The sequence below is a fragment of the Euleptes europaea genome, chromosome 8 (assembly GCF_029931775.1).
Source record: "Euleptes europaea isolate rEulEur1 chromosome 8, rEulEur1.hap1, whole genome shotgun sequence".
Lineage (NCBI taxonomy): Eukaryota > Metazoa > Chordata > Lepidosauria > Squamata > Sphaerodactylidae > Euleptes > Euleptes europaea.
This window is the reverse complement of record NC_079319.1, coordinates 64,777,458-64,849,546: the sequence shown is the minus strand read 5'-3', so window position 1 is coordinate 64,849,546 and position 72,089 is coordinate 64,777,458.

Sequence of the window (72,089 nt, the reverse complement as noted above, 5' to 3'; positions counted from 1 at the left end):
TGGCGGCTGTAACTATGCCAAAGGATGTGCCTCTAACCACTCAATAAAGCCTAGAATTCCCATTCCTTTTTGTTTGCTTGGAATCTGGGGAGTAGGGTTGCCAACCTCCAGGTACTAAGGAAACAAGAAACCTATGCTGATATAGTATAGACTAATGAAAAAAGCAGCACGAGGCTCATACATACAAATGAAAAAGCAAGATTAACCATTGGAGTAATGATTCTATTTTTTCAAGCAATTTGCAAATGTAACTCCACAGGGAAACAAAAATATATATGTTGGCGTGTTGCAGAACACACCTGCCAGAAAACAAGGCTGCCACGCAGGGCTTAAGGCAATAAATACTAACCATGCCATGCCGCCTTCCCTCCTGAATCTATTTGCGCCTTGGCAAGAAACAAGCAAGATAAAACGCACATTCTTGAGCAACATTAAAATCTGACAGAAGTGGCACCTTGTGTTTATCCCTGAATCAGACAGAGATTTACTATTTAGCCTTACGTAAAACTTCATTTTGAGATATTGAAGCAAAAATGAAGTTGTTTGTTGACAGTGAACATATTGCCTAGAAGATGTTAAGACTTTGAAGGGTTTAATGCTGCTTTGTGTGTCATGCACAAAATTGGTTTCATTCTTTTTTCCAGCAAGATTGATGTACCCACTTCATAAAATTGCATTTGCAATGGAATTGTGCGTTTGTCTGTTGGTCTCTTTCACTCATGGATAGGCTAACTTTCCAATTAGGGCTCAACCAGGGCAATCCTAAACAATAGACTTAGAAGGGTATAAATCTGAAGTCAATAAGCTTTGCAGGGTGTAATTTTGCTTAGGGTTGAACTGTAGGACTCTGTGTATTCTGTTCTGTGTGTGTGTTAAGTGCCTTCAAGTCACTTCCGACTCATGGCGACCCTATGAATGAAAGTCCTCCAAAATGTCTGGTCTTTGACAGCCTTGCTCAGATCTTACAAATTGAAGGCTGTGGCTTCCTTTATTGAGTCAATCCATCTCTTGATGGGTCTTCCTCTTTTCCTGCTGCCCTCAACTTTTCCTAGCATGACTGTCTTTTCCAGTGACTCTTGTCGTCTCATGACCTGACCAAAATACGATAGCCTCAGTTTAGTCTGTTCTAGCTCTGCGATATTTAGACTGAGGCTATGTGTATCCTTGCGGTCAATTTTGATGCTCCAATCTTATAACGTATAGCTATACCCAAGTATTTATGATGAAAGATGCTGATTAGGCTGTCAGCATAAAACCGCTGTTTATGAAGTTACACCATTATTGTAGGGCAACAAGATGCAAATGAAGATAAAAATTCGGTACCTTTAAGGAGGTATGTGGGAGAAGAAATGTTAGTACTGCACATAGGGTTGCCAGCTCCAGAATGGGAAATACCTGAAGATTTTGGGGATGGAGCCTGAGGAGAGTGGAGTTTGGGGAGGGGAGGGACTTCAGTGGGGTATAATGCCATAGAACCCATCTTCCAAAGTGACCATTTTCTCAAGGTGCCACCTGGAGATCAGCTGTAATAGTAGGAGATCACCACCCACCCACCTGGAGGTTGTAAAAAAAAAAAAAATCAGCACTAGGCTCATATCTAAATACATGTAAGGAGAGACCCAAATAACAACATAGACAGTACAAATATCTACAAGTGAACCGTCATCTGAACGGGAAACAATCACCGACAACAGTACACGAAATGTACAAAAAATCTATGTCCAGGTTTCCCTCAGAGTCCAAAAAGACATTTCATACGACTAAAAGTCCTTGTAAGGGCAGGTCCTCGAAGACAAGGAAAGAATCTCCTCAAGAATCTCCTCAAACCGGCTTACAATTTCCTTCCCTTCCCCTCCCCACAATAGATACCCTGTGAGGTAGATGGTGCTGAAAGAACTGTGACTAGCCCAAGGTCATCCAGCGTGCTTCATGTGCAGGAGTGGGGAAACCAACCCGGTTCACCAGGTTAGCATCCGCCGCTCATGTGGAGGAGTGGGGAATCAAACCCTGTTCTCCAGATTAGAGTCCACCACTCCAAACCGCCGCTCTTAACCACCACACCATGCCGGCTCTCATCTACAGTTTGAAGGGAGAGTGAGGCAACGGTTGTTAGTGGAGGAGAGGATTTATCATGCAGGAAGAGGGAGGGCTTGTGATTCTGGGCTTAGGAAGATTCATCTCTCCAGCAGAATGGGCTTGGAGATGAGTTGGCGGAGGCTCTCTAATGCCTTAATGAACACCGTGTGTCCTTTCTATAGTTAGAAGAGCAACACCAGTTACTGTGCTCCTGGCAGAGCAAAAGGGAAGGTTTATTTCATACACCTACGTTTTCATATGGCTCAGCAGCTGATGACTAATGTGAGCTATTTAAAAAGAAGCATGGGCATCCTCCTGTTCTTGCTACTTGTTCAGTGGAGTACATTAAACGAAAAGGGTTACTACAGAGACTACTGTCAGATCGCACTTTCTACATTTTAGTTCATTTCATCCCTACGGAGGGATAGTGGCAGATGTCCTAGGAAAAATACTTGCCTTATGGTTATAATTGATTGCTCAGTGGGGAATGGCAAGTGTCTGCTAAAGTGGACATTTTAGTGAGATCTGGCTTCTAGGTAAATGCAGTCATTTTTATCTCTTCACTGCCTTTTATGTATTTTAATCTAGCTAGTCGAGCAGAAGAAAGACTGAGCACCTGTTTCCCTGGACCATTGGAGATTACAAATGAGATCATGCAAGCATTCATGCCGCTTGAAGATTAACATTTCAGAGTGGCGTTCACTTCTAAATGGGACTAGGAAGACTCTATCTCTCCAATTTCTGTGTTGCACTTTGTATTTTAAAAAATTGAGTTAATTAAAAAAGGTTAGAGGGGATTGTCTCATTTAGTGGAACAGCACTTTCATGTCAGGGATCATTACAGTTAAAAGTTATTTCTGTCTTCATAAGCTTTGCAAACTTAGGCCAGCCACCTAAAACCAATTACTAGCGAGAAAGTCCCACTGAATAGAGAAGGAAGTTGCTCATGAGGAAATCAGTTTAGGAGTATAGTGTTAGTAGGTAATTCACTGATCTCTTTTGAAAAAATATATAGAGATGTACATTTGTTCATTAACAGAAGAGGAAGAAACCATTGAATAGTGCTGTACTAGTTGATATTCTCTTAAAGGTAAAGGTAAAGGTCCCCTGTGCAAGCACCGGGTCATTCCTGACCCATGGGGTGATGTCACATCCTGACATTTCTCTTATCTGATTAAAATTTGTCAGGGAAAATCCCTTGGGTGATGGATATAGTCCCTGAACATTTCATCCCAATTGGAAGAGGAAGATTTACTGCCAGAAATGTTTTTTACCTGTAAAACTGGAATCTGTTTGAACTTTTGGCTGGTAGGATTTCATCAATAATCAGTGCATTCCTAAAGAGAGTTACTCCAGTCTAAGCCCCATTCATTTCAATGGGATTAGACTGGAGTAACTCTCCTTAGGAATGCACTGCATGTGTACCATCTTGGGTAATTTAATCCAAATTGGATGGAAAACAAAATACATATGGTGTATGTCCCACTGAAACAAGTGGAAATAAAAATAAAGGGGAATTATGAACAATGAAGACCAATAATGGAAGACAAAGAAGAAGAGTGGGGTTTTATACCCCGCTTTTCTCTACCTTTAAGGAGTCCCAAAGTGGTTTACAATCGCCTTCCCTTCCCCACTCCACAACAGACACCTTGTGAGGCAGGTGGAGCTGAGAGAGTTCGGAGAGAACTGTGACTGGCCCAAGGTCATTTAGCAGGCTTCGTGTGGAGGAGTGGGGAATCCAACCTGGTTTTCCAGATTAGAGTCCGTTGCGCTTAACCACTACGCCACGCTGGAAACAACCCACTATTTTTTTGAAACAAAATGAATTTTGTATTACCTCAAAATAAGGAGGAAACACATACTTGCAGCATGCAAACAATTGCAAAGTAACAGCTGCACTTGTGTTGGAATGAATTGTCTTCATGAGATGAAAAGAATATATATGTATGTGCTGAATTATGGCCATGGGTTTCTTCTCTGCACAAATGCTTCTCTTCCAACTTGGAAGACAGGCCAAGGAGACTAAGGTGGCCACTTGTCAGCAATAGCTGAGTTGCCTCATTGCTGTTGATGAATGAGAGGTTTTTTTGAAATGCTGAGTTGAAAATGTTGACTTGTCAGTCATAAAACTAGCAGATGCATTCAGATACAATCTACATTTCTACACAAATTAACCATTGTTCTTACACTGTCCAGTTCAGATGTCCATGGGCACATGATTGCAATTTGAGCAAGTTGGATGTTTCAGTGTTTCGTTGTTAATCAAGTTAGACATGGAGGCACATTTCATGGATGGTTTGCTGCTGGACAACTCTTTTTCATTTTGGTGGGACTCCAGCGATGAAAGTTAGGGTAGCCAGCATGTAGTTGCCTCTATGATGCATTGCATCATACACCTCTTAATTAGTGTCTAATGGAGGGGCCGTGGTTCAGTGGTAGGGCATCTGCTTGGCATGCAGAAGGTCCCAGGTTCAATCCCCAGCATCTTCGATTAAAGGGACTAGGCAAGTAGGTGATGTGAAAGACCTCTGTCTGAGACCCTGGAGAGCCGCTGCCAGTCTGAGTAGACAATACTGACTTTGATGGACCGAGGGTCTGATTCAGTAAAAGGCAGCTTCACGTGTTCATATGTTCATGTGGAGTTGGCTCAGGAGTGAGAAGATGAATTTCATACTGAATAAGCAGTTATCTCAGGTAGGCTTCTCAGCTGCAAATTCAGTCAGAGTTCTACATTTGTAATTGTTTTTCTTCACAGTCTACCTGTCTAATAGGATAAACTTATACTGGATGTCTAGACAACATGTTGATTTTGTCTAATATAAACTTGAGTCTTAATAAACAGATCTCTATTGCTATAACTTACTAGTTTTTACCTTGTATAAAAGCAAGTAGACTGAGAGGAGATGTGCATGCCGCACAACGACTCATGCCAGTTACACATTTTTACCACACAGCAAGCAGTTCTCCATAAAAAATTATTGCAGTATTCATGAGAGTCACTAAATGATATCTAATTAACATTTCCTGTCTTATAAATAGATTGTAAAGTCCATGCTGGAGGCAGAGAAAAGGCCACACGAAGTGTTGTTTTTGCTGTCTGCAGAGATCTATTTTTAATGAATCTTTGCAGAATGTAAGCTGATCTCTTTACATAAGTATAACAAATGTACGCAGCAGCAGCTGAATACGAATGAGGTTGTGCTCCCTCCAGTGTGCTTGAATAGCTCAGTTGTCCCTCTCTTTTACCCTGAAATGAAATTTCCCCGTGCAATCTGGATCACATTGTTGTGCAATCTAGCATGGGCTGGCATCAGGGGTTGGCCTCCACAGGTGGCTGCCAAAGTCCCCAGGAGGGCCCATCACCAGCCTCTGGCTTGCCACTAGCGAGGGGAAGCGGCAAGGCTTGGTCTCCTGCAGTGGAACTCTCTTCCCTTCTCTGCCTTCCGGATTTAGAAGACTTACAGTGGTAGTAGCCGCTTCTTTTTGCCACCAATGATAGCCAGCTGGTTTGCTCATCCAACTTGTTAAGCAAGAGGTGGCTGCTTCCACTCACCATCAGTACTCACCTGATCAGGTGAATGTCCAACAGACATCACAGGCATCTCCACTTCTATGAAGGTGGAGGGGCGGGGAGGAAGAAAACAAATGCTCAGCAGAAGGGGAGGGGCTGTGGATCAGTGGTAGAGCATCTGCTTGGCATACAGAAGGTCCCAGGTTCAATCCCCAGCAACTCCAGTTAAAGGGACTAGCCAAGTAGGTGTTGTGAAAGACCTCTGCCTGAGACCCTGGAGAGCTTCTGCTGGTCTGAGTAGACAATACTGACATTGCTGGACCAAGGGTCTGATTCAATATAAGGCAGCTTCATGTGTTCATGTGTGTTCAAGGAATCTTGCCACCAGCTGTCCCAAAACTTAAACTGAGGGCCAATCTAGAAGTTACAGCAAGTGTGTCAAACATAAGGCCTGAGGGCCAGATCTGGCCCCTTGAGAGCTCTTATCTGGCCCACAAGCCAGCCAAGGCATCCACCCCCCACTCTCGATCTGGGTTGGCGAGGTATGGCCCTGCCTGATCAAGTGACATTTATATCAAATCCAGCCCTTGTAACAATTGAGTTTGACACCCCTGTGTTACAGCATCCCTGAGTCCACCATGTGGACTTGTCACCATTTTGGGGGCCAAATTCAGCTTGGGACCACTGTGGCACTGTGGGAAGGAAAATGGCTCAGGAAAGCGGCATGGGGGAGAGGCAGGGACCCCTTCTTCCCCTGCACCATGGAAGTCCCAAGCTGAATCAGTCCCCTGCTGTGCTGTTAACAGGAGTTCTGACTGGGAACTTCCTGTTTCAAAATGGTGTTGCGTCCCCGTGATAGACTCAGAGACCCTGTAATGTATAGTTTGGGAGGTGTGCAGACTGGTTAGCATACCTCATGATTAGGGTTGCCAACCTCCAGGTACTAGCTGCGGATCTCCTGCTATTCCAATTGATCCCCAGCCGACAGAGATCAGTTCACCTGGAGAAAATGGCCACTTTTGCAATTGGACTCTATGGCATTGAAGTCCCTTCCCCCCCAAACCCCACCCACCTTGGGCTCCACCCCGAAAACCTCCTGCTGGTGGCAAAGAGGGACCTTTGGTTTCATACATTTTCCTAGGCTCCAAATAATTTATATTTTATTGATAACTGTACTGGTCTCTAATGTGCTGCTGTGCTAGTGAAATGTTTCTTCCTTTGTTACTCATAGTGATAAAAAAGGTAAAGGTCCTCTGTGCAAGCACCGGGTCATTCCTGACCCATGGGGTGACGTCACATCCCGACGTTTCCAAGGCAGACTTTGTTCGTGGGGTGGTTTGCCCGTGCCTTCCCTAGTCATCTACACTTTACCCCCAGCAAGCTGGGTACTCATTTTACCAACCTCGGAAGAATGGAAGGCTGAATCACCCTTGAGCCAGCTACCTGAAACCAACTTCTGTCGGGATCAAACTCAGGTCGTGAGCAGAGCTTTTGACTGCAGTACTGCAGCTTACCACGCTGCGCCACGGGGCTCCTCATAGTGATAAGCATGTGCCAAAATAATTTGCTGCCACCTGCCCTTATTGCTGTGCTACTTTCTTGCTTTGATTGCCCCCAGTTCTTCCCAGCTGTTTTACCGCCTGCTGTGCACTAACCGTCCACTATAAGAATTTCGGATTCAGACCTTTCAAGCTGTAATACTTGGTCCTGACTGTGTTGTGCTTGCTTGTCCCAGGACTGTCAGGAATGCTGGAAGTCAGTCTATTTATGTGTATATTATTTATGCATTTAAATATTTATACCCCACCTTTCCTCTTGGCTCAAGGGGGCTTACAGTAATACTTAAAACATTACAAGCTTAAACCAAAATAAAATAAATACCCTCATCCTGCTTGATGTTCATAGTTCATCAGAAGCCCTGGAAAGCAAACATGCCTTGCAATGCCTCCTGAAGTCCTCCCGTGAGGGGGTTCCCCTCACCTGTTCAGGGAACCCATTCCACAGAGCGGGGACCACAATTTATCTCATTTTACAGAATTTACACCCTGTCTTTTTGGCCCCATAAGGGTAAGATTGCCAGGTCCCTGTTTGCCACCGGTGGGAGGTTTTTGGGGCAGAACCTGAGGAGGGTGGGGTTTGGGGAGGGGAGGGACTTCAATGCCATATAGTGCAATTGTCAAAGCGGCCATTTTCTCCAGGTAAACTGGTCTCCATCGGCTGGAGATCAGTTGCAATAGCAGGAGATCTCCAGCTAGTACCTGGAGGTTGGCAAGCCTACGTAAGGGCTACCGAGGCAACTAACAAATGAAAAACATGCATAATAAAACCACATCTTAAAAGCCATTTAAACCAACACAAAAACCTCATTATAACAAGGAAAACCAGAGCTAAAATGCACATACCAGAACATAAAACATCAATGAAAGCATTGGGCACGATAGAGGGATCACTGAGGGAATGCCAAATGAAACAAAAAAGTTTTCACCCACTGGTGGAAGAGCGCAACTGAAGGAGACAGACGAGTCTTTGTGGTAAGATAGTATCAGAGTTTTGGTGCCCCAACTGAGTAGGCCCTCTTCCTGGTTGCCACCCGAATAATCTCAGAAGGTGGATGCACCTGAAGCAAGGCTTCAGAAGATGATTGCATTGGTTGAGCAGGTTGTTCTGAGAAACAGACTGGGGGCTAGTGTAAATAGACCAAGACTGGAATGACCCACTCAGTTGAAGTTTCCAAGCACTTCTCAAGGGCAGTCCTATATAGCGCACATTGCAGTAATTTAGTCTAGTTGTAACCAGGGCATACACCACAGTGACTAGACCTTTTCTGCCCTGGAAAGGCTGCAGTTGGCTAATCAGTCAAAGCTGGTAAAAGGCACTCATGACCACAGCTACCACCTGCTTATCCCATAGTAGGCCTGGTTCCAAGAGCACCCCCAGACTATGGACCTGTTCCTTCAAGGGGAGTGCACCTCCATCCAGAACAGGTGACACCTTAAATCCTGGGTCAGACCTTCCGGTCACCAGCAGCACTTCCATCTTGTCAGGATTAAGCTTCAGTTTATTAGCCCACATGAACTCCAAAATTGTTTCCAGGCACCAGTTCTGGGTTTCAACAGCCTCCCTGGGATTAGCTGGGAGTGCAAGACAGAGCTGAATGTTGTCACCGCATATTGGTGACAACCCAATCCAAATCTCTAGATGGCCTCACCCAGTGGTTTCATGTAGATATGAAAGGACATAGAGGACAAGATGGAGCCTTGTGGAACCCTTGAAGCAGTCCCCCAGCACCACTTTCTGAAATCTACCCTCCAGGTAGGACAGCAAAATGGTGCCTCTCAATCTCAGCCTAGAAAGGCTGCCCAGAAGGATACTGTAATGTATGTAGTTGGTGCAAGGACTATGCTGAACTACTGAACTGCTGAACTGTTGAACTCAGCTGTGCTGAACTGTGTTGAGCTTGAGGCTCTGCTCCAGGCTCCGTCGTCTGTTTCTCCTATTGGACAGTGGACTTTGGCTGTCCAACCACAGACTGGGGGTGGGGGTGGCTCCGGGTGGTTGGGAACTGTATATAAGTTGGGGTGTTTTGCAGTTAAGTTAGTTCTCTATTCCCTGTTAACTGAATAAAACAGTTGCTGTTGGAACTTTTTCTTCAGCCTCGTGTGTAACCTATGCATACATAATAGATACCATGATCGATGGTAGTGAAAGTTTCTGAGAGGTCCAGGAGAATCAACAGAATCACATTCCCTTTGTCCATCTCCTGGCACAGGTCATCCACCAGGGAAACCAAGGCTGTTTCAATCCCATAACCAGGTCTAAAACCAGACTGGAAAGGATCTAAGCAATTTGCTTCCTCTAGGAAAGTTTGAAGTTGTCCAACCACAACCCGTTCAATCACTTTTTTCAAGAATAGAACATTTGATACTGGTCAATAGTTATTGACATCTCCTGGTTGCAGGGTAGGCTTCTTTAGAAGTACACACACCACAGATGTTTCAAGGCTAGGATAACCACACCCTCTCTCAAGGAGGCATTAACTGTCTCTGACCCGGCCAGCCAGCCTACCCCTGGCAGCTTTAAGTAGCCAGGAAGGGCAAGTAGTTGGCCTCAAACTTCCAAGGAACCTGTCCACATCCTCTGGCAGAATAAACTCAAAAGTATTCTGAACAACTGTTCTGGCTGGCACTGTGGCACCTCCTAACTGTCACTGATAATATAGGGTTGCCAACCTCCAGGTGGTGGTTGGAGATCTCCTGCTATTACAACTGATCTCCAGCCGATAGAGATCAGTTCACCTGGAGGAAATGGCTGCTTGGCCATTGGACTCTATGGAACTGAAGTCCTTCCCCTCCCCAAACCCCGCATTCCACAGATTCCACCCCAAAAACCTCCTGCTGGTGGCAAAGAGGGACCTGGCAACCCTAGTGTTCAGTTCATTTTTTTAAAGGTATGCTAATGTTACTAGACTGATAGTCTGGAACATTTCTGGTGAGGTGTTGAATGCAAATACATGAATATTCATACCCACACAACAAAACTACATTTGCAGTATAAGGTTCCATTTATCTAGATATGCTGGAGAATCTCTGATTAAGCCAGAGCTCAGAGAAATCACACAGGCTGTATTGGAGTGGGATAGAACATTTTGGAGCAGCTTTACAAATCTTTAGCAAAAATAACGATTTGATTTTTCTTATATTGTCCATGCAGCTTGAGAACCTTTGAAAATAGTCTGTGACTTTGCTGGTGACTGCAGATTTCCTGTACCTCCTTCTCTTCTCCCACAAAGCCCCACGGTGTTAATTATGGCCTGCATCTTAAAACAGCTCCTCCTCTGCCATGAATCTGAGGGGTCCAAGGGGGACTTTCTCAAACCTCTATGCCACGCAGCAAACCATTTTTGAAACTAGTTTGTGCTATGGCCAGTGCGGAAGAACTTAAAAGGAGAAAAAAATTCAAAAGCTCTATTGGGCACAATTGAGCCTAATGCCCAAAGTTTGGATCCCAGCTGATTTCTCCAACTGTTTCCACTACAAATCGTGATTCTCATCTCATTAATCCTTGCAAGCATGATGTGATGCAAGCATGCATCATCAATATCCCCATTTTACTGATACTTGCCTAGGATAATCGAAGAAGGTGAGGCCCTAGCAGTGATTTGAACCAAAGGCTCACATGGCTACGCTGTCTGCCTCTTCAGAAAGCTTGTAAAAACTGCAAGCATGAAGACAACTAATGGGGCATCGACGATGTCACCAGGGCACTACAGTGATGTTCCCTTTAGCCCAACCAGAATAATGGATCTGGGATATTGGCTAAACAATACTTCAGGCGGGGTTAGCTAATGATCGGCTTTGTGTTTATTATTACTAGTGTTTGCTAGAGATGGTGAATCATATTCTAAATGAAAAGAAATAATGACGATCTGCTTGTGTGGTCCTGTTGCCATGCCAACAGGCATTGATGTGCATTTCCATTTGGATGGATTTGCTGCTTTCCTTACCATCATTGCTCAAAGCAGCTTCTGTGCCTCTTTGTGTTTGCATGATGCATGGGAAGGGCATGAGTTTCACAGGTTTGCTTAAGCGTATAGCTCCTTTCTATAATTACAAGGGTGGTAGTGGGCCATCGGGAGTTCTTGTGCTGAAGCAATTGCGATCGATTGCCAGCAGATGGTACAATTTGTAAAATTATTCAGATAGTTGGTGGGGCTCTTGAAATGAAGGATCAAATCAATTTCAGGCTGGGTGTTTGTGGCTAAGGAAATTACTTTTCACTGTTGAAGCAAACGTCCTGATCAGACAGAAGATTTAAGTGAAATTTCTCTGTAGCTCAATGTCTGCCTGGGTCAGAATGGAGCAAAGCATTACCATAAACTAGACAACTGTCCACCTCCACCGTTGTGTGGGCTCATGGAAAATTCTAGAACCGTTCTCTTTCTAATGGACAGGTAGCAAATGGAAGCCAATTGTTATGATTCTAGTTTAAAAGAGAAGTGATCTGTGTTCAATTTTCTATTTCTTGTGGACTTTTAACTTGAGTAAATGGTCTTCCAAAGATGAAAGTGTTTGATAGCCATGATGACCCACAATCAAATCCCTGTTCAGCCACGAAGCCCTCTAGGTCACCTTAAACCACTCACCATTTTTTCCCAGCGTAATTTACCTCAGGTTCTTGTAAGGATTAAACGGAGGGAGGAGAACCATGTCAGTGATTCGGACTTCCTTGGAGTAAGGATGAGATGCAGAAGAGAGTGCTAATGTTTGCAGATGTGAGAGCACTTGAGTTCTTGTATACTGTGTGATATTGCATTGGCTAATTTGAGGCTTGGAAAAAACTCAAAAGGAGAAGAAGATAGCAATCTGTGCTGCCACCGGGCCCAAGCTGTATGAAGCCCTATTGTGAGGGGAATCCAGAAACTTCCCTCTTTCAAGTTCTCTGTTGTAAGAGTATGTCCAAAACAGAGAATTCAATTACGCTGTAACAATCTGTAAGTAACAACTGGCAACTGTGTAAAGGTTAGTAGCTTATCAGTCAACTAATCAATTAAACAAATCTGCATACTATTGAACATCTGATACAGTGGCCTTTTTTTGGGGGCAGAGGAAAATATTTCTCATAGGCATCCAGGAGTCACAAATTCAATAAACAAATGCCACTTCTGAGGTCTGGAAGGAAAAACTGCAGTTTTTCTTCTGTATTTGACGTAGAATATAAAAGATGAGTTCCTTTATATGACAATAAGAACTGTAATTCGTGTATCCTGCAAGAACATATGCTAATATCTTTAGATTCTCCCCTCTATCTCTTTTAAAGCGTGTTTATATTTTAGACAAATAATTTTATAGAATAGTTGAATGTATAGATTGTTAGAGAATCGCTCCGAAGTATAGCTGATAAATGTCTTGTCATAGCTATGCAAAATGTATGTATGTTGTGTGTTTTGTTTTATGTTGTGTTGAAAATAAAAATCTTTATTAAAAATTAAAAGATGAGTTCCTTTTGCTAATGGAAGTCCCCCTGAGCCTCATTCCGGTTTGGCAGCAATTTCCCACTGCCCCAAATTCCATCCCATAGGTGGGTTGCGTCCTACCCTTCTATTCAGCTAAGGTGGTATTTTCTCTTCCACCAGTGGAAGAGGAACTTCCATTGGTGGAAGGCTTCTTGCACCAGAGGAACTTGGTCTCCTTAGATGAGCAGAGTTGTAAGATATGATCCTCCTGTGGTAGAGTCCCTGCCTCTGTTAGGAGTTAATCTTTGTGCTGTCCATTTGGCTGTCCATTTTTTCCCCATCAGTCAATTTTTATGGTACTCTTTGTGTACTAAATTGCAGATCTATATCATGTGGCAACACCAACACATTTTGAAATCCCAGTGGGTACACAAGTGAGTCAGCAGCATGAGAAGCTTCCCTGTTACTAGGGTTGTCAGACTCTTTGCCATTGGTGGGAGATTTTTTGGGCGGAGCCTGAGGAAGGCAGGGTTTGGGGAGGGGAAGGACTTCAATGCCATAGAGTCCAATTGCCGCCAAAGCGGCCATTTCCTCCAGGTGAACTGATCTCTATCGGCTGGAGATCAGTTGTAATAGCAGGAGATCTCCCACTAGTACCTGGAGTTTGGCAACCCTACCTGTTACACAGTTGCATCATGTGGCCAAAACAGTTTTAAAAATAAACAAGTTTAAATTTTATTGCTGTTGTGAAAGATTTTGGATTCCCCCCCCAAAAAATGGTTTCCGCATTGATTCCCACCAAGAACTATCAGCTTCATTGTCTTTACATAGTGGTAGAAAGACAGCCATAGTGATTTCAGACTTTTTGCCAGCTTTACATACACAAAGGAAGGGAAAACCCATCCTCAGTTTATTTTTCATCAAATTTGACACCAACAAAAAGGACTAAGAATCTGAACAGCATTGTGCTTGCTGTTCAATCGCAGCTCACTCATTAAGTAAGGAACATATTTTTAACTTGCAGCTAAAACTTTGGTGGTGTACAGAGCAATCTTATACAGACTTAAAGACTGAAGTAACTTAATGGGTTTAGACTGATGTAACTCAGGCTTGCCCTGATAATATACCAATTAGAAATGGTACTCTAGCTGATTAAGTATTGGACTCTGTTTCTAGTTTTTCAGGAGTCAACCAGAACCAAAGTAGTTTGGAAAGTAACGATCTTGTCATCGTGGCCCATGCTTTAGAATACCAGGCATGACAAGTACAACATGTTCTGTGACTATGTGTGGGGTAATGTGCTCTCTGTGGGGTTGCCTTTGAAGAATCTCTGAGCAATTTTAGCTTGTTCCGATTTAGAATACAATGGGTACCTTATTAGTTGGGCTCCTCTGTACTATGCACAATACACCAATACCTAAAGATATCCATTGGTTTCCATTATGTTTCTGGGCATAATTCAGAGAGCCTTTAAAGCTCTAACCAGTGCAGGATTAAGGTGCTTGAAAGACTGCCTTGCAGCCATATGCCTTGCCGGTCAAGTTCAGTGGGTGTTGACTGGAGAGCGAGAGTTACATTGCTAATGAGTGAAAGGATCTTCTCTATAATATTTATATCTTTATTCAGATATTTATACTTCATTTTCTTTCTATTGGGGACCAAAGAGGCTTACAACATCCTGAACTTTGTCTTTATAGCAATAACCCCACGAGGTAGATTAGGCTGAGAGTATGTGACTGGCCCAAGGTCACCCAGTGAGCTTCCATAGCAGCGCAGAGATTTGAACCTGAATCGCCCAGATCCTAGTTTAACACAACCACTAAACTATAATAGTACCCAATGTCACCCAGTTATGGTGTACCTACTCCAAGAATAGCCACCTGTATGTTTGTAGTGTTTGTTGTTTTACACCAGGCAAAGCCAGCTCTATTCTCCTGTGCTGTTGATGGTTTTCTGTGGTCCTAAACCATTTAAATATGTTCATATTGAATTAATTTTTCCCACTGCTACATTCATGGTATCTTTGTATTGTTGTCCAGCGCCGGGTTTTTTACTATCTATTTTTGGACATGTTGTATTGCGTTTCTGTTTTTGCTTTGTTTACTGCCTTGAATATATTTTTGGAGAAAGACAGTACATAAGTAAATTAATAAGTAACTTAAAAAAAAATTAACAGTTAACCATCAGCTTCACCAATTAAAACTTGCCTGTCCAGTTAAAATCACCCCACACTAATTAATCAACTAAAAGCGTTGCTGATTAATTTACATAGCCAACTCATTAAAGCTTATAGCCTTGGCTTTTATGTAGTTGTTGAATACTGTAGAACCCTATGCAGTCAATGAATGCTACCAGCTAGTATCTAATGGCCATCAGCTTGACATTTCTGCTATTGCAGAAGGAGGTAATTTCGACCAGTTTCCCTCCTCTGCTACAGACCCTCACATTGTCTCCAGTACTATTCAGGAGAGGGGGAGTATTCTAAAGCCAAGGGAAGTGTTTTCAGTGGTGTGATGGGCTACAGCTGAATGTGAGAGGGCTTTCCCTCAAGCTCCACTCTGCTTGAGGGTCTCTTTGGATAGAAGCCAATGTTTACACTTTCCTAGTAACATGATTGCCAGATGCTCCCAAAGACAGCATACGTTTCCGCTGAACAAAAATATATCTTTGTAGAGGCAGTGACCAGCATTGCCTTCCTCAGCAGAATTACGTTCATGCACGCCTACTGATTTCCATGCTTAGGATAGCACTGTAAGAATTTTAGCTGGGCTGGTTGGATGCTCTAACGATGCACAGAGGAAACTCTTGTTTCCTTCTGTTGGCTTAGGTACCCGAAAAGCCAGTTGCCTGAACAAAGCTATATTAACAAGGTAGTTGAAAGGGTGGGTTTCCCTTTAGAAGCTGAAATTAACCCAGGAAATGCTCTTCCATTGAGTATGCTGGATGTGCCGTTCTGTAAGCTGAATCCTTCATACAGAAACTTTAGCCTTTACTGAGTCTGGGTCACTTCATTGTTTATTTGTTTAAAACATTTTTGTGCCACCTTTCGACTCACTCAGGGTCCACAAGGCAATGGACATAAAACATTTCAACAATTTAAAATACAGTTAAAATTATACAGTTCAATTAAAAACACATCAACAAACGACATTTGTTTGTAGGCTAAAAATTAGTTTCTTGCCAATCCATGTTCAGATATTTTTGATGTCAGCTTTTTCTTTGGACAGAGAACCTGGAAACATATAAGAATAATTTTGTTCAGTTTTATGCAGGGCTTTCACCAGTTTTGCCCTGGCTCTTTTGATGGCAGGCATTCATCCAGCCAGAAGAGCTGCTACTGTGATTCCAAAGAATGGACCATTCTGCTCATTATCCTGTTTTGGACAGTCATTGATACTAGACGGAGCAGGTAACACTAAAATGATGCATCACTTCCTGATTTTTGCAGGTCCTTTTTACACTCATACACATATATTTTGGGTTCACAGCTACATTGGTAGAAGAGCTAATCCCTTAGAAGGCACTAAATGCTGCTTCATGGTAGCATGTTCATGTAAAAATGTAACTTGTTGAAATGGCAAAAAAAATGTGTTTTCTACTACAAATATTGTGTGGGTAGATGTGCCAGAAAACCATACTGGCTGTACTTAGTGTACACTATATTCGTTTCCTGCTGTGTAACTAGTAATGTGAAGTGGCTCATATTATCTGATATATAACTTATTTATGTTGCTTTAAAAGAGGCTGAAACTATATTGTGGCCAACCAGAGCCAGTTCCCTTAGTCCCAATACTTAGCCAATCCAATATGGGAGACAAGGACTCCTTCCTGACTACAGTGTGTATGCCACAGAGAGCGCATAGAAACCTCATTATTAAGTCAATACAGGAATGGCCTGACTCTCTCTGAATGGACTACAGTGATTCCCTTGCTGGCCTAATGTCAAATTGGGAGTGTCTTGGAGCCGGCTACAAACTGCAGCCCCCAACCATGGCCACCGTTGGCAAGCAATTACCAACCCTGGCCCCTTTTACCTTGAAGACCTTAAGGTAAAGGTAAAGGTCCCCTGTGCAAGCACCGTCCCATCCCGACGTTTACTAGGCAGACTTTGTTTACGGGGTGGTTTGCCAGTGCCTTCCCCAGTCATCTTCCCTTTACCCCCAGCAAGCTGGGTACTCATTTTTCCGACCTCAGAAGGATGGAAGGCTGAGTCAACCTTGAGCCGGCTACCTGAAACCAACTTCCGTTGGTATCGAACTCAGGTCGTGAGCAGAGCTTTGGACTGCAATACTGCAGCTTACCACTCTGTGTTAAACATGCAGAGACAATTGCTGGAATGGAAATGGCCACAACATTTATTGGTTACAGCATCAGGCATTGGCATTGAGTAGGGGCTGGATCCAAGGCCTTGCCCAACCTGCCTGTGGACCGATGCATCCTACTCCCAGTCCACCTTCTGGGAGTAGTCTGGGATGGCAGTAGGTTGGGCCCACTTGGACGGAAGCCTGCTGTGCGGTCCCTGACGCCAACCTGACAGCCCTGACTGGGCATGTCCCTATTCCAGGCCTCCCCCTAAACACCTTATTGGGGTCCCCAGAATGGGGAAAAGGGGGCACACAGGCCAGCTTTTCCCCCAAACTGGATCCTGCCTAATGCCCAAACTGCGAAAACCTGTGACAAATTAACAGGAAAATAAACATAACAACTAAACAGCCCAGACTGAGCTGGGTGCAATGTGAAGGCTTCTTATGTACCCAGCCAGCGGAAGTCTGTAGACTGCCGGCCGGGTCAGCCCCTATTGAACCAGGGCCTGATTGGCTCATTTGAAATCTGGGGCGGGCCAGGAGGTATGTGGTGGGCAGGAAAGTTCCCACCAGAGTTAGAAATGCCCCGGCTCCTTTCCCAGCTTCCCCGCCAGCTGCCATTTTGTGGCAGCAGGCACTGGACACCCAGCAAAGCCCTGCAGCACCCACCATAACCCTCGCCTCACTGAACCAGCCCCCTTGAGCCCTGCGTCAGCTCCCGACCCCTCCAGCGCTGGCCCACAAACTGGGGCTCATGGGTAAGTCTGAGCCCAAGCTTCTGTTAAGTAAGGTATCTTCCACTCTCCTATTGGAAAGATTGGAGAGATTCCTCTGAGCAGAAGAGAGTCCTTGGATCTAGGCTTCTGTTCCTCAAACTGCAAACCAATGATTCCAATTTGAAGTATTACGATTTGTATAGTATTAGAACTGTTTTGTGAGCTGCTTTGAGCTACCAAAGAGAGTGCAAAAAGTGGGGTATAAATATTTTAAATAAATAATACAAATAGTATTGGAGATTACTGCACCTGCTTTGAGATGCGCTACAATTGCATCCTCCTGCATGATCCAGAACCTCTCATCAGAGAAGAAGAATGATCAAGGTCTGCCGTTCGCAAGGGGCTCACAGTTATTTGGTTGTCAAACTTTCATTTCACTGCCTTCACAGGGTAACTAACAGTAGGGGTCATTTTCAAACGTTATTAGCGCTGTGTCGTTCTTTAGCACTTGTGATAATGAAAGTACTTCATAAATTATATTTGAACTCCCCTCACCGGTCCTGCTAAGTACTTCAAAGGGAGACAGTGACAGAGAGCACATCTTCCAACTCAGAAATCTCCACAAGAAGTCTATGCACTGTTAAGTTTGCCCAGCTCTTCTAATTAGGTAATTAGCAGTGGAATGATAGCTGGTGCTAAGTAAGTAATCAGGGGGGAATAACAGCTTGCTTTGCTGCCTTTAGCACACCATCCGTTACTACCACAACCCTTTTAAATGGTTCTTCGTGTACTGTCTTGTATCTTTGGGCCTATTTGTAACACTAGAAATTGAGTTTTTTGTTCAGTCTCAGTAGCGGCTTCTCTGTGAGGACAAAGGGCATGTAAATGGCAACAAAGCGACATCCTTTTTTTGTGTGGCAAAAGGTCCACTGATATAATTATAAGAGGATCTCAGTTAGGATCTGATCCCATTTTGGTTCCATAAGATTCATGCCTTTGGTTCCATAAGATTTATGCCTTCATGCCTTTCTCAAGATCTTTCCAGATATGGCCTGTTTTCCAGCCCTTGCCTTTGTCCTCTGCCACCCGGAGATTTGTTGTATAACTAGGGTTGCCAGGTCCCTCTTCGTCACCGGTGGGAGGTTTTTGGAGCAGAGCCTGAGGAGGCAGGTTTTGGGGAGGGGAGGGACTTCAATGCCATAGAGCCCAATTGCCAATGCAGCCATGTTCTCCAGACAAAGTAATCTCTATTGGCTGGTGATCAGTTGTAATAGCAGGAGATCTTTAGCTAGTACCCGGAGGTTGGCAACCCTATGTATAACCTCAGCTGAGGATTAATACACATGAAGGATGGTGAAGGCCTCAGTATCAGAACTGGGTTTTGTGATAAAAGTTCATATCAGTTACTGAATACTTTTACAATGTGTTGTCTGTTAACAAACACCTCTTATTTTAGCCTGCTAGATATATTATTTTTAGTGTATTTCTGTGTTTATAACGTGATTTGTTTATTAGCTGTTTGACCAAAACTAGTGTGTGTGGGGGAAGAGAATGTGATTATAACAATGCTTCGCGTAGTGAAAAAGGATTACTTGATAGATTATGCTACCCTCCCTCCAGTGGACTACCATTTGCCTAGCACTACCTGCTCTTCTTCTTTCTTAAGGAGCAGATTTTCAATCTTCCATTAAAGTGTTTTGCCATGAATTTGTAGAAACTTTGAATAATGATTTGCTTCAAAACTTGCTCCTAATGAAGAAGAAGAAAGAACTGAGGAAATCCTATTACTTCCTTTTGTGTGGTTCATTCTTTCACAATTCCACAGCATTCTCTTTTATTCAAATGATTAATTGCTCATGTTTTGAAAGCGTATTCCCTTTTCAGAGCTAACGTTGTGTCAGATGAATGCCAAATCCATTGGGGGGGAAATCTGTCTCGCACATGACTTGGATTTCATTTTTTTTAGGGTACATTTTAGGATGCTGAACAGTTGACAATGCTATAAAGCAGTGTACCCCAACCTGTGGGTCCTCATCCAACAGTCAGTTGCGAAGCCTGTGAAAGTGACTCCCATGTTTTTGTTGTTTTATTGATTCGTGAATGCTCTGTTTTTTTCCAAGTAAATTTGAACTTGTGGGTCACCAAACCTAAAAGGTTGGGGACCACTGCAATAAAACAACAGATTTAGGTGGGCAATAAAACAACAGATTTAGGCGGGCTATAGGAGATGTTGCCCTCACTTTGAAAGCCCCAGGCTAGCCTGATCTCATGAAATCTCAGAAGCTAAGCAGGGTCGGCCCTGGTTAGTATTTGGATGGGTGTCCTCCAAGGAACACCAGGGTTGTTGCACGGAGACAGGCAATGGCAAACGACCTCTGAACGTCTCTTGCCTTGAAAACCCTACAGGATCACCATAAGTCAGCTGTGATATGACGGCACAAAAAATAGGAGATATTACATTCCAGCTCTCATTAATACAGACTCTAAAACATCCTGGACTGTTTTCTTTAAAAACTTCTTTTTGTTTCAGATTTTTTTAAAAATCTACCAGCCATAGATTTGCTCAATACACTTGGTCACCATGTTAAGAACATTAGAAGAGCCTGCTGGTTCGGACCAATGGTCCATCTGGTACAGCATACTGTTTCACACAATGGGTAATTAATTGAACCCACTATCCACTTTTACAACCCCATGCATAATACTAAAAATCTCCACCATGTCTCCCCTTAGCCATCTTTTTTCTAGACCAAAAAGTCATAAAAACACAAGAAAAGCCATGCTGGATCAGATCAAGTCCAGCAGTCTGTTGACACAGTGGCCAACCAGGTGCCTCTAGGAAGCCCACAAACAAGATGACTGCAGCAGTATCCTGCCTGTGTTCCACAGCATCTAATATAATAGGCATACTCCTCTGATACTAGAGAGAATAGGTATGCATCATGACTAGTATTCATTTTGACTAGTAGCCAGCCCTATCCTCCATGAACATGTCCACTCCCCTCTTAAAGCCTTCCAAGTTGGCAGTCATCACCACATCCTGGGGCAGGGAGTTCCACAATTTAGCTATATGTTTTGTGAAGAAATATTTCCCAGACTCTTCGGCCTTTCTTCATAGGATAGGTGCTCCAACTAATCATCTTGCTTGCACTCTGTAATGTCTCCAGCTGTCAAATGTCCTTTTTGAAATACAGTGACCAGAAATTCACACAGTATTCCAAATGAGGCTATACCATAGCTTTTTTACAAAGGCATTACAATACTGGCTGTTTATTTTTTCAATCCTTTTTCTAATAATTCCTGGCATGGAATTTGCCCTTTTCACTGCTACCACATACTGGTTTGACATTTTTCATTGAGCTTTCCACTACAACCCCAAGATCTCTTTCAATCTCAGCCTCAGGCAATTCAGACCCCATCAACACATTTTTAATATTAGGTTTTCTTTTTGTTCCAGTATACATCACCTTACATTTACCCATGTTGAACGTCATTTGACACATGGTTACCCACTCACAGCATGGTGTAGTGGTTAAGAGTGGTGGTTTGGAGCGGTAGACTCTAATCTGGAGAACCGGGTTTGATTTCCCACTCCTCCACATGAGCGGTGGACACTGAACTGGTGAACCGGGTTGGTTTCCCCACTCCTATACATGAAACCAGCTGGGTGACCTTGGGCTAGTTACACTCTCTCAGCTCCACCTACCTCACAGGGTGTCTGTTGTAGGGAAGGGAAGGTGATTGTAAGCCAGTTTGATTCTTCCTTAAGAAGCTGGTGAGCCAGCTGGGTGACCTTGGACTAGTCACCGCTCTCTTAGAGGTCTCTAAGCCCCACCTACCTCACAGGGTGTCTGTTGTGGGGAGGGGAAGGGGAGGTGATTGTAAGCCGGTTTGATTCTTCCTTAAGTGATAAAGAAAGTCAGCATATAAAAACCAACTCTTCTTCTTCCTGGTACTGTGATATCACTTAGAGAGAATATTTTGTCTATCTTTCTTGCATTTTTATCCTCCCCTTCCCCCAAGGAACTGAGGTTGGCATATGTGGTTCTCTCCTCTGTCTTCACAACAACTCTGTGAGGTATGTTAGACAGAAAGTAACTGGTCCAAGATCACCAAGATCACTGAGCTTTTAGGCTGAATGGCTGGCTCAGCTGTGAAAAGAAAAGATGCCTTTAAAGGGCTAAAAGATCCCAGAAAATGCAGAGCTTAGCTCCACCCTCTTCCCTATAGCAGCTGTGGATGGAGCAGTCATTTGCCTGCTTCATTCATAGCTACCTCACAGTTCCTCCTTTGAACCAGATCAAAGGATATTTTATTTTGATCTGATTTAAAGAGGAAAGCCCTGGGAGGCTCAAATTGTGCTCAGAATGAGTATGGTGTGATGTGGATGCTTCTAAATTGAGGGCTTCCACGCATCAAAAAATCTTTGCATAGAAGGAGCCTGAGCCTTTCTGAGGTGTAGGGTCTGATTGGAGTTGCTACATGTTCTACCACCCCCGATGGAGATACTTCAAGAGCCTCTGGCGTTCAGATACCAGAAGCATGGGAAGAATGCATTCCCCACATTTTTTTTGCCTTAAAATGCCTTAAGTGAGTATGATATTAAACCTTGATCAAAGAATGAACTGCTTAAGGCAGTCCCTGCAGATAGCAGTCTCATTTCCTGAATACTCTGCAAAAATATCAATAAAATTCCTTTGAACCTCCAGATCTCCTCACACCCTTCTGCTATAAAGGAGGACTCCAATTTGCAGGGTAATAAGCAAAGCTCTTGCATTTCACCCTATAAACACAATTCCTGGATGATACAGCTGTAAATCCACCACCTGGCTGTTATTGGCAGATCTGTGTCAAGAATGCCACTTTTGAGTAAATCAATTGCCCTCCAGCAAATCCATTGTGGGTATTCAGGTTCCCCTTCTATCATAGGTTGGCTGATCCATCCTATCACAGCTCCAATCCTGGGCTAGCACCAATGGGTTCTGGGTTCTAAAAAGGCACCGAGAAGAACACATTAAAAGGCCTGACAATAGGCAGCCAGGATATGGGGCTTTAGTCCAATGTTGTCATGGATCCTGGTCATGCACCATAAAAAGCCAATGGCAGACTTCTTCCGTTGGCACATAGGTAAATCTAGATACATAAAAAGGGTGTCCCTGACTCTCTGTCTTTGTAGCTGGTTCCCTTCTAAAGCCATCCTCCATCACCAAGAACATGAAGTCAACAGACCCTTCCTCATCAAGACTGCTATATCAATACTTCTGTTCTGTCTTCTTTCCCAAAACTTGCCCCTTTAGTCTTAGCCACCCTTGTCTTAGCCACCCTTCTCCCCATGAACGACTGACTTGCTTTAGTGCCTGCCAGCCATTCCCCATTGTATCCTGGTCTGGGATTGCATCCTTTACAAGGTAAGTTCTGTTCCTGTCTGTCCTGCTTTACCATGTGGTCCCAATTTGGGAAAGCACTTGCTTGTCTCTTGGGTTGGAAGGAACACAGTTCATAGTAACAATTAACTTTAGTTGGGTATTTGCTAAAGGAATACAAATGCACATTGGAACTGTGCAAAGTGAATGTTTTTATTGGTTTCTGACTTCCTTTCTTATACTGACCTCATATTCTGGTTTGTATCTTGGTTAGAGTAATGTTACTTGATGGTTAAGTGCTTCTCTCCCTTCTAGGGTTGCCAGCTCCGGGTTGGGAAATACTTGGAGATCTGTGGTGGGATCGTGGAGCCTGAGAGGGGTGGGTTTTGGTGAGGTAAGGGACTTCAATGAGATATAATACCATAGCGTCCACCTTCCAAAGCGGCCATTTTCTCTAGGGGAACTGATCTCTGTTGCCTGGAGATCAGTTGTAATAGCGAGAGATCTCCAGCCACCACCTTTCATTTTTTTAAAATCTGGGATTTATTGTGCCAAGCAGAGAGCCCATGTCCGCTTGACACAGGAGGACGGGGTTTGGGAGGGGAGGGACTTCAATGCCATAGAGTCCAGTGGCCAAAGTGGCCATTTTCTCCAGGTGAACTGATCTCTATCATCTGGAGATCAGTTGTAATAGCAGGAGATCTCCAGCTATGACCTGGAGGTTGGCAACCCTCTGTGTAACTGAGGCTTACACCAGCGTATCTCAGAGATACACTGGTGTAAAGCTTAGTGCTTAGTGCCTTTGTGCTTTTGCCCCTCCCCTTAGGATTGCACTGTAAAAGGCCTGGGGTTATAAGGGTTCTTAGGAGGAAGTGTTTATGCAGAGTTATTATTTCAGAATGTCATGCATGCTCGAGTGGGTGGGATTTGCTGCCTCTGGGTCTTTATTAAATCACTTAGAAGTAATGAATCATCATTCAAGGATAATGGGTCCCTGGATGCAATTTTATTTTGTCACAGCATTGGAATCAATGTACAACTATCCCCCATGTGATTACATGGCTACAGCTGTTTCAGAAGGCTGTATGCTACCCAGTATCCATCCCAGGGTGAACTAGTAAGATATAGTTATACTAGAAAAAGAGAAACCTGGGTTCAAATTCTTACTGGGGCCTGGAGCTAGCTGGATGACCTTGGGATGGTCAGTTTCGCTCAGCCTAACCTACTCCACAGATTTGCTATGACGATAAATGGACGAAGGTTAACCATCTTGGAGAAAGGAATAGGTAAAAATGTAATTAGTATATATGGTACAAGTGTTTTAAATCACACACTGTTCCCCAACCTATAAGGTTGCCAATCTCCAGGTACTAGCTGGAGATCTCCTGCTATCTCCAGCCGATAGAGATTGGTTCCCCTGGAGAAAATGGCCACTTTGGCCATTGGACTTTATGGTATTAAATCCCTCCCCAAACTCTGCTCTCCTCAGGCTCCACCCCAAAAACCTCCCGCTGGTGGCAAAGAGGGACCTGGCAACCCTACTAACCTAGCTAACACAGATCCCTTACACTCAGATGACCCAATGGTTACAGTCAAGAAGCTTTACCCAAAGAAGACAAGCTGATGTTGCGTATAACAATTTTTGATTTGTGCAACTCAGTCATACCCTAGACTCGACATAGAAAAAAAAAAGGAAATCACTTTCCCAAATGGCATTCGGTTCTTTGTGCAGCATAAAAAGCACCACGCGTCCTTGTGAGGTTTTCCATAGCTTTTTGGATGTCCCACAGAATTTTCATTTAAAAGCAGCAAGTAATTCGTTCACTTTTTTCGACTTCAGCCATGCATACCGGAAAGGTCAAGGGAATGTAGTGTATATGATTAAAGTGGTAGACTGCGGAAAAAATGGGGTGGGGGAAAATGCTGATAATAAGCTGCCATTATGACGGATAGTGCTGGTCTCACAATGAGCAGACATTTCAGCATCTTTCTGTTGCTTTATTCCTCCAGCGAGGAGGTTCAGAGCCTAACAGATTGGCACTCGTTTCAGTGCACACATAGCTATTACTTTCTCAGACTCCCTTAATGCCAGAGATGCGGTATGTTTCAATAGCTTTGAAGAGAATGTAGCATAACTGCCTCTTGTGCCACATGAAGAACCCTGTCATGCTTGCATTCGTTTTCTTTGTAAGGCCTTTGGAAGAGTCCTGACTGCTGCTCACAGTGGTTTTGAAGAGGAAGCAATGAACCCCTTACATTCAATTAAAACCGCTAAGAGTTGGGATGCTTATCTCCACAACCCACAGCTTTGCATTTATACAGCACTGCTGGCAGGGGGCCGGGAGGGACTTTAGACTAAAGAGATGCAGAAGTGTACTTTCGATGTCCACGGGTGTTATGCACAAATGTCAGAAAGGGAATATTTGTCATGTACAAAGCCTAGTCAAAAAGCAAAATTAATCCCCTCGATGGGTCAAAGCAGTCCTTGCTTTGAGAGTAGCCAGGGTGGTTTTATTATGGTATTTACAGATGGTTTTATTATTTTGCCCATATTTTCGTCCTGTTTACTGTCACAAACCACACATCATATGGGCATGGGAAATTAATCTCTTCTTGCTAAAGTGTGGTTGAAAAACAATATCACTGCACTAGCTTACCCGCTACCTGTCAGCTCTTGCTAGGAAGCTGTGGATTTTGGCTTAGCACTGGCTAAAGAATCTTTTAACCCACAAAAGAGTACTCAGTGTCTGACTAAGCAAGGAAGCTTCATTACAAATATGAAAGGAGTATTGAGACCCATATGGGATGAAACCAAAAACGAGTGACTCTGTTTTAGGCACACACAATCACTTAATGTGTAGTTGTCTACCTGAAGTCTGTTGATATCTTTGGACCTCTCTATACAAAATACTTTGTGGAGTGGAGTGTTAGTGACTGAATTCAGTCCCCAAACACTTTTAGAATGGGAAGATCATCGAAACATTTAGAAGAGAAACTCTATCTATCTGTCTGTCTATACACACACACACACACACACACAGAGATCATCAGAAAGGCGTGTGTGTGTATATACATGACAAATACACATGACAAAATATATACATGACAAAATGTATATTTGTACATGACAAATACACACACACACACACACACACACACATGCCTTTCTGATGAGCTCAAGGTTGTTGTCAGTTATTAAAATATTATTCTGGTGTTTATGTGTTTTGATTGCATTATTTTATAATTTTAAATGTTCTTTTTAATTGTTCAAGTGTAATAATGTTTTTATGTTTGCCACCTTGGGGACTGATCGGGTGGAAAGATGGCATAACAATGTTTTAAATAAATAAATAATAAATAAAAATCAAATGCCAGAAAATATTGAAAACCCCACCTTATATAAAAATAAAATAAAAATAAAATAGAAAGATACTAGTTTACAGCCCCAAAAATATTAATGGAAAAGTCCATTATAATGACTAATTAATGAGAACCAGTGTGGTGTAGTGGTTTAGAGTGGTGGACTCTAATCTGGAGAACCGGTTTTGATTCCCTACTCTTCCACATGAGCTAATCTCCTCCACATGAGCTAATCTTCACATGACTAATCTGATGAACCAGGTTTGTTTCCCAACTCCTCCACATGAAGCCTACTGGGTGACCTTGGGCTAGTCACAGTCCTCTCCGCACTCTTTCAGCCCCACCTACCTCACAAGGTGTCTGCTGTGGGGAGGAGAAGGGAAAGGGATTGTAAACCACTTTGAGACTCCTTACAGGTAGAGAAAAGCGGGATATAAAAACCAACTCTTATTTGTCTTCTAACGGCCCAAATAGCACTCAAGAAAAGGCCTTTTAGAATTGTGCTGCCTCTCAAGCCTTTGAAAAACCCAGCATAGATGGTGTCTTGCACACCACTTCTGGGAGCCCCATTTGATAAGGTAGGTGCGAATTATTTATGTGGTGCGACAGTGCAAGAACCAACAATGAATGGGCGCATGGGTTTATACAGAGATTATATACAGTACACATACACTGCTTTTCTCCCTTAAAGTTTTTCAAAAATTAGCATTTAATCCCCCCCCACTTCACCATTTTAAAGTCTAGATGCCAGTTGGTGTTTGAACCCTAATGTGGGGGCTTGCTTTAGAGATAAATTTACCAACTGCCTGGAGAAAAAACGTTTTGTTCCTTTAATAGAAACTGGATACTCCCCTTACAGTGTGTACTTTGGCTGGTATTCTGAATGACTTGTTTTAAAAGACTGATTTCACCTTTTACATCCTTGATTTCTTCAGTGCTAGCTTTTAGTCCCCTTATGTCCTTCAACAAGAAATTGCCATTTCCCTTAGATGAAGAGGTGGCTTTTGTCTCATGCTAAGGTTCTACATACAGATGCTGGCTTTCCCCTGTCTTTGCCCAGGTACAATGTCCCCATTTCTGTTGTTTCGCTCTTTCTTCACAAACAACCAGCTTGTCAGATAATATACCGTCTGTCACCTGGCTGTCATTTAAATAAGGCTGCATCATGATCCTAACATTATCACTCAGTAATCCTGTAAGAGCCCTGACCTGGATGGCCCAGGCTAGCCTGATCTCGTCAGATCGCAGAAGCTAAGCATGGTCAGCCCTGGTTAGTATTTGGATGGGAGACCACCAAGGAATACTAGGGTTCCTGTGCAGAGGAAGGCACTGGCAAAAACCACCTCTGTTAGTCTCTTGCCGTGAAAACCCCAAAACGGGTCGTCATAAGTCGGCTGCGACTTGACTGCACTTTACACACACACAATCCTGTAAGAAAGTAGCAGAAGGTTTTGACCAAGGTAATGTCATACTTAAGGCCAGAAGTTGCCTTTTGGGAAGCAAATTGTTCGTTTTTTTGTCTCAGATCCAACACTCTGACAAGGAAATCTTGAGGTGACTCTTGGGATTTCTGTACTGCTTCTGAAAGCTCAAAGTACAGTTCAGTTGCATCTTTTGGATCTCAAGGTGTGCTCCAGAGTTGGATTGGAGAACTGCTGCCCAAGAAGGTCATAAAGTGAGTCCTTAGCATCTATGTGTAGTGGGGTTCCCACAGTTACCCAAACTTCCAACTAGAAATATACGCCAAGATAGTAAAACATCAAAGTAAAATATGCCGAAGAGAGGAGGATAAAAAAGACTACGATGTAATTACCTCCTGTAGGAATTGCCTCGTAGGAGTTGTCTCCAAATTATTTATTGAATTTGTTTCCTGTTTGTTTTGTGTCAATGAGAGAGGTTGTTTCTTCCTGCTCAAAAAATGTTCTCAGGATGATAGGTGAAATGTCAGGGATAATTGGACAAAATTGTGGTGTAAATTCCAGCCAAAATAAATATATCTTTTCTTAATTACCGTGGCTGGTTTCCAGCTAGGCTTAGCTTCCTCTCTGTGTGTAAATAATTTGATAAAGCCAAATTAATTTAGCCAACTGTTTATCTGCTGCTTCTCCGGAGGGAAACGGAAGCAAGATGAAATAAACGAAGGAACTGAAATAACTGGTTCATTCTGCTTGTTAACTTCTGGTTAGGCAGATGACACTACTAAACTTGCCAAGTATGGTGGTTGACACTGGGAACACAGTATGACCTTTGCACTGTCTTGCTGAGAGAATTTGCTCATCAATTAGCCTACTGTATTTTTATCCCACTGTTCCTCAGGGCAACCCAAGCTGTCCAACTGAATTTCATGGCTGATTGGGTATTCATACCTGGACTCCCCAATCCTAGCTCAACACTTTAACCATTATGTTTGATTCCAGTAAAACAAATGATATCTTAATAATTTTTGTTAACCCCCCCCCCCCCCCCGGCCCTTGCAGCTGACTTCTATGAAGTCAGTTTCAGTGTTTGACATTGATCCTGAGATATCCATAGTGGTTACCTTGGTTTACATAATATGAGCAAATGTATGTAGCTTTGGTCAGTTTATTGACATGAAGTTCTTCTGAAGCATTGTTGGTCAGTGATGGCTGGGCTCATATGACCTTCACTTTTGGCCAGTACTTGCTCATGGGGATTGTATGGCAAGACTAAGAAAACTGATTCCAGCATAAGTTTTGTTGAGCCTTTATGGTGGCAATGGATGGTTTTATTGTGCTGCTACAGACTAACACAGTTACCCCATCAGAGACAACTAAAATACAAGCAGTTTCCAGTCTAGCCAATTTGACAGGAATTTTATAGGATACAGGCTTGATAGTGATGGAAATTTCTAGTAGGTGACAATTTTTGTGACAAGATTTATTAAAATTTGAGACAAGTCACTGTAGGCAAAAAGGACTGTTAGCCAAGGAAGTATACTGTTTCTTGATCTTCATCTTTCCAATATGATCTTGATCAGAACAAGAACTGTTTGTGTACCACACCCTGTTTTTCCAAAAATATGTTCACTTCTGTAGGATTAATTCCAGGAATGCTTGAGGCTTATACTACTCTATGGTTTCACAAGGTGTTGATCCAATGTCCCTATCTTCTATTTGATTGTATTGCTACCAAGCCAAGGATTGTCAAATTGTACTGGGTTGACCATTTGTCAAGATTTCGACTCAATTACCCTTGAAGAAGCTTGGACCGAGGTTTTCTTGAGCAGAGAAAGCTCACCTAAATATGCGAGCCCTTTGTTTATGTGTAATCTTCAGGCGATTCCTTCCTTTGTGGGACAGAATGCAGACAACAAAATGAAAGGACCTTGTGATAAAATCTGAATGCGTGTTCTGTTTCTGTGACGTCAGAAAGATGGAAAGGGAAAGTTCCCAAACAAGACCTACGGAGGATGATGGCTCATCAAGGTAAGCAAGCATATGCGGTATGATCAGTGACTCAGCTGTACTGCAGCGTGAATCATTCCCATCATGACAACCATGCAGCTTCAAAGCCCAGCAGCTCACGCACACAAAAAAGGGGGTGGTGGGAAGAGGAAGACAAATATTAACAAGAAAAATTTTTAGACAAAACCTTAACCCAAGTAAAAATAAGCCAAAGGGTTTCTTCTTTTTTTGTTGTAAACTTTTCAGAAAATGCTGTATACTGCTGTTCCTGGGGTATTGCTTTATACTGGCATGGGTTTGGGGGCAGAACTTGCTTAGCCCGGTATATAGGGTTGCCAAGTCCCTCTCTGCCACCAGTGGGAGGTTTTAGGGGTGGAGCCTGAGGAGGGTGGAGTTTGGGGAGGGGAGGGACTTCAATGCCAAAGCAGCCATTTTCTCCAGGTGAACTGATCTCTATCGGCTGCAGATCGGTTGTAATAGCAGGAGATCTCCAGCTAGTTTCTGGAGGTTGGCAACCCTACCAGTATATAAATTCTAAGGGATGGAAAAGACAATGATTTAGAGTTGAGAGTGATTTGATATTTCATAGGGATTATTTAGTTGCTATAATTTTGAAAAATGCTGGAGGCTGTAATAAATATCATAGTACGTCCATCTTTTGTGCTATTTTAAAATCTGAGAATTTAGTGCCAGCTGATCTTTGTTCTTTCAGTCCTCAATGCCACACAATTTTGTTGCAAGGGAGTGGGTAGACGTTGGTCCATGCTGGCCTAAGGGATGTGTGAGAATCTTTGTAAAAGCCATGAACACCCATTTCCAGTTTAGTTACCTCAAGGGTTTGGGCTGCAGAAATGAGAATATAACTACTTACAAACATGTACAATTTTGTATCAGTATTATCATTAGGTCAACTTTTGAGCTCTTTCTATGATTTTAAATTAATTGTTTGGAGCTCGAAGGGAGGGTATTTTCTCTAAAGAATATGAAACACTTTTGGAGGGAACATTATTCCTTGTTTCTATTTCCAGAAGTCATCCCTCAGGTTAATTCCTATAAAATAATGCACGATCATTTCTGAAATGTTTTGTTCTAGAGTTGAAAAATTTTCATCATAAAATGCAAATAAAACAGAGACAAAGATGGTGGGCCAACACAAGGGTAGGTCATTTTTCCATTGTGATGCTTAGAAAAAAAAAAGGTACGGCAAAATAAATACATATTTCAGTATGTATTTAAAAATGTACCCTGTACCTTATTGAGGGTTCTTGATAATGGGTATGAACAGGTGTGGTGTTCATGGATTGGTTGTGGAATGGAAGTGTACAAGAGAACTTGGCAATGGACTAAGTAAACAAAGGCAATTAAAACAAATATTTTCCGGAACCAAGGTGGAAGAAAATCACTGTTTTCTACAGTGTAGGCTTTATGGTCTCTATACATTCACTCGTAGATTGATAAAGCTCCTGGTGAAACAACTGAGAAACAGTAAAACAAAGCCATGTGTTGGTATGTCATAAAGAAACCTTGCCTCAGAAGTGATGCTCAACTGTAAATATTACTGTCGAACACTTCAGTCTACCTTAATATATAAGTACAAGCTGTGTGTTATGCATACAGTTAAAAGCTATTGATTGTGAGTCCATTAGCTGCTTTGAAAATCAATGGAAAAAGTGTGGGTCTTTGAATCAATGAATAGGCACAACTATTCAGAGAAAACATGTTAGCAGGTCAGGGAAAAAGCTACCATCAATCTCTTCAAAAGTTTATCTTACTATTCTAATAGAAAAATCTGTATTTCTCTAATGGCCACTGACTCTACAAGCCATCAAACCTGTGAAGCTTCCTGGATGCTGCTGTATCTGTCCTCATGTCTGTGTTGCCTTAACATAGTGTGGTATAGGGCTGTCGATTCGATCCTATCTGAACTGAAAAACAGCCAAATTTACCCCTATTCGGTAGTTTCTAGTTCGGATAGAACCGAAGTAAAAAAAGGCGGGAAAACGACGAGCCGAACTCGGTGAATTCGGGCGGATGCCGGATAAATTCGTACAAATTCGGCGACCCTGAATCAGCATTCTCCCGCGGCCAATAGGTGGCCTAGCTGGGTCTTCTTCTGGCCAATCAGTTGCGGATGAGTGCGTGAGCCCGGGCTGTGCAGAGAGAGTGTCTCTGTGTGTGTGTGTGTGTGAGAGAGAGAACCCCGTGTGTGTGTGGGGGTGCAGGTGTGTGGTCCCAAGTTGCTGAGCGGCCCGAGGGGGAGGGGAGAGAGAGGCCATTTATGCATGGGAGGTTTTGCTTTGGATTTGCCGCTCTCTAGATGCACATTTTCCCCATTCAAATTCTCAAAACTCAACAATAAGCTCCCATGCAGAGTTTTAAGAATCTGGACGGGGAAAATGTGCATCTAGAGAGCGGTAAATCCAAGGCAAAACCTCCCGTGCATAAATGGTGAAGAGAGTCTCTCTGTGTGAGTCTGTATTCCTTCCATTGCTGCTGCTCCTGTGCTGATCGTGAGAGATCCTGAGCTGTGCTGACCTGCTTCTGCTTGCTGGAATCCGATTGGATTACTCCTCCTGACCCCTGCTTCTGCTGGAAGAGAAGACATCCACAGTTTGACCCATTTTGGGGCTTTATAACTTTTTTCCTGTGTGTGTGTGTGTGTGTGTGTGTGTGTGTGTGTGTGGAGATTCTCTGTGTGTGGGAAGCCAAAGGGGGGCTGTTCTGCTGGGGGGGGTTTATTGCCTCTGCGCTAGTGTGCTTTTTGCTGTTTTCACTGGTTGCTACCTTCGCCTAGAGGTCAGTGTGGGTTGGTGAGTCTCTCTCTCTGGCTGCCCTGTTCTTGTTTGTTTGGAATTTGCGTCGTCTTGTCACACGGGGAAGGGCTGTTCTGCTTGGGGGGGGGGTTTGATTGCCTCTGTGGGCCATATCCGTAGAATCCAAGCTTTTGCCTTCTTTTGCACGATGGGGGGTAAGGGAATGGCATGTAGCGGGCGTGTATGTGTGTATGTGCCAGTGGTGTCGTGTGCCGTACAATGCAGCATCCTGCTTATTCCCCCCCTCCCCGGCATCCCGTGGGTGTCCCTGCTCAGGATTTCTCCTTTCCCCTGACAGTGACAGCTCAGCCACGTTGTCTCCTCCCTCAACCCCCCCCGTCTTCATTGTTTTTGGGTGCCCCCGGGGCTGAGGAAGTGGTGACAGGAGGAAGTGAAATGTAGAGGAAAGGGCGGGCAGTCCTGATCCTCTGGCCTGCTTACTCAGAAATAAGTTCCATGGTGGGGCTTTGCTCCCAAGGTAAAGCGGAATGAATTGTAAACAACACCGCCTTTTATCAGTCCACAACAATGGGAGGTTTTGCCTTGGATTTGCTGCTCTCTTGATGCACATTAAGGATTGCCGGCTCCCATTCATTCCAATGGGCGGATGGGGGGACCCCTTCCAGACCCCATAACTCGGACCCCCTGACCCAATCTTAACCAAACTTGGGGGTTCTTGCATTTAGGGTCCCTCCAAGCTACCCTGAAAGTTTGGGACCTCTACCTCCAAAAATGCTTTCCCCAGAGCCATGGAAAGGCACAAATGTGTTTTTAATGTCTTTAAATGGCCAAATTTATACGCAAATGCTGAATTTCAAGCCAAATTCCCTGAATCTGAATAGGGGGAGTTCGGAATTCGGCACTTCCTGAATAAAAATGGGCCAAATTCAGCTGAATACGAATTGAGCCGAATTTTTTTTTCAACAGCCCTAGTGCGGTATTTTTTCCAATAGGGACAACGTACTCTATGGAGGAGATTATTCTATCCCCCCATTACATAGGTCATAGACTGTTATGAGCAGGTATAATTAGTGGATGTCATAGACTGTTATAAGAAGGTTTGTCACCAAATGTGACTTGCTCCTGGCCTTCCCTGTGTCCTCTGTTTAGGATTGCCAGGTCCCTCTTTGCCACCGTTGGGAGGTTTTTGGGGCAGAGCCTGAGGAGGGCAGGGCTTGGGGAGGGGAGGGCCTTCAATGCCATAGAGTCCAATTGCCAAAGTGGCCATTTTCTCCAGCGGAACTGATCTCTATTGGCTGGAGATCAGTTGTAATAGCAGGAGATCTCCAGCTAGTACCTGGAGGTTGGCAACCCTACCTCAATCTTTTCTCTAGCAGATAATGGGGGGGAGGGTTTAGAAGCCCATCTCCCCTTCCAACCAGTGTTCCTCTGCTCAGACCGGCAGCGGCTCTCCAGGGTCTCAGGTAGAGGTCTTTCACATCATCTACATGCCTAGTCCCTTTAACTGGAGATGCCGGGGATTGAACCTGGGACCTTCTGCATGCCAAGCAGATGCTCTACCACTAAGCCACAGCCCCTTCCCGTAATGGAAGAGAAGAAGAGTAATGGAAATCCATGCAATATATTATTGCACCCACATGGCAGTGGTTCTCAATAGCATGTCATTCAATAGATGGTTTTGGAAACATAACTATGGCTTTGGCCATGAAAGAAGCATATTGCTTTAAAAAAGAAGGGGCCGTTGCCAGATAACAAATACATATGTAGGTAAAATATTACACTTTTCCTCAATTGGATGCAAACAACTACAATTGGAGGCCAAATTTTTTTAACATTTTCACCTGGAGGATGAAAAGATGGGTTTTTTCCCTCATTTGCTTTTGTGAGTGATATACAAAAGAGACAACTGTCAAAGACAGGTTTTCATAGATTACTTTAGAAAATTCAAGTATAAAACAAAACATTCTGGAAAAAGGGACAATTTTCTGTTGCCCAATAATACTGTAGGGAGAGAGCTTAAATTAGTAGGGCAGATGGAGTGGGGGAAGATCTATTAGGCCATTCACTTCTGAATGTTATGAGAATGGTAACTAGTATGCTGTAGGGATTTCATAATAAAAATTAGCAACGGCGCTATAAATATAGAGTTGGCTTGAAATGCACTGAGTTCTTTGCACAATGGAAAAAGCATAAACCTTAATTCAGAAGATTAAGAAATTGATTGGCAATTGATTAATCCGTTCCCTGGGACTATATACCACATTTCTGTCTCCCAAGTCATTGATTTCTCTTTATCACAGATCTGTTTGGGCTGAAGTATTATTAAGCATGGTTGCAGCTATATTTTTTGCAGTGACCCCTTTTAATGGTTCTTAACTGCTAGGTTATGTGCAGGGGGACTATACATTTGGATGGCATTCCTTAGCACCCAGTCCCTCTGACAGGGCTTCCCAACTGAAGGATTTACAACAGGCATTCTATGGGATTACAGTGTTCTCCCAATGAAAGAAAGAAGCAGGTCAACAAAGCCAGAACAGGGCCCAGAAAGGCTTACAGGAGATAATGGCAGAACACTACTGGTTGTCACCTACAGCTTGCAGCTCAAACCAGTCCAGCATGCCATGAATGACCTGCCGACCATCCTGGATAGTGATATTTCTCCTTGCTTACAGACAGGCTCCAGATCCTGAAACAAAGTTAGATGTCAGCTTTGGCCTCACATGCTCAAACAACATGTTCACAGGACCTAACCACATCAACTATACTGCCTCAGACTCATTTGTAGGGTTGCCAACTTCCAGGTAGCAGCTGGAGATCGCCTGCTATTACAACTGATCTCCAGCCGATAGAGATCAGTTCACCTGGAGAAAATGGCCACTTTTGCAATTGGACTCTATGGCATTGAAGTCCCTCCCCAAACCCCACCCTCCTCAGGCTCTGCCCCCAAAACCTCCCACCAATGGCGAAGAGGGACCTGGCAACCCCACTCATTTGCCTGCTTCTCCTCTGAAATAACATATGCCATCTTGTGGCAATAACCTTCTACTCTCTACTTGGACAAACAGGTCAGCCCCTATGAAAAGGAAACAAATCTGTTATTAAATATCACAACATTCAGAAACTAGAAAATGAACATTTTAATTGTACAGGGAATTCTGTTGCTGATCTAACAATCACTGCTCAGCTGCAAAAGAACATCAAAGGAAAATCCAAAGTGAAATTTATGAATTAGAAGTTATTAATAAGTTCAAGACTATATCCATCACTGGTTTCGGCAAGGACTTCACACTCACAATACGTGTTAATGTCTTGCACATTTCACTTCTTATATATGTTAATTACTTCAGCTATATCTCTGAAATTTACAAATTACATCTGTTTAGCATGATTTAAGCCACATTTTTTTAGTTTAGATTTTGTTAATCTTAATTTGACTGTCTGTCAACAGTTGGGAGGGTTTTTCATTCATTCTGAGTAGACTGATTACTCTTTTGATTGGATCTGGCTGAGCTTGGTGAAATTTCTCCCCTGCTTTTCTGTTGTTAATATAAATGAATTAGCTTGATGGAGATACACTGCATGCACCTGATGAAGTAAGCTCTGGCTCATTGAAAAATTATGCTAGAATAATTTGTGTTAATCTCTAAACTGCCATTGAATTCCTGTTTTGTTTTTCTGTGTTCAGAGGTAGTATACCTTTGAGTATGAATTGCTGAGGGGCAAAAGCTGGGTGAGGCCTTGGCCTCTCTGTTCTGTTGGTTGGCCACTGTATGAAACAGAATGATGACCTAGATGGACAATTGGTCTGATTAGGAGCAGGGATATGGATGTGTGTGAAACTAGAAGCGTCTCAGAAGTGAGGTAGAGTAGCTGTAGGAATTGCTAGAATCTCTATGGTAGAACTATAGAGTTTCTGGCAATTCCTAGAGCTACCCCATATCATTTCTGAGTTTCCCCTGGAAGTAATATAGTGATGCCACTGACATTACTGTACAAAGATTTCTCTTACCTCTCAGAGAGGACTGGCAGCAGAAAACTTCCTGCCATAGCCTGGCAGCCTTAACCTGACCCAACAGCAGTTAAGCATATTTTTTTTTTTGGTCTGGGTGTCAGTGTGGGCAGTAGAAAGGTAGAAAGCGATGTGCTGCTTGATCTTTTCCATTGTGATTATTTTGCATTCAAGATCATCCTCTCCTAACTGCTTTCTCATTCACAGAGGCAAAGAAATCATACTTCTGTCTTGAACAGGAAAGGTCTAGTGTTGTCTTCATGATGATGAAAGGTGGTTTTGGATGGGAACCACCTTCAGAAATGGAGAACTCATGGTGCCCTTCTTATGCACCTGAATTTTTACCTTGGTTATCTATGGGGAAGGGTTGCTGTTGGTCTGTTTCGATGCAGAATTGGGATATATTTTGGCATTAGACCAGGGCTTTGGACCTAACTACCACTGGTGGACTTTGGGCTGTGTTCTGATTGGTGTGATTCTTGGTGCAAATTTAGGATCTGGGGTATGATAAGACAATTTAAGCAACCTATGGGGATAAGGGGCACTTGAATATGCATGGAATGTGCAGCTGGAAAAAGTGTTAAGAATTGACACAGATATGTTAATGGGTACATGGTTGATTATTGTATCATCCAGGAGTTGCATTTGCAAAGGAAATCTCAATAGCTTTGATTATTTATCTTACAAAACTGGATAGTGGTTTTATGGTTAAGAAGGTATGAGAAGCTCTGCAGATTCAAAGGGACTAGGATTAAATACTTTTATAGGCATCAAGGATGTTAGGCTGCTTCCTACTGAGAGTGCCTCTTATGAGTGCTTTCCTTCGCTTAAGAAGCCTTCTTTTAATGTGAAAAGAGATGCATTTCGCCCCACACCTGACATCCTGAGGCCAAACAATCTTGGGACATAGTTTCCACACTCATACCATCAAGAGTCAAAAGTCATACCATCAAAAGTCAAGAGACTTTTGGGTTGGTTTGTCGCATGCCTCTGGTTTATGTAAACCAAAGGATTTTTGGTGTGCCCACCCTACTGGTTTTACTGGGGGCCAGAAGGCTGAATAACACTATGCAGACTGTTCAGAAATGTCAATTAGTTTAGAATTCAGCTCCAAGATCACTAGCGGGTATATCTTGTGAAGAAGTGTCCCCAGCTTGGAAGGAACTTCACTTCACTTCCCACAGTCCCAAATGTCTGATACCTTAAGAATAACCTTCTTGTGTATATAACTGTCTGACTGTTAAGATCACCACCAGAAATGGCCATTTTGAGAGTGACATATATGGCCACTAAAGACAAGGTTTTCTTTGTGGTAGTGCCTTGTTAATGAAATTCCTGCTGTTCCTATATTAGCTTGCTACCCACCCTTTTGGGTTTTAAGTGCTAGGTAATTTTTTGTTTTTTTTCCCAAGCCTTTTGGAAATACCGAGTGATTTCTGATAGTTTTATTGCTCTTATTTTATTGCTGTTTTAATCTGATGATTTAATCTTTTTATTGCTATTATAGCTTGGCTGTTACCTTTTACATTTATAATTGCTGACAATATTGATTGAGAGTATTGATACTTACATTGTATTGCTTTTTTAAAATTTTGGTTGTGAGGTAGATTATTTTAGATATTTATTCCATGCTTTCCCCCAAAATGTGGGCCCACAGCAGTTTACAACATTATTATTGGTCTCCGGTTTATCCTCTCAACAACCCTGTGGGGTAGGTTAGGCTAAGAGAAATTGACTGGTCCGAGGTCACACAGTAATCTTCCATGGCAAAGTGGTGATTCAGACCTAGGTTTCCCAGGTTCCGGTCTGACATCCTGAACACTTTACCATATTATCTCTCACTCTCTCTTTTTATATATAACTACATTTAAATAAATAAAATGTTCGGAGAGTTATTACTTCCTTTGAGAAAATGTTGTAGTCATGCAACACAAATTATAAGCATTGTTCGAGCAGGAAGTGCTTTCAGGAAATTCCTGATTGATCCCCCTCCCCTGATTATCACACTTTGCAATCAATTAACTTCTATAATGGAAAGAATTATCCTATTGACTATTTCAGTGTTCGTTCAAAAGAACAGCAACAAAAAGCCTTTCTCTTTGCAGGTCAAAGCACTGTTGGAAAGCTGGGTGATTGTTGTTGAAACACCCAGTTTTTATAACGTTATCTTTGTGTGTATACATTTGTAAATAATAGCATTGTATTTAGGCACGAGCAGATGTACACTATCCATTGGCCAATTCAAAAGAACATTTCATCCATAATTAGCGTTGGAAGCTGGAGGCAATATTTCAAGCCCGATCATGGGGTCGGTGGGGGGGCTCATCTGATCCAGTGGTCCAGATGTCCCTATCTGGTCCAGCAAAACCAGTGGGTAGACTGCTGTGGTTTGAAATGGTAATACAAGCTGGTAACCTAATTAGGATGGGATGGGCTTGAAGAAGTTCAGTTCTGCCTGCTGAGAGCCGGTGGCATCAAAATTCTGACCTGCCAGAGGCCAGGACTGATTTGGTACCACAAGATGGAGCTTGAGCACAAAGAACTGGGTGAAGGTGATATACAAACTATTGGATCCCACAGCATGAGCAGGCCAGTGAACGTCACACAGGGAATCAGTCAGTTCATTGGTTCTCAATGTGGAGAAGTTGATTTATACATAAGGTGAGGCACAGAAGTCTGCCTTCTTCGCTCCTGACAATTTGGCAGGGTCTTCCCTTGCCTCGTTTATTAGTCATATATTTCTAAAAAAACGAAGGGCTTTTCCGTATATTTTTTTCTTCACTACTTTTCCTTTCAGAAGGTTTCTTCTGAGCTTAGCAACATTAGTGTATGTGGTGTAGTGGTTAAGGGTGGTGGACTCTAATCTGGCGAACCGGGTTCGATTTCCCACTCCTCCACATGAAGCCTGCTGAGTGACCTTGGGCCAGTCATGGTTCTCTCAGAACTCTCCCAGCCCATGCAGAGGCAAATCCCCTCTGAACGTCTGTTAGTCAGATTAAATTTTCATATAATGTATAAAAGCAATGCATGCCAGCATTGGTTTATTATAGCAAACGTGAGTTAGCCTGCTGTATAGTATATTGTGTGAACAAAACCAGCAGAACCGCCAGAAAATAATGCTAATTAATGTGAAACAACTGTATTTTAACAATTGTCATAAACATTAAATCAACATATGATATATAACTACAATAATTACAAAAACTCAGATCGAGGCTATGCAGCATCAACTCCGCACATGTGTTTTCTCATGGAATAGCAAAGTCCATCAAAGTTAGTATATTGCAGGTAATTTCCACGATTTTTCAAAACTGATGCTCTTCCAATAGTGTAGCCTCTATGGTCCCGATTATTCCCCGTGCGTCGGGGTGTAATCCAAAGCAGCGCGTAGTTCGGGGTGTAGCCCGTCGAGGATCGTAGCCTAACTATTCCCCGTGTGTTAGGGTGTGATCCAAAGCAGCTACATATCATATGTTGATTTAATGTTTATGACAATTGTTAAAATACAGTTGTTTCACGTTAATTAGCATTATTTTCTGGGGGTTCTGCTAGCATTGGTTTATTGGCAACATTCAGTTCAGAAAAAGAAAAGCAGCTTGGTACATTCAGTTTCTCTGACCAATAAAATTGGACTTGGATCTTTCTGTACAATGATCATTATATATCCGGTCCTTGTTCATGCTGTTCAGTGATTAACTCGTTCTTGCACATAAGCTTCATGGATCTCCTATGATTGGTATGGCTTGCCAGTTAGAGTGATTGCTCATAACTATGGAAGGTTTATCCCCATACATCACTGCATTAAGACATCAATCCTTTTCAAGGTTAGAGAGGATATTTCTCCAAAGCTAGGCAAAGTTGATAATGCAAGGCAACTTAAGAGTCTGCAGCATTGCTAATGGTTCATAAATAAAAAAGAGACACATACAATGAGGACAATGACTGTCCCTCAAATAGGAAAGAGCACCCAGTATAATTATAAAATATATTTATCTGCAGAAGAACTCATCTACTGTTTTAATTTCTTTCTTTTTTTAAATTAAAAACAAAACACAAGACGCATAATTGATCAGGCATATAAACAGACTGTTCTGTCTTCTCCCGTTTTTTGGTTTCAGCGAATTTTCCATTTCAATTGAAAATGAAAAGTCTTCAATTGTTCATATGCCTCTGAGTTATATCCGGCCCAAATTAACACTGCAAAATGCCTACACATAATCTTTTACGAGTGCTTTTCTGATGTCAGGAATAAATCCTAAGATGATACAAGGAGGAATTCAGAGTTCCTCTATTTATTTATTTTTATTCTGTTGGAAGGTAGAGATATTGGCTTTATATATAGGCCCATTGGCAAAAAGATTACCACAGTATTGAGTGTATTGATTTGCTAATATTCTGTGAAGTCCTCTAGGAGTTGGCATGAACCACTTTCCCCACTGTTTTTTAAAAGGAAATAGTGACAACATGAGGCCTCAATCCAAGTCAGGGCTGTGGATTTAACCTTCTTCCCCATGCTAGTTTTGCTGATTGAAACCTTTCCCTGAGCTGTTGTTACTCCTGGAAGAGAAAAATGATCATCGTCTTCCCTGGCTATCTTTCTGGAGTTCTTAAACAGAAAATATCTTATCACGCAACTTACACAGGCTTATTGCTGTTGAAGAGCCCTCTTTTGTCTGAGATGATTTATCAATAGTTCATTCTATGGCCAGAGTTTGGTGGGCTGAACACAGTGGCAGATTGGCCATTAAGGGCATCATGAAGAGTCCTGGGGGGGCAATAGCCTGGAGGGCTGCCCTCCACTGAGCCCTACTGAACCCAGGGGCCACCCCCTGCCAGGGCCACCCCATCCCAAAGATATGAGTGGACATAAGACAGAGATGCAGGGAAGAAGGGCTTGCTACAATGAGGGACATTCCCTCCTCCCTAACAGCTGTTAGGCGCAGATCTGTTTAAAGGGCCCCCCCACACACCTTCAGTGAAGCCCCGTGAAGGCGAGTGGGGGGGCGAACCCTGAATTTGCCGAATTTATTGTCAGAACACCCCGAAGTCGGGGAATTCGGCTCCCCCCATTTCCCGCCTTTTTAAAATTCGGTTCATCCCGAACCGGAAACCGACGAATCGGGGGAAATTCGGCGGTTTTTTGGTTCGGAACGAACCGAATCGACAGCCCTACCCTCAACATTTGGGCCCAGACATGTCTAATTTTGCGGAGTCCCACACTAATATTGGGTACTCAATACAGTAAATGTGTTATACAATATACGCAATGGAATGTTGTGCATGACCCAGTAACAAATGGCACCTCCTTTAACTTTGGAACAGTAGTATTTCGGCTTTAATGCTAAAGGCTCTAACTGGGACCCTCCATACCAGTTCACATTTCTTACCAGGATTACCTATTGTCCTGTTTCTCCACCATCCTTCTATCCTGCTCAGCTCTATAGCATCTTTCATTGGGAAACACTTCATTCCAGAAGAGAACAGTTTTGTGTCTCAAGTGGATTTGGAGATAAACATCCTTTACAGCTACTGAGAACTTTAAAGCAATGGGTTCCTCTTGAACCAGGCCTAAGTTTTGACTGGGTTCTTGACATCAAGTTTTTCACATGATAAAAGAGAAGGGTGAAATTTGGTCATTACGGGCATTTAAAATGATCTACAGTACCATTCAGTAAGATAATGCTTTGCAAGTAGCAGAGGGTAGACCACACTCACCAGTTCCCTTCTGTTCTTTAGAGAGCAGTCTTATGATGTTAGCCAGCATGGAGTAGTGGTTAAGAGTGGTGGACTCTAATCTGGAGAACTGGGTTTGATTCCCCATTCTTCCACATGAGTGGTGGTCATGGACTCTAATCTGGTGGACGAGTTTGTTTCCCCACTCCTTCACATGAGTGGTGGACCCTAATCTGGTGAATCGGGTTTGTTTCCCCACTCCTGCACATGAATCCTGCTGGGTGACCTTGGGCTAGTCACAGTTCTCTCAGAACTCTCTCAGCTCCACCTGCCTCACTAGGTGTCTGTTGTGGGGAGTGGAAGGGAAGGTGATTGTAAGCCGGTTTGAGACTCCTTAAAGATAATCGGGGTATAAAAACCAACCCTTCTTCTTCATCATCTAATTATTTTGATAGTAGTAATAACTATCAACACTGTTGCACTTTATTCATGACACAAGACAAGGATGACATAAAAGGCAAAGGGCTTCCTTTAAAAAATGGAAGGCTTTCCCAAATGATGACAAAAAGGAGCACAGGTTCTAGAAAAAACAAAGGTAAGTTGACAATAAAGAGAACAACAAGAGAATTTGAGGAGTGGATTGCTGCAAACATTAAGACAAAAAAAGAGCATTTCTTCAAATATATTAGGAGCAGAAAACCAGCTAGGGAATTACTTAAGGAGGACAGGGACATGGCAGAGAAAATGAATGAATTCATTATGTCTGTTTTCCACTGTGAAAAATGTGGGTCATGTACTGATAGAGCTGCTGTTTTTGGGAAGGGTGTCTGAAGAACTGAGTCAAATTGAGGTGACAAGAAATGAAGTTCTAGAACTATTAGGCAAATTGAAAATGAATACATCCCCAGGTCTGGATGGCATTTACCTGAGGGTTCATAAAAAAACCCCTAAAATGTGAAATGGTTGATCTAACTCATTGGTAAAATTAGCATTTGTGAAAGAGGAGTAGAAAGGGGCAAATGTCACACCAGTTTTTAAAAAGGGTTACAGAGGGGATTCAGGAAATTGCAGGCCAGTTAGTCTAACATCTTGTAGCAGATGGACCACCCCCGCAAGCTCTGACCGGCGTTTGGCAGCTTTCGACAGCCCTGTCAGAAGTAACCACCCAGGGCCGGAAGAGGCAGACTAATGACGGAAAGAAGGTGGGGAGAAGGCAGACGAGCACAGAGTTTAAAAGGAGAGTGGGAGAAAGAGGGAGACGGCTGGAAAAGGAGAGGTGAGATAGCAGCCAGGAAAACGGTGTGGTGTCGGGAGAGGGAGAGAAACATGAGGCAGCTGGAGCAGATGCCCATGCAGGAGCAGAGCAGGAATGTATGGAGGCTTCAGAAACAGCTGCCGAAGGAAGGATTAAGAAGGCTGTGGCCGACTCCAAGGCAAGAGGCGACACACGGCTGTGGGAAGCAGCAGACAAGGCTGGGAAGCCTGGGAGAAGATGGCAAGAGAGCTCTGGCAATAAAGCTGAGGAGAGCAAACGGCTACAGCAGTGGGGGAAAGCAAGGCCAGCTCCCAGAGGGCCTTATAGCCAAGGGAAGACTACAGTGAGGGAAAGGATGTGGGCACAGAGTTCTTGAGGCTGTGTAGGGTGCATTAGGATGTACACTGAAAATAAAGCAAGGCATTGTAAGCTCTGGCCAAGGAGGAGCCTGGTAAGGTGACCACTGCTGGCTAGTTCATAGGGGTACCCCTGGTCAGTACAGTTCTTTAGCATTACAGTCCACCACCAGTAGGTATATAAAGGAAATGTTAATTACAGAAAGAATAACATTTATATACAAACGATCTTGATAAACACTGGACAGCCCTCATAGATACCAGCTAAAACTACACATATCTGTCAACAATTTAACACTTCGACATTCTCCTGGGCAAGTACTAGAGATTAAGTCATTTCAGGAACTAAAATCTCTGCCACTCTTCAGGATTAAAGGCCCTTCTCAATTTTTCTATGATTACAGATCTGGGTGCAAAACTGGGCAACCAATCTTGTCATTTGGTGGTTCTTATCTGACAGAAGATATTCAGGTCTAATTTTGTTAGATCTTCCAGAAAACCTTTCTAGCAACCGTCTGATAGTTTTGCTATGAATTTTATTGTGTCAGGTACACTGTAATAACAGGTGCTCGATCAATTCTATTTCTTTTTGTGGGCAGAAACACAGCCTCTGTTCATAAGGGATTTTCTTGAATCTGCCCTCCTGGTCTGAGGCCAGTTGTTCCAAGTAAATTAGTAAAAACTGTTATTAAGGAGAAAGTTTTTCAGTACATCAAGCAACAAAGTCTGCTGAAGGCAAATTAGCATGACTTCTGCCAAGGGAAGGCTTGTCTCACCAGCCTTTTGGAGTTCTTTGACCAAGTTAACAGCATGTGGATAAGGGTGATCCGGTAGACATCATATACTTGGATTTTCAAAAGGCTTTTGACAAGGTACTTCACCAAAGACTCCTGAGTAAGCTTTGCAATCATGGGATAGTGTTTTTCTGGGGTAGTGTTTTTTTAATAGTGCCTAAGAATCCTGGATTTGTGTTACTGTTTCATAAAATCAGGGTAATTACACAAAACAGTGATTTTTCACATATATTTCTGACTTGGGAATTTCAGAATGCATACCCCAATGAAACTTTCCTTTGTAGGACTCTACAATGTTGCCCAAGAATGTGGTAACAGATCTTATATAGGATAAATAGAAATGTAATCATATTGCTAGACCTTATAGATCAAATCTTTTGAAGAGGAACCTACAGTTTTAGAAAGTGAAGTGAAAGCTGTACTGAGAGCAATTGGGAGAAACAAATCACCAGGAGCAGATGGGATATCAATAGAGCTATTCCAAGCCACAGAAATGGAGTCCATCAAAATCTTGACAAGAATATGCCAACAGATATGGAAAACAAAACAATGGCCCACCGACTGGAAACGATCCATTTACATTCCAATTCCCAAGAAAGGAGACATCAAAGATTGCAGCAACTATCGGACCATCGCATTAATTTCTCATGCAAGTCAAGTGATGCTCAAAATATTACAGCAAAGGCTGTTACCATATATGGAACGAGAAATGCCTGATGTTCAAGCTAGTTTCAGAAAAGGAAGAGGCACTAGGGATCATATTGCAAATATATGCTGCTTCCTGGAGCATACGAGAGAATTTCAGAAGAATATCAGCTTGTGTTTCATAGATTACAGCAAAGCTTTTGACTGTGTGGATCACGAAAAGCTATGGCTGGTTTTAAAGGAAATGGGTGTGCCTCTACATCTGATCGTTTTGATGTACAACCTCTACTCTGGACAAGAGGCCACAATTAGAACAGAATATGGAGAAACGGAATGGTTGGCAAAGGTATCAGACAAGGAGGTATTTTATCTCCCTATTTCTTCAATCTATTTGCAGAACATATAATTAGGAAAGCTGGATTAGATTTAGATGAAGGTGGAGTGAAAATTGGAGGGAGGAACATTAATACTTTGAGATATGCCGATGACACTACATTATTGGCAGAAAATAATAAAGATTTGAAAAGACTACTGCTGAAAGTTAAAAGAGAAAGTGCCAAAGCAGAACTACAGCTGAACATCAAGAAAACAAAAGTAATGACTACAGGAGAATTACACAACTTTAAGGTTGACAGTGAGGAAATTGAAATTGTTCAAGACTTTCTATTCCTTGGCTCCACCATCAATCAAAAGGGAGAGTGCAGCCAAGAAATCAGAAGGAGATGGAGACTGGGAAGGGCAGCCATGAAGGAGCTAGAAAAGATTTTGAAGTGTAAGGATGTGTCACTGGCCACCAAGACTAGATTAATTCATGCCATCGTATTTCCTATTACTATGTATGGGTGTGAAAGTTGGACAGTGAAGAAAGCTGATAGGAAGAAAATAGATTCCTAAATGTGGTGTTGGAGGAGAGTGTTACGGATACCGTGTACTGCCAAAAAAAAACAAATCAGTGGGTTATAGATCACATCAAGCCTGAACTGACCCTAGAAGCTAAAATGACTAAACTGAGGCTGTCATATTTTGGTCACGTCATGAGATGACAAGAGTCACCAGAAAAACCAGACATGCTAGGAAAGGTTGAGGGCAGTAGGAAAAGAGGAAGACCCAACAAGAGATGGACTGACTCAGTAAAGGAAGCCACAGCCCTCAATTTGCAAGATATGAGCAAGGCTGTCAAAGATAGGACATTTTGGAGGACTTTCATTCATGGGGTCGCCATGAGTCGGAAGCGACTTGATAGCACTTAACACACAACACACAATCATATAGCTAGTTGGCATTCATATTAAACTAACAACATGGCTGGAAGATCAAATTAAGCAATTTAATTATTAATTTTTTGTTTTGTTTTGTGATCTAGTCATTATACCAAATCAGATTCTTTTCCTTTACAAATAGGGTTGCCTGCTCTGGGTTGGGATATACTTGGAGATTTTTGAGGTGGAGCGTGAGGAGGGCGGGGTTTGGGTAAGGGAGGGACTTCAATGCCATAGAGTCCAATTGCCAAGTGGCCATTTTCTCCAGGTGAACTGATCTCTATGGGCTGGAGATCAGTTGTAATAGCAGGAGATCTCCAGCTACTACCTGGAGGTTAGCAACCCTATTTACAAAATTATTTGTAACATTTGCAGGATTAAGCTGAATATTCTCTGCTGCCATCCTGCCCACGAGCAAGGCCTAATGAAACCATTTTGCATGTCTAAAATCTTCATTTCTTATTCCCCTCAGCGATGCCAGCATGCCTGTTTTGCGCAGTTCAGCTAATGGTATCTATATATTTCAATAGCTGTGAATTCATAAAGGGGCGGAAGCACCTCGCTGGGCAACAATCATTGTCGAAGGCCACAATCAAGCCCTCAGTACATACTCTTTTCTTCCATTAAGATCCAGTTTAAAATGTCTGTGTTAGTATTTTGAGCCAAAAAAATGGCCTGTCTAGAGCTTGGCAGCTTTGAGATTGAGACAGTTTGCTAGAAGGAGTGTTTGTTTGCTTGAACGTATTGGTTTTCTTACTGCCAAAGTGAATAGGTAACTGCTGGAGTCCTTTTAGGGCTAAATAAGAGGATGATGACCAAGCTGCAGCAAGGAAGGAAATTGATTTTATAAAATAGGAAGGGAAAAAAAGAAGAAGATACAAATGCTTACCAGATTTCAAGCTAGCATCTGCCAGAAGGCTGGGCTCTGTCTCAAATTATTTTGAATGAGCTCATTTCTATAGAAATCAAATAACTGAATGCAGTAAAAAAAGCTGCCATCTTTTCTGCATGGGCTCAGACAAGGGTTGCTAGCTCTGGGTTGGGAGATACCTGGAGATTTTGGGGGTGGAGTCTGAGGAGCGGAGGGTTTGGAGAGGGGAGGGGCTTAAATGCCAGAGAGTCCAATTGCCAAAGTGGCCCTTTTCTCCAGGGGAACTGATTTCTATCGCCTGGAGATCAGTTGTAATAGCAGGAGATCTCCAGCCACCACCTGGAGGTTTTGGAAATCAGTACAGAAATAGGCATAAATAGTGAAATGCAAAATCTATTGAAAGACAGTCAAACATACAAACAAAGTGTAGATACAAAAACCATCCAATCCTAATTACATATATACAAAATATTCTCATAGGTCTTGTGTGAATTATTAAATTTCTGTCTTCACCATGGTCCACATACAGGTACCACCGGGAAGAGTCCCACAATGAAGGTAGAAGGGGATATGGCCATTTCGAAATCTTCTTAAATCCCACTTCAGATCATTTTTCAATATATGTTTTCCATCTTACAAATTTCCAGTGTAATGATAACAACAACAATCTTCCTACATCAGGATGACTTGCTAGTTCCTCATCGGGATATCCATTGATAACAACTCGAGGTGGACCAAAGCCTGAATCTTTTCTGGCAAAATCATAGAGCTCTGGAATTAGAAAACTTCCAGAGTATAGTTCAAGATTCTGCTTTAAGGTAGAATGGTCTGTAAAAGGTTGGATCCTGTGATGTGTCAACAGAAAGCACCAGTGGTGCAGGTTTTTCCCAGCTGTCCTTGCCCCAGCCATTTCCAACCCTGGAAAAGTTTATTCCCAGGGTCATAGGACCTGCATGGAGTAATAGCCACACAGGTCAGGAGGCACCAGGGGGGAGAGAAAGGGGTGAAATTGCTTCCTCCTACCTCTTTCATCAGCCTTGGGAGTGGGACAGAAATGCTTGCAATTGTCAAAATGGAATATTGAAAATATTAAGACTTCTTAAACATATGACACCAGAGAAATGGATCTATAGGTATATTAAAATAAATGGAGCCCCAGTACAAAGCATGAGCTTGTAGGCAAGTTACTGGCAGATGTTGATCCAAGTATGTCCTGGAAAGTTGCAAAATTCTTGTCTATGGCATTAAATGGTATTACTTTTTACATTTTAACATGCATTCTTATATAGCTAAAATAAGAAATTTGAAATGAAATGTTACATATGATTTTAGTTATTTAGTTGTCAATTTGTATACTTTTGCTTGTGACCCATTGGTCTTTGAGCAGTAAATAACATGGAAACATAACACTGGCTTTAAATATATGCTGTTTAAGGGAATCTCTCAGAGGTCTGGGAAGAAAGTCCTGTTGCAGATTGGGAGCGACCTGCAAAGCTGTCACATAATCTGTGTTTTGCTGAATCTGCCTATTTTTTTTTAAAGTATCAATCATGTTTTTGCTTGCTAAATCAGCAGGACAGGGACAGGCACACCAGCAGTTGAAACGAAAGCCTTGCTATTTGCAGTTGTCAAGCATCAGGAAGGATATCTTCTTTTTTATCCCTCCCTGGCATGCCAAAGTTTATTATTTTTTTTAAAGAGATGCAGCAATGGCGGTACTGCTTGACACCTGAAACCCTGAGGGCCAGACACTTTTGTGCCTGCCTATTCTGTTAACCAACCTTGACCAGCAGCTCTGCCCTGAAAAAGAAGCCTGAGACATAATTTCTCAACCGAGGCTCTATATGACCCCGTCTGCCGTACGCAGCAATTAATTGTCAGTAATGCTGAAAGTCACGTTTTTAATGCCTTGGGACGGATTCCTCACTGAGCTTGAAAATGATCTCAACGGTTGGCAGACAACACGCGTATCTGGATGCGATTCACCAGCAGTGCAAGCATTTGAGCCAGCCTCTGCTGTCGCTTAATTTGCAACGTTGCTTCCATGGTGTTTCTCAAGTAGTTTGACCTCATTAGGGCATCCCCCAGACACTGCTTTGAAGATTGTGGCTGGAGGCTCCTACTTGCTTGGAAGTGCTCCGTCTGGAATTTGTATGACCCACTTCAGCGGTGCTCATGCTTTCCCTTCCATATGCATGTTGCTATCGACAATGTCTTTCTGCCCCACTGATGCCAGCAGGTCTGATCCAGAGTTATTGATTTATACCATGTGATGTTAGCCTGTTATTTATAGGACCATTGTCTATGCAGTCAGTTCCTATACAGCCATGTGGATAAATGTAATATATGAACCAGATTTCACAGATACAGTGAGTAATAATTCTGTGATGGTTGAAGAAGAAGACCAAGAAGAAGAGTAGGTTTTTATATGCCAACTTTCTCTACCACTTAAAGAATAATCAAACTGGCTTACAATCACCTTCCCTCCCCACAACAGACACCCTGTGAGGTTGGTGGGGTTTAGAGAGCTCTAAGAGATCTGTGACTAGCCCAAGGTCACCCGGCTGGCTTCAAGTGCAGAAGTGGGGAAACCAACCTGGTTCACCAGATTAGCCACTGCTGCTCATGTGGAGGAGCGGGGAATCAAACCCTTTTCTCCAGATCAGAGTTCACTGCTCCAAACCACCGCTCTTAAACACTACACCATGCTGGAAATGCTGCTAATCTGTAACCACCCCGTGTACACAGTAGAGTTGCCCTGCTGACTGTACACACTGGGGTAATTGAGACTGGTGGCGTGGTCAAAAAGGTATTGTGTGATCCAGTTGTAAATAGCCTCACATTGGGCCTATATACAGTAGATATTTTGTGTGTGTGTGTGTGTGTGTGTGTGTGTGAACTGCAAACATTATTCTTACTGGCAGAGGTTATCAGAGGTTTCTGTGGATGGGGTTCTTGCAATTATTTTACAGAGGCCACGCTTGCCTTTTTCCTTTTGAGCATCATTACTAAACATTAGCAAATCCAGCACCAACTGGCGCTCATATCAATAGATTTTTGGGGGTTCATTTCCATAGTGTTGCTTACATTGCCGAATTGCTAAAAAAAATAGTACGTTTGAAAACATGTAAAGTTCATTACTTGGATTTGCAGGGATGTGAGGGTTAAAACACTGGATTTTGTCATTATCTTTTCCTCCTTTTTAAGCCCTTTAATACTTCCCAATCCCTGTAGCAGAATGACCTTTGCTGAGAGAGTTGGATGTCTGCCCTTGACAGAGCCTCACAACCAGGACGCTTTAATGACAGCTCGGAGAACAGTCGGGCATTGGCCAAGCAGGCGGAGGAACACCCTCTGGACTTTCAGTCAACCTCTCTGGAGGTTGGGGAGGTTGGGGGAGCAAACCTTCCATCAAATATGCAAGAAGATGAATATGTCTGAACGTACATTAAGACTGTAAAGGGAAAGAATGAGGACTGACTCAACAAGGACGCCGAAGGTGCTACGTGTCATACAAAGTGTATTTTTGAATGTCTTCTCTTGGGAAGTGGGGGAAAAACTAATATAGTGCATAGCAGAATTTATAGGAGGGCATTTACAGAGTGAACACATGAAGCTGCCTTATACTGAATCAGAACCTTGGTCCATCAAAGTCAGTGTTGTCTGCTCAGACTGGCAGTGGCTCTCCAGGGTCTCAGGTGGAGGTCTTTCACATCATCTACTGAGAGCCAGTGTGGTGTAGCGATTAAGAGTGGTGGTTTGGGGCAGTGGACTCTGATCTGGAGAACTGGGTTTGATTCCCCACTCCTCCACATGAGCGGTGGAGACTAATCTGGTGAACTGGATTTGTTTCCCTACTCCTACACACATGAAACCACCTGGGTGACCTTGGGGTGGTCACAGCTCTCTCAGCCCCACCTATTTCACAGGGTGTCTGTTGTGGGGAGGGGAAGGGAAAGTGATTGTAAGCCAGTTTGGTTCTTCCTTAAGTGGTAGAGAAAGTCGGCATATAAAACTCTTCTTCTTCATCATCTTCTTCTACTAGCCTAGTCCCTTTAACTGGAGATGCTGGGGATTGAACCTGGGACCTTCTGCATGCCAAGCAGAAGCTCTACCACTGAGCCACAGCCCCTCCCATTGTGCTGATTGCTTTGAATGGAAACATTCATTGTAAGGGTCATTTGCATAGATGCAACTTTCTCCTGCATCTATGCAAGTTCTCCTGCTGGTCAGTTGTGGAGTACAGGCCAAACTAGATGTTCCGACTGGAAAATCTATGAATGGTGCTTTGTGCTTTAAAACGTAGCTGGGTGGGGGTGGGTAGATGAATTTGCATGATTGCACCAAGATTGCTTTTTAGCAGTATTTTACCAATGTGCACATTCTGTTAGTTGCTGGCTTGATATCTTTTTTTGAACGGGACAGAGCCATGCCAGATGGATGAATGGTAAGAAGACTTGTGCTTTGTTGCAAGTTGGTTGCCCTTTGGTAATTGTGGTGTTAAACACAAAGCTCTAGAGCAGGGGTGTCAAATGTAAGGCCCGGGGCCCGGATCCGGCCCCTTGAGAGCTCTTATCCAGCCTGCGAGCCAGCCCTGGCAGCCACCCCCCCCCGTCAATCTGGGCTGGCAATCTCCCTGTGGGCTCAACAGCTGAGGCAGCCACCCCCCCAGTCCTGATCTGGGCTGGCAAGGCATGGCCCTTCCCAATCAAGTGACATTTATGTCATATTAGGCATTCATAACAAATGAGTTCAAAATCCCTACTCTAGAATGTGTGTTGGGAAACAGCCTTTGTATATGATTTTGCGAAGTGATAAAGTTGCTCCCTATACTGTTTGTTTTTTTTACCCGAAGAAGCAAGAAAACACAGTTGCTTGTGGAATGGTCTTGTTGGTTCAAGAGAGCGCAGTGCAACTTTCGCTTGATTTGTCTGTCAATTTAATATAGTATTTTCTGAATGTGGCTGGACCTGCAGTGAAGATTGCCTTGAAACTGTCTGTGGCAGCTTACTTTGGTTTTTGTTACTGAAACATAGAATCATAGAGTTGGAAGGGACCATACAGGTCATCTAGTCCAACCCCCTGCTTAATGCAGGATCAGCATAAAGCATCCCTGACAAGGGTTTGTCCAGCCTCTGCTTAAAGACTGCCAGGGAGGGTGAGCTCACTACCTCCCTAGCTGATTCCACTGTCAAACAACTCTCACTGTAAAAACTTTTACCCTAGTATCCAGCTGGTACCTTTTCACCTGCAATTTAAACCCATTATTGCCAGTCCTATCCTCTGCTGCCAACAGGAACAGCTCCCTGCCCTGCTCTAAGTGACAGCCCTTCCAGTACTTAAAGAGAGCCATCATGTCCCCACTCAACCTCCTCTTCTCCAGAATAAATATTTCCAACTCCCAACCACGGATTATGCCCCCCCCCATTACTGCTGTGCAGTTTCACAAAGTTCCAGCCATTGCACAATGTTGCTAGGGAGACTGTTCCTAGCTAGGGAGAAAACCAGGCTGAAAAAGCCCTGGCCTTCATCGAGGACAGCCGCACACTCCTCGGGCCAGGGAACCCCAGTAAATTGTTGTTCATAGAGCATAAGTCTCTCTGGGGGTAGGGTTGACTGGTCCCTCTCGGAAACTGGCGGGAGGTTTTAGGGGTGGAGCCTGAGGAAGGCGGGGTTTGGGGAGGGGAGGGACTTCAATGCCATAGAGTCCAATTGCCAAAGTGGCCATTTTCTCCAGGTGAATGGATCTCTATCGGCTGGAGATCAGTTGTAATAGCAGGAGATCTCCAGCTAGTACCTGGAGGTTGACAACCATACCAGGAGAGGCGGTACTGTAGGTACAAAGGTCCAGACCATGTAAGTTTTGTCCCTAACTTGTTGATGATATCGGCAGACAGGCTACACACAAGGAGCTTATCTAGTTGTCCAGCCTCAAGTAATTCAACACCATTTGTGTAGCTGTAGAGAAGAAAATAGGCTTACCACCACTGATTTTTCCAGCTTATTAATATGAATGCTGACTGTTTCATATTGGGTAGCCCTAGCCCAGTCAAATGTATTTTGGGAAGACCAGACTTTGATGTTCAGATGGTAACTTTAGTTTAAAAAAACACACCAATTTGCTCTTTTTGGAATACAGCCGGTATTTATTTGAGCTGATTGGCAGCTTTGTTGGTCATCGGTATCGAGCAGGAATCATGACAACTCCAGTGTTTGAAATCTTTGCATTGAAAGGTTATCACCTTGACAAGAAACTCTTGCAATGTGTCTATCACAGCAGCCAAGGTAATTTTCAAGGAGGTTTTCAATTTATTCAGCTGTGAGTATATTCCCAGAGGAGTACAGGCAGCAGTTATGTCGTCCGCATTTCATAATGTCATACAGATTCAGGACAAAAATGAAAAAAAGGGGACAACAAAGACCTCTTAGGATGCAGAGATATCAAGGTTTGTGCACATCAGAATGCCTGATGCATAGCTACAACCTATTGGAAATGATACCTAGCATAGCAGGGTATATGAATGAATGAGTTTTCTTTGCACGTAGCCACAGGCCATTACAAACATGTCAGCCATTACCTCAGATAGTTATAAATATACATAATAAAAGGAAAAATATTCCAAGTTAATAAAATGCATAACAATGTTAACTAAAAATTTCAGCGATATCCCAGTAAACCAGTAAGACCTATCAAGCACATATACAAAGCAGGCCTTTTTGACTCCAGGAAGGTTTATTATTGGGGTTATTTTGCCCCACTCCCCACTTCAGCCTCCTGTCCTGCATGGCTATTATTCCATGGGGCTTGTATAACTAGGGTTGCTAGCCTCCAGCTGGTATTAAACGTAGAACCAGCTAACAATCTTGTTGCAGCATTCTTCATCAATGGAAACTTCGGCCCCTTTCAGATTACCTTTCTAAACCAGATGTCATCTGTTGTTGGCCCGTTTCCGAGTAAAGCAATACAGAGGCAGGTGTTTCATACAGCTCATTTCAATCCATCTATGAGCCATCTTTAAAGAGCTCTGGCTATTTCAACAGCACTTTTTTTTCCTGCCTTTCACCACTGCACGTTTTTCCCCACCTCTTTTTTTTAAAACATTCTGAGACTTGTGCTACAGTTCTATAGCACCAGCAATCAAATGCATCCCAATGGTAGTGATATAGCACTACATCATTCATAGCTAATTCTTCATTTTTTCCATTATCATGAACGGTGATAATGAAGTTTAGGTTTTGTCAACTGAAAGGGATTTTTGTGTGTGTGTAGCTTCCGCATATTTTGAAACTCATCAAAGTGCTTTTTACAAAATTGCTGTTGTGATCAATCATTTTAACTAGTTTCTTTGGCAACTGTGTTTAGCCCTTACTGTATTCATAATACGTTCAGTATGTGATTTTCAACATGTTTCTTTGTTGCTAATGTTGAGACTCTGGTTTTCAATCTGATGCTCTTTCATCAGTTAGTTGTGCACTGGAATCATCGGGCACAGAAAGAAAAGTTAATGAAGAGAAAGTGGTCATAGCAATTGCCCGATAAATGAATCATGTAACTGCCGGGTGAGTAGACATTCCTATTTTAGTTGGACTGTCTGAACTGATTAGTGCAAAACAGGGATTGTCAGTGTTTTGTATCAAATGCTTTGGCTTGCAGCTAGTGCACTGCTATTCATGTGCCCCTAACTGCAGAAAAGACCCTCAGAATAAAATGTATTGAGTGTGTTTGAGGGGAGGGGCTGTGGCTCAGTGGTAGAGCATCTGCTTGGCATGCAGAAGGTCCCAGGTTCAATCCCCGGCATCTCCAGTTAAAGGGACTATGCAGGTAAGTGATGTGAAAGACTCCTGCCCGAGACTCTGGAGAGCTGCTGCCGCCGGTCTGAGTAGACAATACTGACTTTGATGGACCAAGGGTCTGATTCGGTATAAGGCACTTCATGTATTCAATATGTATCATTAGGCAAAGAGCTTCTTTACACATTATGGTTTTTAGAGTCCCTCAATCACATTCTTAGTTTTTTGCATGGAGCTTATGGTAACATATACATGGTGCTTCCCTCATTTTGTGTTCACAAATACCCTGTCATGTAGGTTAGACTGAGAGAGTATAATTGGCCCAAGGTCATCCGACAAACTGGCTTTCAAAATGCAGGTGGAAAATGGAGAGATATTTCTGCATTGTTAGTTAAAGAAGAAGAAAATTATTAGCTGACATTTGGAATAGTATATATCTGGCAGTTTTATATCTTGCTGCAGTACTTTATGACATGTATCAGTCAAACTAAAGTTGCTATGGTAACAAAATCCTTTTCCCCCCATTTGCGGAAGCAGCTTTGCTAATTTGGAAGAATGTGGCTTGAAGAATGGTTTGTGGTTCTGGATTTCTGGAAAGGTGGACATAAAACAACCTCTTATCTTTTCTGACCTAGAACATCAGCTGAAGAATTTGAGAACTGTCTCCATTTAAGGGCCAACTGCATGTGTGATTAAATGTGCAGGAGCTGTAACTAATATATAGACCGTATACTTTGTATATGGAGGTAAGACCTTCGTCTGCCTGAGACCTTGGAGGAATAGATAATACTTAACTAAACTGACCAAGGATCTGCATCAGTTGAGGTGGTTTCATCTTTTCATCTTCTGATTTTTACTTCAAAAGGAACTTCAGTGTGTGTATGTGTTTGACCAGTTCAGCTTCAGGTCAAGGTGCTGAAGAAGAGGGATGTTATGCTTTTTGCTGCACTGTTTCCCTGCAGCGATTATTAACCCCACTGGGAGGAAAAAGACAATCACCCATATTATACCAGCCTCTTCTCCTTATCTCAGCTAATAGCAATTGCAATAGCAATTGGGGAAATAGTGCCTGAGAAAGAGTTACCCTACCCCGGTGTTGTAGTTCAATCCAAACTGGTCTCCTCCGGGTTCCTTTTATGTAAAGTGCTGGGAAAGTAGATCATTAATTTCCCATATAATATATATTTTAGCCCTAAAATATTGTATTGGATCATATGAAGACTCAGTGTCTCAGTTCAGATATAATGTCAAACAACAGTGTAGTTAATTTGGTGTTGGAATTTGTGCCACCACACTAACTATGGTTAGTTCTGGTACCCTGAACCAGGATTTGAAACCAAGATAATATACAAAGGGTACTGCACACTTTGCAGTGAACATTTTGGCTTGGCAAACATACTGTATTTAATGACCACGATAATCTGTGAGCCAAACCTCCATTCTGTTTCCTTGTCTACTGTTTGTCTCGAATGACTGTCAAACGGCTTTGAGCTCCTCAGTACCTCTGGTGGAGGAGTTTGTTTCCTTCTGGTGGCGGAGTTTCATTTCCTTGCCTTGCAGGGGCTTTTACAGTAGGTGAGATGATTCTACCCAGGGTCATGGATGAATAGTCTGGTCATTAAATGACACATGGGAAGAACTGAATCTCCCAAACTCTGCACAAAAATGTTCCCGTGCAAAATTCTAGAAAAACTATAATGTTTATTGGTTAGACAAGGCAAGTGCCTGACACCCAAAAGAATCCACAGCACCACATATTAATATGTAAAGAAAAAATGCAGTGTTAATTAAAACTGGCTGACTGATTGGCTCACTGGTTTGCTTAAAAGATTGTTACCGATTAGCATACAGTGACAACAGGGTGGTGGTAGGGATGTGTGAGAATGTACGTGCATGAAACGCTGCCAATTGCACCATACTATACTGTTCGAATAGTGCAAAGAAACTCGATGAACAGTCTCGGTTTTTTTTGTGAACACCCAAACCTTCTGACAAAAAAATCAGCTCCCTATTTGTGACTAGCAAACGGGCAATGAGTCATACTGGTGGGTATTTGAGCATCCCTGTATTGAATAGCTTCATTATCCACAGTCATACCTTTTGTTTAATGTTATGTACAAAAATGGTATCCTGGTTGGGTTGCCAGGTCCCTCTTTGCCACCTGTGGGAGGTTTTTGGGGCAGAGCCTGAGGAGGGCAGGGTTTAGAGAGGGGAAGGACTTCAATGCCATTGAGTCCAATTGCCAAAGCGGCCGTTTTCTCCAGGTGAACTGATTGCTATCGGCTGGAGATCAGTTGTAATAGCAGGAGATTTCCTGCTACTACCTGGTGGTTGGCAACCCTATATCCTGGCTTAATCCTGATTTATTTTCCTGCTGACCCTCTGTGCTGAAGATGCCTACAGAGTTGCTTGGCAGCAGTGGCTTGAAAATGAAACCACTTTTGCCTTCAACCAGCTCACAGTAGCGCCAACCATCTCCCTGCTTTTGGCTCCAAATTTGCCTTGCAATGGGCTCCTCTCTGTTCTCCTGCCTGCACTCTCTTAAAGACACAGCAGTATGGAAAGACTAATCATGGTTATTGGTTATATGTAATGTACCAATATGTAACAATAATGGTTCTTGGATATATGAAAATGTACTGGTCTGTATGTCACTATGATGTCAGCATTTCTGCAATTGTCTAAACTGTGCTTTGAATCTTTGCAACTGCTGTGGATTCTTTTGGGTGCCAGGCACTTGGGTGTCAGGCAATAAACATTATAGTTTTTCTAGAATTTTCTAGGTTTTTTTAGAATAAAGAATTTGAATTTATTTTCTTTATTTTGGTAGTGGGCTCCCCTCGTTGGAGTTTAAATTTCCCCCATCATAGTGAGTTCTCCACCCCATTTTCACCTTACTGGAAAACTGATGGCTTGAGTTTGTAAGAACTCTTGTTTTATGAGAGCCCACTTCCCTTGCTCCTCTCCCTTCCAGCATCCTTGCCATGGAATGACTCTCATCATGCCTCTGAGTTCATTCAACTCTGTCTTCCTAACATCTAACCTACATGTCTGGCTATGAACTCCCTTGGCTCCCAACAACAAAAGGAATTCTAGGAAGAATTCATAGATAATAGATAGATAAGATAATGTAGAAGTGTAATTATTCATTAACAATTCGTAGAGGTCAACACAATTTATTCTATTGTTTAAAAGAGTTGTTAATTATATATGTATATTATATACTTTGATTATATACGTATATGGGGGCATCATTTTCTCCTCTTTCCCCCTTCCAAAAAAAAAAAAAAAAAGAAAAAAAAAAACTCTGGCCCAAATTTTAATGAAACTTGTAGTTTATATCCATTTCATAGAATCATAGAGTTGGAAGGGACCACCAGGGTCATCTAGTCCAACCCCCTGCACAATGCAGGAAATTCACAACTACCTCCCTCCACACACACCCAGAGACCAGAAGATGGCCAAGATGCCCTCCCTCTCATCATCTGCCTAAGGTCAAAGAATCAGCATTGCTGACAGATGGCCATCTAACCTCTTCTTAAAAACCTCCATGGAAGGCGAGCTTACCACCTCCCAAGGAAGCCTGTTCCACTTTGTCCAAATCCTGTCATCCAACACAACTGAGAATGTATCCATCTCTTCCTTCATATGGCAACCCTTTAGCTATCAGAAAGTGGCAATCATATCACCTCCCAAGTGTCTCTTCTTCAATGTAGAGACTCCAAACTCCTTCAGCCTCTCCCCATAGGACCTGGATTTTTGCAAAGGAGCTGATAGCAACTCCACGGTCACAAACAGAAAATAACTGATGTGGGTCTACTGCTCCAAAACACCACTCTTAACCACTGCACCATGCAAAGTCCTCGTGTTGTTCCTCCCAAAACACAAGGACTTTGTAATGTGTCATTTGATACGTGAACGCTCTGGTATGTAGTAGGCAAATAGTTTGAGAAGAGTCAAAACCCTGCCAGGGTGTGTAATAAAAAGTTGAAGGGGAAGAGATCAGAGGAGCATGCCTATTATCTTGGGTGCTGTGGAACACAGGCAGGATGGTGGTGCTGCTGTCGTCTTGTTTGTGGGCTTCCTGGAGGCACCTGGTTGGCCGCTGTGTGAGCACACTGCTGGACTTGATGAGCCTTGGTCTGATCCAGCAGGGCTTTTCTTATGTTCTTATGTTCTTAGATGTGGTTGCTGTGGCAATCATAGTATTTGTGTGTATGGGTTTGTGAGTGGGGGGTGTTGTACTGAAACCAGTAGCAGGAGATTGTTTCTCCCAGTTTTTTGTGAGGTTAGGCTAACATGGAAGCCTTTCCTAGCCAGCAAGTGGTGTGTGTGAGTGTCTCACAGCTAATTGGCCCCTCTCAAACTGGCAAAGCTTCCCAGGGAAGCTTCTCCCCTTGTGTTGCCGGCAGCTAATGGTATGTCAGTTGGTGATGCAGTGAGCCTTTGCCATCAGTTGGGCACCATGCAGCAGGCTGGGATAACAGCTGGATTTCTGGCAGGGAGCAGAGGAAAGAGCAACAGCACTGAAGCCAGGGTTTGCTGAGACAAGTCAGAAATCACTGGTTTCCCCGACTGAGTGTGTAAAGTGCCATCAAGTAGCGGCTGACTTGCTGCAACCCCAGCAAGCGGCTTTTAAGGCGAGTGAGAAGCTTAATTGTTAAGATTCTTCCCAGCCACTAAATTTTTAATTTCGACCGTCTCGCCAAGCTCTTTTTGATTCCCCCCCACACTGTTTTGTAGTTATCTTCAGGCCAGGGCACATTTGAATAGCATCCAACATTTGAGTTTGAATAGAATTCTGTAAAACACTCAGAGGAAAACAAAAACATGTTCCATTTCCTAAAATTCAAAGTTCATGCTCGAAAATTGATTTTTACATAGGGAAACCGTGTTTTTGCAAATTTAGAACCAGTTTCTCATCTTGAAACCTGATTTTTTAACCGGAAATGACTGATTTTTCAAAGATTTCATATATGTTTGACAGCAGTTCATTTGCAACCGATAGTGTGATGAATGTGGCTAAGAGGCATTCAGGAAAGCACAAGAACTGGGTATGGGAAACAGAGGGCTGTATGTATGTGAAAGGAAGAGACAGTTAGATATGATCTCTAATCTGGAGGCACCCAAAATCTTGGAGCTGGCCCGGATTTTCTTTGTTTCTTTGCATAGGCTAGAATGTCAGACATGATTCTACTGATGTATTGAGAGTAAACATTACATTCAGACCAAACTTCTGGATAAAAGCATTCAGCACAGAATCTACAAAGCAAATGGCAGCTTGGCATTAATTGAAGTTGGACGAATGGGGCCCGTATAACAGTGAGGCATGTGCAATAACAATAAGGCTGCTTAAATGAGATTGAATGCAGCAGCGAGTCTGAATTTAACCTTGCATTAGACAGTTTTAAAAGGGCCCTGGGTAATGATGCTTATAAAAGCTTCTGGACAATAATGGACACGATGGGAAAGTTCAGAGCACAAGTGGCTTAGGGGAAATAATGTAATTCTAGCCTCTGCCTCACTCCTGCCTGCCATGTATGTTAATGCCGCGCTCTTGCCAAAGGCTTTAAGGGCACATCACGGAAATTCAGACGAATCAAGAGAATTACTCGGCACCTTATAAAAAGGAAAAGGAGAGTGGATGACAAGGAGGGCCAAAAGGTTAAAAAAAGCTGGATTTGCTGCTCTCAATAATAGCCTTGGACTAGACATCAAACATTGGTTCTCTTTTGCTTTGAACTGACACTTAATGGTAATCAAACAGCCATGTGTTGCCTGGGATGTGTCTAATGTGCCCCCTTCTCTTTTATGACACAATAGAATTGATGGCTCATATGCAGAACAAACACTAACCAACCAGATAAACAATATGTCCTCTCGCCTGCTCTGGAGTGATGGAGAAGAGCTGGAAACATTGTTCCCTGATGCCAAATTTAGAGCTACAATGAAGATAATACTAAATGAACTAGAAGCGGTTTTGACATGTGTCTCATCCATTACCCAAATAGTCTTGCAAAGCTGGTAACAGACTGACCTTGTTCTGACATCTTCTCAATTATTGTGGCCAGTAGCACAGTGTAATGTTTCCTAATGGCCATTACTGAATATAAACTTTGGCGAGGGGAACCCAAACTTTTATTTTAATGAGAGAACAAAATATGTTCTTTCTTGCCTAGAAAGATGAGAATGGGGTGTTTGGAACTAAAATAATTTTCCATAATCTGAAAAACATGCTTATATTCCTGGAAAACCAGTATAGACTCATAGTGATAGCGATTAGTTTTCAGGACTGTATAGGGTTGTACATATTGATACACCTGAACTGAAAATAAACCTGAAATTAGCCATTTTGGAAATATTCAGGTTTTTGGTCGACTGAATACCAAAACCTGGAAATCTGCCCAAAGCCAAATAGGGGATTCCCGAAAAGCCGAATAATTATTCAGCTTTTTCAGTTTTTGGCTATTCAGCCACTGCGGAGTCTCCATTTTGTGTTTAAAGGAGAGCTATCTCCTTTCTTCGTAATCCTGCCCCCTGGATGGTTTCCAGGGCAGCAGGAGGGAGGGAGCAGGCATCTTGGAGTGGCCAATAGGAAGGCTCACTGGAGCTTCCCATGTAGCCAATGGCAACAATGCAAAATGCCAGCTGGTGCAGTCTACCTGCATTGCAACAGAGTACAACCTAGAGAGGGGGAAAGAGGAGGGCCAGGAATTCTCAGTGGCCAATAGGAACCCAGGTAAGGAAGAACAGTGTTCCTTGGCCAATCACAGAAGGTGTTTTTTGGCTGGAATTATTTTCAGACTTTTCTGTGCTTGGCCAAAGACTAGGGTTGTGCATATTGATAAACCAAAAATTAGCAGTTTTGGCAATATTCAGTTTTTGGTTTTACTGAATACCAAAACCTGGAAATCTGCCCGAAGCTGAATAGGCGATTCCTGAAAAAGCCGAATTATTATGTTGGTCCAGGTAAAACTCCCATGCATAAACGACCTAAGTTAGACTAAAGTGGTTTTTTTTTTTTTTTTTTTTGCAGGTGCATTAGTTTGCTTCTCCAGCTGTAATGCCATGTTCAGTAGAACCCCTAGGCCAGGGGTCACCAAACCTTTTGAGCCAGTGGGGACCTTTGAAATTCTGACACTGGATGGTGGCTGCAAGCACAAGAAGGGAGTGAGGTCATGCAAAGCTCTTCAACATTCCAGGCAGAAGGTCTATTTAACAGGACGCCTTTTAAAATGAACATATTGTTTAAAATATTTTCTTGCATACACAGTTATCTTTTGTTGTCATACAGTGAACATCCTTATGCTGGGGTGGCAGCAGCTGCTGAAGCAACTTCCTAAAAGTCTGCACAGTCAGTCAGATCTCCCATGAACAATCAGAAGCCCTGCTGGGCAAAAACCCCACTTGGCCCTGCCCACTTTCTAAAAACACTTGGTGGTCCCCACGTTGGAGAACTCTGCTCTAGTCTGTTGACTGGCTCAGCAAGAGTCAGCTGAACTCCATCGACAGTGGGAAGCAAAATGTCCTTCAAAGCCTCAGGCTTCACAACCAGCTTTTCCTGTGTTTCATCAGCATTGAGTTTTAATTTGTTGATTCTCCACCATTTAACCACAGCAGTCAGATTGTGGCTCAAGACCTCTACCGCATCCCCAGGAGATTTGGAAAGACAGAGAGGGAGAGCTGGGTGTCCTCAGGGTACCGATGACATTGTGGCTTACAGTAAGTGTTGTCCCTTGATTAATAAGTTAGGACTCTGCAATTGTTCCAGAATATACATGAGTATTACAATCTGGGTATGTGTTGAGTAAATTATGATGCAAGTTTAACATGTGCAAGATCCTTAGAAAAATCCAACTGTCAAATTGTTCTGTGAATCCGTAATAAATACAGGACAATGTCATACAGACTATAAAGGTAAAGGTCCCCTATGCAAGCACAGGGTCATTCCTGACCCATGGGGTGATGTCACATCCCGACATTTCTGAGGTAGACTTTGTTTATGGGGTGGTTTGCCAGTGCCTTCCCCAGTCATCTTCCCTTTACCCCCAGCAAGCTGGGTACTCATTTTACCGTCCTCGGGAGGATGGAAGGCTGAGTCAACCTTGAGCCGGCTACCTTAAACCAACTTCTGTTGGGATCAAACTCAGAGTTGTGAGCAGAGCTTGGACTGCAGTACTGCAGCTTACCACTCTGCGCCACGGGGCTCATTTCATATAGACTGTACCCATGTCTAAAACTGTGAGATTGGAAAAGTTGATATACACAGCTATTGAAAGCCAGAGTAGTGTCGTGATTAGAGCAGCGTTTCTCAACCAGGGTTCACTGGAACTGTAGGCTTCTGCGAGAAATCGCTAGGGGTTCAGCGAGAAATAGTGATGAATAGGCTAATCATATGTAAATCATATGTAATCATACACAGGGGTTCCCTGAGACATGAATATTATTTCAAGGGTTCCACAAGGGTAATAAGGTTGAGAAATGCTGGTTTTGAACTAGGATCTGGGAAACCCAAATTTAAATCCTCACTTTGCCATGGATGCTGGGTGACCTTGGACTCATCACACACCTTAAGCTTAACCTACCTTTCAGGGTTCTTGTAAAGCCGAAAGAGAGGAGGGAAGAATGTTGTAAGCTGCTCTGGGTCTCCATCAAGGAGAAAAGTAGGGTGTAAATGAAGTCAATAAATTATTGGTTTTGCAAAAAGCATTAGAATGATTCTACACACAAACCCACACTGAGACCTAAATCAATCTGCTTAAGCATGCCTGGTTAATAAATATTTTTCACACAGCACCTTAAGTTTTAGTTTTTAATTTTATTATTCCATAATAAAGGGGAGAATGATTAAGGGGCACTTTTATTACAAATGACAGAAAGCAAAAGAAACTATTACTAAGTTAATTGCACTGGCCATAGCTGAAAATGTTTTCTAGAGTCCCTTACTGCAACACAACAGAAGCCTGCTGGGAAATAATCCAGTGCATATCACCTGGATTTCCTGCAGTTTCACTGAATCTTTTGTCTGACCCTGGAGGGAATTCTTGCTTTCAAGAGATTCCATTTGACTTGTGAGGAGCTCATGCCAATCTAATCATGGAAGAATAACAAGCTGGAAACCATAATGTACAGCGACCATTCATCCATAAAACTGACAATGTTAAAAGGCACCCTCTGAAACAACTGCGCTCGAGAATTCAAATACCTCTGTGTCCCAGCGTCTGCGGTGCCAGAAGCACATCTAATAAGGCTGATCAGATGAGGTTTGACACTTTTGAATAGATGAAGCAGTTGTAAGACAACATACAGATTGGTTCAGTGGATAACAGTTCTCTGTGGAAATTGTTCTAAGGTCTGTGCACAAGCTCTTGGCTGCTTGGCATTAACTTAACTCTCCCTCTGCTCCCCCCACCCCCAATTTATAAATAAGGACTGGATGAAGAACAAAGGCCTTAGCTGAAATTCTGCCAGTGAGTTTTGCCATGCGCTCCTGATGAGCTCGTTTGGGCCTTATGTGAAGCCTTTAAGCGATGCCTTTCTTTTAGGGATGCCAGCCTCCAGGTGGGACCTGGAGATCTCCCAGAATTAGAACTGATATCCAGGTGACAGAGTTCCCCTGGAGAAAATGGATGCTTTGGAGGGTGGGCTCTATGGTACTCTACCCCACTGAGGTCCCTGCCTTTCTCAAGCTATATCCCCAAATCTCCAGGATTTTCTCAACCTGGATCTGGTAACCCTACCCCCCATTTCCACCGGTGGCCGGGGGGGAACCTGGCAATCCTACTTTCCTTCCATGTAATGTAAGGCTCCTTTCACCTGAAATTGGTATCTGCTGTTCTTGCTTTCCTTTGCTTTGTTCTCCCTCTCTGTTATCTCTCTCCCTCACCTATGACTGCTATGGAGGCATGTCTCATGCACGTTATTTCCTAAAAGGAACTGGCCTAGGGAACTGGGTATATTTAGTAGCAGGGCTGATCTTATTTTGGTATTCTATTCTCAGGGCAATTCCTTGTCTGCATACTTATGCTTTTGCAACCTTTACCCACATTTATGCCAAAGATGAATTTCTGTGTGGCTCAAACAGATGCTACAAGATCACAGTCCCTGTCAGTCTATAAAATGGAAATTGCTGGCTCATGCAGCCTCAGTTTGCCTCAGGGCTGGCACAGAAGGAAGCAGGAGGTTAACCCTATAACCTTCACTCATTTTGCTGTTTGAAGACAGCTCCCTTGCTGTGCTGTTGGCATGTTGAAGGAGAAAAGGCATATTCTAAAAGGCATGTCGTTTCTCTTTTAAAATGCCAATCATAGAGCAGGGAAACTGGTTTTGAATTTACATTTTAAAGATGGACCAAGATGCATGTTGTTGATCAAACAGATTCTCATATTTCAATACTGAATTTCCTTTCTGTTTTTATGTGTGCTTATTCAGTGCACCCAAGATGAGCAAAGCACATAGCGTCCATACGTATTTATATTCAGTCTCTGTAACTGCATGAAGTTCACCCATGTGATCTTGTACACTGAACAGCGTGATTTTCAAAACACTTATCCAAGTTTTGAGCAACCAGCATGATTCTAGGAGCTAGAGGAAAAATATATGTTTGATGAAAGAAAGAACTGCTTGGGGGAAAGGTGGTAAATGGGTGTGAGTGAGAGGGTGATACAAGGGCTGACAGGTGGAGGCAGCGACAGAGGAGAGCTTCGGTGGCTAAAAGACATAGTGCCTGGCTGGAAGCATATCGGCGTTTGCTGGAGCAGTAGGACAGCGAGTGTTTGTAGGATGATTGACATAGCAGCAACACAGCAGAAAAGGAACATCTGAGCAGCCCAAAGACGAGGAAGCAACACAGTGCATACCTGGGCAACCTGCTGACTTCCTTGCCTGAATGACTCTCCATGACCCTCAACCTTGGACCAGCTATCTGGACAATGAACCGTGATTCTGATTGGCAAGTACTGGACTCTGATTTCTGGCTTTGACTATCGGACTTGATCTGTTGGCATTTCTTTAAACTCTGCTGCCAGCCGTTTGTAGCTGTATCTCTGAGACTCTGTAAGACTCTGACACCCAGGAGTTGGCAGCTAGCCAGCACACCACTGTTGACATGTTAGCAGGGAACCAGTTGCGGTGCAAAGATATGAACTGAGTCGGTCTCTAACCAAACTGCCTTCATAGTTGGGCCCAGCTGGAAGGAACATAAATCCTTGATGATGCAGCAGATGAGCAGACCTTGTGAATGATCTAAGGAATAGCAAGCCAGGGAACTGCATAAATAAAAAGTTGTAGCTGTGCTTGTGAACCAACTTCAGATGTTGATGTTTTGTTCATGTTGTTGGTATTGAGAAGAAATTTACACAATGACTTTTATAAAGGCCCTTTGTCTTCCTCACGAATGCCCTCTTTAGAGCCTGCTAAAGCGATCAGGAAAATGAAGATTGAGAGAACAGCTTCTAAATTCTTTGAGAAGGAACAACATTTTTCATCACTATAAAGCAACAAAAAAGAAGAAGAAGAGCTGGTTTTTATATGCTGACTTTCTCTTTTTAAAAGGAGAATCAAACCGGTTTACAATCTCCTTCCCTTCCTTTCCCCGCAACAGACACCCTGTGAGGTAGGTGAGGCGGAGAGACTTCAATGAGGGCCGTGACTAGCCCAAGGTCACCCAGCTGGCTTCGTGTGGAAGAGTGGGGAAACCAATCCAGTTCACCAGATTAGAGTCCACCGTTCATGTGGAGGAGTGGGGAAGCAAACCCGGTTGTCCAGATTAGAGTCCACTACTCTTAACCACTATACCATGCTGACTGACACTTGGTTGTTTCAAAAATTGTATCGAGTGATTATATAAGCACCTAATTAATTATATAAGAACATACTAAAATCTCCTAAATAAACTATATTCTGTGGGAATCTCATATCTGTCACTTGGAGATTCTCTCAATAGGAAATGTCACACTTAAATCAGGTGAATGGGTAAGTGAGCCAGAATTGGCAGACATAAAATGGCCAACACATGGAGGCCATTTTAAATCAGTCATTCTGGCAGCTGTCTGTGTATGTGGATCACACCTTTTCCCCCCAGTTTATATGTAGGGTTGCCAGGTTCCTCATTTCCTCTGGTGGGAGATTTTGGAGGCGAGGATCTAGGGTTGCCAACTTCCAGGTAGTAGCAGGAGATCTCCTGCTATTACAACTGATCTCCATCCAATAGAGATCAATTCCCCTGGAGAAAATGGCTGCTTTGGCCATTGGACTCTATGGCATTGAAGTCCTTCCCCTCCCCAAACCCTGCCCTCCTCAGGTTCCGCCCCCCAAACCTCCCACTGGAGGCAAAGAGGGACCTGGCAACCCTACGGGGATTGCATGTGCGTGGCCATGAGCAAGGCAATCCCATCACTTCTGGTTTACTTCCTGAAGCACAGCAGCACACTGGGACACTTGATCACTCAAAACCCCGTTTAAGTGGTAAATCGTCCTGTCACACTGCAACTTTCCGGAAGTAAACCAGAAGTGGTGGGATTGCATCGTTCCCGTGCACACGATCCTTTCTGTCAGCCAGCAGATGGCTTGGTGGGCAATTCCAAGCCACCTGGCAACTCTATTTATATGTAACCCTGCCCCCCCAGCCTTAATTTGGGTTTTTCAGAGATCAGTTCCCCTAGAGAAAATGGAGCTAGAAAAGATTTTGAAGTGTAAGGATGTGTCACTGGCCACCAAGTCTAGATTAATTCATGCCATTGTATTCCCTATTATTAGGTATGGGTGTGAAAGCTGGACAGTGAAAAAAGCTGATAGGAAGAAAATAGATTCCTTTGAAATGTGGTGTTGGAGGTGAATATTATGGATACCGTGGACTGCCAAAAAAACCAAATCAGTGGGTTATAGATCAAATCAAGCCTGAACTGACCCTAGAAGCTAAAATGACTAAACTGAGGCTGTCGTATTTTGGTCCCGTCATGAGACGACAAGAGTCACTGGAAAAGACAGTAATGCTAGGAAAAGTTGAGGGCAGCAGGAAAAGAGGAAGACACAACAAGAGATGGATTGACTCAATAAAGGAAGCCACAGCCTTCAATTTGCAAGATCTGAGCAAGGCTGTCAAGGATTGGACATTTTGGAGGACTTTCATTCATAGGGTCGCCATGAGTCGGAAGCAGCTTGACGGCACTTAACACACACATATAGAGAAAATGGCTACTTTGGAGGGTGGACTATGGCATTAGACCCTGAAGAGGTCCCTTCTCCTGCTAAAACCCCTGCCCTTCCCAGCCGTCAATCCCCAAATCTCCAGGAATTTCCCAAAGCAGAGTTGGCAACCAATGCTTTTAAAGTGGTCAACTCCCTTTCTCAAAACAGCCCCCCCTTTTTTTGGCCATGTTTCTTCAGCTATAGAAACAGACATTTCTGCACAATGACAAATAGGCTCATCAACAACTAAATTCCAGTCACAGCAGGTGTCTTGCAATCTGTCTCCTGAGAGGGAAACAAACATGGCTTCAAGTGGCAAACTGAATTGGGTGACGGGGAAATCTTTGACCTTTTTGCAATACTGGGTGTGGAAAAAATCTCTGAGCAGCACACTCAAACTGTGCAGCGGTCTGATACGGAAATAGCAATTTACAGCCGCTTACAAAATGGTTTTAAATGCTTTCTGAAATCTCAACCCCCACCATTTCCACCTCACATGTGATGAATGCCAGGCAGCAACAGATAAACAGAGAACCAGTGTAGTGTAGTGGTTAAGAGTGTCAACTTAATATCTGGAAGACCTGGGTTCAAATCCCCACTCATGCCATGAACGCTTGCTGGGTAACCTTAAACCAATCATAGTCTCTTAGTCTAATCTATCTCACAGGGTTGATGTGATAATAAAATCTAAGAGAGGAGACTGTTGTAAGCCACTTTGGATCCCCATTGGGAAGAAAGGCAGGATACAAATGAATTGAATACATAAATAAAATAAATAAAAATTGGGATACAAATTGTGGTGTGAAAGGGACCTCAGGTCTCACCCAGTTCCCCTTTTTACTACAGTCCACATTCCATAGGTTCCCCATGCAATTCTCATGATCCCTAGCACAGCTTTTTGGTGGTCAAAGAGGACCCCCTTCCTTTTTCAATGATGTAAAAGATGTTTGGATCCAACCCATTTTTTCATTCCTAGATCAGGATCTCACCCACTGCTGGGGTTCCCAACCTCCAGTTGAGCCAGCATGGTGTAGTGGTTAAGAGCAGTGGACTCTGATCTGGAGAACCGGGTTTGATTTCCCACTCCTCCACATGAGCAGTGGACGCTAATCTGGTGAACTGGATTTGTTCCCCCACTCCTACACACATGAAGCCAGCTGGGTGACCTTGGGCTAGTCATACTCTCTCAGCCTCACCTACCTCACAGGGTGTCTGTTGAGGGGAGAGGAAGGGAAGGTGATTTTAAGGTGGCTTGATTCTTCCTTAACTGGTAGAGAAAGTTGGCATATAAAACCTCCTCCTCCTCCTCCTCCTCCTTCTTTGTCTGGTACTAGCTGGAGATCTCCTGCTATTACAACTGATCTCCAGCCGATAGAGATCAGTTCACCTGGAGAAAATGGCTGCTTTGGCTACTGGACTCTATGGCATTGAAGTCCCTCCCCAAACCCCACCCTCCTCAGGCTCCACCCCAAAAACCTCCCGCTGGTGGTGAAGAGGGACCTGGCAACCCTACCCACTGCAACAGTAAATCCCAAACTGTGTTGCTGCACCATAAACTGACCTATAAGAGTTGACTCCCACGGTTAACACTCTAGCACAACTTGTAGAACCACAGGTTGGCATATTCAGGTTTCTCATGGATAAAGTGAGCTGCAGCCTTCTGAGAAATGCTGAAAAATGATTATTAATATGTCCAAGTTAAATCAGGTGCTTATGCTTCTTTGGAGACTGGAACATTTATTTATTCACCATTTCTACAAGGGACTCAGGCCCACAGGTCCTTCCTACAAGGAGCTCCATCAGTCTCTCCTCTTCTGTTTCACCTGCCCCACAACCTTGTGATGTAGGTTAGGCTGCGAGAGAATGACTGATCCAAGGTCCCCCAGTGAGCTTCATGGTTGAACAGAGATTCAAACCTGGGTCTCCCAGATCGTATTCTGACATTGTAACCATTATGGCATGCTGGCTGTGATAACACCGAATAGGATAGAGTAAAACAAAGAAAAAGGATTAAATGAAATGACTTCAAGATGATTTTTACTATTTTCCATGAAATTCTAACCAAATTGGCACTCATTTTTTAGGGCAGAAAAATCACACAGATAAATTTTGCTTTTGCTTTATTCCCAGTCATGTGCAGGAGTCATTATTCTGGCTTAGCAGTAGCTCTTAACAGCAGCTATAATGGAAACGCATGGATGTGATCAGTCGACAGGAATATGCACACTGTTGAATTAAAAGACACCGTTTCTTCTGTCTCTGACTTTGATTAGAGACATTTAGATTATTGATGCCCCTGATCAGATACAGACAAAAGTCTTGCGGTTGAATGATGAAACCTCCTCCTCCTCTTCCATTAAAATAAAGATAATTCAAGACACCTCATTGCATCTCTTATAGCAGTCTGCAAAGGCTGATTTCCCCTCCCTCCACACACACACATTTAATTCCATATTGTAGAATTTGGATGAGACCCAAAGAGAGAATTAGATTTCCCAGTGAAACTTTTTTTCTTAAATAGCAAACTTCTGTGCCCCAGTTTTAAAACTGTTTTTTCCCCTAACCCTTCCCCCCACCCCCAGTTTGAAAGACATTGGGCGAAAACGCGTGGTCGCTTTACAGCCCATTCCTGAGCTGAGGCGTATGGGGACAGCGGTGCCTCTTCCTAAGCTGTTTCCCCAATGTCGTTAAACAACAACAAAAGAAGCCTTTTCGTGGCTTTTTTTGTGTTTAACTGGGGCTTTTCACCCCATTGAAAACAGCGATGCTGTGCCTGCTAAATAGCAGGCGCGGCAACACTGTTCCGGCCACCAGCACAAGTGGCTGAAAGTGGCTAGGAAGCCGACCAAGCGGCGGCTCCTCCCACCTGCCCACCCCCAGAATGCCCCCCTGTGCCGGCGTGGCCTCTCCACGCCATTGCCGGCACCACAGAGAGACCACGCCAGTGGAGGGGGAAGGTGCAGTCCCGCGGCACTCGGCCACCGGTGGGACTGGCCTCGCCGCCTGCATTAATGCATGTAATCGTGCGATTACACACATTTACGCCGGTGGCGAGATCACACCGCCTCTGATCTACTTTCAGCCCCATTCTCGGGAATGGGCTGTTAGCCTCCTTTATTCCCTGTTTCAGCCAGGATTCAGCCAGGATCGAACACGTGTTTCGCCAAATGTGCGTTCGATCCTGGCCAAATCCTGGCTGAAACAGGGAATAAAGGAGGCTAACGCGACCATGCTTTTTTGCCCATTGTGGCATGGGGCTATCAGAGGTAAAACCTTTCCAAAACCCTCTTTCGGACTCATGGAATTAGTTCTGAGCCAGCCTGGAGGAGGAATGAGTTTTGCACTCCTTGTCAAAATCTCCCATTTGCAATGATATATTTTTTTAAAAGAGGCACCAAAAAGGCATGTAAGGGTTCATGGGGTGAATCTGTGGCTGTAATAAAGGGAGGCATTTGTATGCAAAAAAGTTGAGTGCACATTTATTGTGAAAATCATTGAACAGCATCAGGGTTTAACAAGTTTTTTGTGCATTAGTATACTGGAATGGGCTTATGAGTCTTATAATGTGGAAGAGCATGCAAATTAGTGCATAGCAACACATTTGAAATGGTCTCTTAATGTATGCACAGTAATGGGTCTTTTTGTTTTGCAGTGTTTTGTTTTTAAAGCCAGGAATTGATGTGCATCAGCACATAGTAAGTGGCTTCAAAAAATATCTTAATGTGCATTAATGCACACATCTTTTGACAGTCACAGGGCAGAAAAAG